The sequence below is a fragment of the Sinohyriopsis cumingii genome, chromosome 2 (genome assembly GCF_028554795.1).
Source record: "Sinohyriopsis cumingii isolate HCF-2022 chromosome 2, ASM2855479v2, whole genome shotgun sequence".
Classification (NCBI taxonomy): domain Eukaryota; kingdom Metazoa; phylum Mollusca; class Bivalvia; order Unionida; family Unionidae; genus Sinohyriopsis; species Sinohyriopsis cumingii.
The window spans coordinates 1,997,250-2,048,870 of record NC_142962.1 but is presented as its reverse complement, the minus strand read 5'-3'; the positions used below and the strand labels follow the sequence as shown (position 1 = coordinate 2,048,870).

Genomic DNA, 51,621 nt, shown 5'->3' with positions numbered 1-51,621 from the left:
GCTCATTAGGAATATATTTTGTATTTCTCATACGTTTCATCAAGTGGGTAGCCTTCTCTCCATTTTCTGTTTGTTATCCATTGCCTAAATTTTATTCCAGAACTCCAAAGTGATTCATTATTCATCATCAGTTCAAAATCTTTATCCAGTACATTTAGTCGATATATATATATATATATATATATATATATATATATATATATATATATATATATATATGATCCATCCCAATGGGGTCGTTCTTTTATGAGGCGGACGAATGTTACTGTCACACCTTCTTCCTTACACTGAGTTGCGATAGCTGTCATTACTACATCTATATTTTTTCTCGATTTGACATTTGACAGCAGAATGCGTCTTATTTTGTTTCTTACCACTGGTTCAAACACATCTGATTTTATATTCCTTTGATTGGGTCTGGTAATAATTGTCTCAATATGTCTAAACGATGTATTTTTTTGTGTGTCTCTCCTCGTCATTCGGAAGCATTCTTTGATCATTTGGTAATTTGTTGTGCCCTATTTGAGCTTTATTTATTATGTTTTCATTTATATTTATGTTAGCTTTTTCTTCATACTTTAATTTCTTTTGCTGATTTTGAGTGGATTTACTATCTCTTGCATTGTTAGATATTACTTCTGTGCGCTGATTATGACTCACCTTTTCCGTTATGTTAGTCCGATCATTCCGTGAAAGTGGCGGGAAATCTTTCAATATAAACATAGCGGGAGCATTTCCAGGCAAATTTGCTGGAAGAGCTTTAGCAGCCTCTTTGTGTATTTCTTTCTGTCCATATACTATATTTTCTTGGTCAATAGATGGAGAGATGTCATGTCTACTCTCCTTGTATGCTGATAGTTCATGATTTCCATGATTTTCTTTCATTTGCGAGTCTACGTTTCTACCACTTCCTTTATTAGACTGATTGTATAAAAGTTTGTGTCTTGTACAAATTGTGTCTAACTTTCCCTCAATACAGTTGATCTTTTCTCATGATCACATCTAGATGTTGATGTTGATGTACATGAGAAAAGAATTCTTTTATCTCGTTTTCCCGGGTTGCCATTGTTGACATCTGGAAATACATTCCTCTATTATCATTGATTAGTTTTACTTCCTTTAATTTCAGTTGCTCTATCGGAGAATTCGCCTCTTCGAGTTTCTTCGTAGTTTCTACTAAGTCTGACTTTCATTAGAAGATGAGATCAAGAAGATAATGTGGGGTTCGATAGGACACGCCCTACGTAAGCCGCCAACCAACATTACTAGACAGGTATTGAGGTGGAACCCTCAAGGAAAGCCTAGAAGTGGCCGACCAAGAAACACCGGGCGACGTGACCTGGAGGCGGACATCACTAAGCTGTGTGACACCTGGAGTCAGCTCGAGAGGATGGCACAGGACAGACGTCTGTGGCAATCTTTTGTGGGCGGCCTATACCCCGGCAGGGGTGACGGGATATCTGAACTGACAAGACTGGTTAACAAGCTAAAACGTAAAACTCTCTTCTATCCCATTATGATTTTAGCATTACATTTCTCATTATAGTCTGAATAGAGCTACCCGTTTGTTTGTGCCCCACCCCCACCCCCCATGTAAAAAACAGAACAGCACAAATAAGATAAAAGATGCGCAGAACTTACTCAGTTCATTTATTGATTTATGTTTTCAAATCTGATTACGCCCAGGTTGCCCTAACACCGTTAGCGTCTGCATGCTAAATTCGAAACGGAAGGTTTCAGGGTAAGAGAATACCCTGCTAGTCAGTCATTTTCAGCTCAGTACACGACTACACATATATGTACATAGAAGGAAAATACTACGTGGTCTGTTTCCCATATTTATAATGTTGAATCAAGCAAAGAATAAGAATGGCAACTGCAAAATTCCCTTTCACGATGAACTAACAATTGGTATGACCATCAAGTTCAGGTATGCAAAGGGATATAACTCTAAACTCTCAACATGATGGTAATTTACGGAACTATCCGCAGTTACGGACTATGATGAACTACGTCACACAATCGTCTGAGAAGAATATACTCGCCCATAGTGTACGAAATATAGCGCCGTGTTAGAATCGAAAGGCCGTCAAACATTAAAGGCACAGAGGATACTAGTGTTAGTGCCAGTCAGGATTGAAATTATAAATCAAATAATGAATTGACTACATTCTGTGCACTTTTTATCACATTAAAGTTTTCCGTTATTGAAATTGGTATAGGGTACAAGCAAACGGGGAGGTATATTCAGACAAAAGACTTTATAAACATATTTGACCCCATACTTGCTCCCGCATAATAAACCTATGGCGCCTATATAACTATGATGTAACCCCCAATAGGCTCATACATCTAACGAATATGATGTAACCCCCAATAGGCTCATACATCTAACGAATATGACGTAACCCCCAATAGGCTCATACATCTAACGAATATGACGTAACCCCCAATAGGCTCATACATCTAACGAATATGACGTAACCCCCAATAGGCTCATACATCTAACGAATATGAAGTCATATAGCCAAAATGCATGGTGAAATAACCAAGTGGTATACTTCAACCGTAAAGCACGTTTGTGATGAACATACACTATTTGTATGGCAATGCAGTGCTTTGCGATGAACAGATGTTATTGATCAATGCTTGCATACTTTATTAGTGTAGCACGCAGGCAAATGGTCTGGTCTCAGACTGATTCCCAAATTAAAGTATGTGCATCTATGCGTTTTCTTATTAATTTTATTTTCATACATTGTTTAAAGAACATTGGCTGGCCGCACGCTCTAATGACATTTGAATTCAGTGTTGTTCGGTTTGGTATAACAGAGATCGTGCTGCATCGACATTGAAAGTTGCGGCCGAAAATTTAATTGCAGAAGGATTTGGTTTGCTGAGTTAAAGTTCTTTGAAAATGAAGGAGAAAAAATCCGGACCAGAACATGATTTAATTTTACGGTTTATTGAGGTTTCTGTCTTGAAGGGTGTACATGTAATAGTTAAAATCAATACACCCAACCACTACCCAACATAATCACAACCACTACCCATCCACCCACCCCCCAACACGTATCCTTTGTTACGGTCAATCTTGTTTACAGTTAGACTAGGTTTTGAGGCTATAATCTTGACAGTCTATTACGATTTCATTCGGAATATCCTATATGTTAAACCCTTTGATAGGACATTTAGCAGTATTTGGGACTTAATTCACAATGGTTTAAGTGTCTCTTGACTTTTCACTTTGTATTGTAGAGAAAGAAATAACTTGTTGATTTTACTTATATTTTTGTTTTCACTTCTTTCTGTTATATATTTTAAGACCTATAGTCCTAACACTGTTCTCTTTCAATACTTACTATTATATTTAACAATGGGACATAACCCTTGAAATCAACCAAAACGCATGCATTATGGTGTTATGAAAAGAGCATAAGGTAATGACCAAATGCATGTTAAATATTATTATGATCTCACGTTAACACGATGAACAAAATAAAGTTCTACTTTGTTGATTTTGAAAGCTGAAGTACGTGAGAGTGGATTTCACCAAAATGACAACGTACTCGATAGCTCTATTACAGAAACACTTCTTATCAAACATAACAAAAACATGCTGGTTTCCTTCTCCACAAAATACAGTTATATTGTAGATGACAGTGTCGCCATAAATGCTGTTTTTTAATAACGTTAAGAGCTTATTGACGTTGATACTTTTTACAAATAGTTTTGCATCAGATATCACATTTAATTTCAGCTGTTACTCTTTCCTAGCAATAAAACAAAATTTCATAAATATAGGTGCAAAATCGCTATTAACATAATTATATCTCCTCTATACAAAACTGAACATATTTAAATTGGATGTCTCATGGAAAAATAAATATATGCAGCTCTACACACAATTTTGGTTTGATTATCCAATTATTAAAACGCAATCTTGTATTCACTTATTGGTGTATTACTCATGCACTGTAAAATTGCACTTCCAACCAGCAGGCGGCTATTAATTCGTCATCCCCAGTGTGAATCTTTGATAACGGAATTAAACTTGAAGTTAAATCAGGGCCGTGGCATGTCCTGGATACTGTAAACCTGCCAAGATGGCGGATGAATAATCCGGGTCATAGTAATGAACTAAATAGACTCTACAGGTAGCGGTATGCTGACGGGTTGAAGTTTTAGTGTTCCACGACGATAAGAACATTTTAAGAGTCATGCAAACCTCCAGTGACACTAGCGTAGTCGGATACAGCACCTGAACGACATGGCCTTTTGCACTGAAATATTATGCTTTTAAAAGTCTCTTTACAGTCAGAATGAGTCGAGTAATTTGTGGCCTCTGGTCATTTTCCCTGATCCAAGTTTTCTTATTTTCTCTTGAGTCGGGTTCGTAAAGCAAATCCATTTTTCACCAAATTTGGCATTCTATATGAAACGTCGTTACTCACTCTATTAATGTTTGGCGAGTAGCCGTTTGGCCATTTCAACTCGAGTCTGTTTTAATCAGCCGTCAACAAATGCGGTTCGTATCCTACAGAAATCTTCTCAGTTTCAGTGATATGATATTATAAACATCGGACTAATTAATGCTGATGATAATATAAATATCTTCTAATGTGATCGAACATCTTCTTCAAATGCCACCTTGACAGCAGGCACTTTCACGTCACCTATTGTAGATAACGGTCTACCAGAACGAGAGATATCTATCGATATGCTACCATCTTTAAAATGATGCTACCATCTCAAAATTGTAGGATATGACACAGAATTGCATCAGTAAATTTATCAAAGTCGGACGTGATATCTGCGAGTACTGTAAGAACGCCCTGATTTCATGGAATGCTCTTTGTTAGTCTAAGAATTGTTCTCCTTCTCGAACATTTTTATGCCACAGACATCTACCCATGTTATGTCCAATGCATATACCGGAAGTAGTCCGGCCTGCTACACATGCATCTGGATTTATTTTTATAGAACTGTCCCATTTGCTCAAGTTCGTAAGTCGTGTTTAAACTAAGGAATTATTACAAGCCATGTTTTGATATCCAAGCAATGCCTGAGGCTAGAGTTAATATCTTGCACAAGGTTACCGTGACCAAAGAGAATACCCGAAATCTTGAATCTGCACAGGCGTTAGATCGAGCGACTTCCCACCTATGTGTTACAGCTTAGTCCTAAGATCAAAGGAACCGCGATGGGGGGAAACGGAGCGTATTCTAAATCTGTCCCCACGTGGACACACAGCGAGAAGGACATTGTCCACTAACTTTGATTTGATCGAATCAAAGCGACACCTAATCGAAATTGTGCTAACAATTTCGATCCGAATTGCAGCTTCTAACTAGCAAGCGAAAATTTAGTCGCGCCTTGAAAGATTGCTGAGCAATATAAGGGTTACTCCGAGGAAGCCACCCGTAATTTGTTGGTAAAACTTAGAGAGAAGATTCTAAGGAAAGACAAAGCTTTGTAACGGTCAGTAAGCTAATTGCCCGATTTTTGCAGAATATTACGGCATTGCACTTGTAATTGTGTGTCGTATGTATACTTAATTACTAGGATCGTTTTCTACGTAGAATTACATTTGTAGTGTTCAGCCACGGGCGTATTTGAGTATTATGTAGAGAATTATGTTGATTGTTAGCTTGTGGTCAGAATTAATTTTAACATTCAGTAATGGGTTACTTCTTAGTAAACTAGTGCATTTATTCATGTGATATGTTAGATTTTATACATGCTTGAATTGTGAATTTGAAAAATGGTTGAAGTAAGATTAGTTAAGATGGATGTACGGATATATCAGAGCATGGATATTTGAATATTTGCGTACTTTGTATGAGTTGTAATGTAAAGAAATGCGTCTGATTGCTGTGCTATTGTTATTATAATGGGATTAGGAACATGTACTGATGTGACGCAATTTATTGATGTATGTGTGAGAAGTAATTGATACTGCACTTTTATTACGACGTTGTTTTACCGTACAACAACATATGAGTAATTAGAAGTGAAAGAATGAGTGACCGAAGAAATTTAATAGTCGTTATCTGATGATAGGCTGGCTGTAGTGTGAGACGAAAAGGCTAAGGAAAATATTGTACCGTCTTTGTGTTTCCACAGGAAGGTGTTTGGGGGACAGAACTTCCGGTTCAGTTAAGTCCCGAGCCTTAAACAGGGGAGGTGAAAGTGTGACTAGCAGAGCTGTCGGAGTCGACAAGTCTAGTCGGTGGAGAGAGTCGAGGAGGAGGAGGAGCAAAAAGAGTCGAGGAGGAGTAAACGGAGAAGGAAGACTATTGAGAAGTCGAGGAGGAGAAGGAATTTGGAGAAAGTCGTAAGGAAGGTGGGAAGGAATCGGATGAATAGGAGAGAAGAAGACACAGATGAGTAGAATACAAGGACAGGTGGAAAGCTATCTCACACTACTACTCAAATGATGCAATAAGTTATTACAGGGTCGAGCGAAAGGAGTGTACTTTGGAGATTTTATTCATTTGATTATTGAATTGTCATTAAATTGTTATTCGTTGAATTTCACTTTTTTGTGTATATTCAATCATTTAACCGTCGGCATTGCTGAATTTGGGCTCGGAGCCTTTTTACATCTATATTTCACTAATTTAACTTCCAATCAAAATTTAGCCCGGGTATGACTTCAATAATAATTTAAATAGTATATTGGGAGCAACCCACCCCAACCAAAACACCTACCATAGTGGCGGCATAACAACCCGTCATGCCACAAGAACGTTAATTTGTTTATCAGTCGGCATTACATTTACTGACAGGTTCAAAGAAAGCAAAAAGTTCTAATAAAAAAAATATTCAGAACTCCATCGCATTCAAAGTTTTGTTCAAGAACGTTTTTCTCTATGTACTACTGTATTGGAATGCATGAATGTTTGTAATTTATCTACACATGTAGTCTGATAAGTCATGTGTAATTATGTTACCGTATGCGCTACTGTATTGATTGCATACAACGTATGCCTGAAATTTCTGCAACTTACGTCAATAATCGTTTTATAACGGTCTTTTGTGAAAGCTCGATAGACCTTTACGCGAATTCAAATAAGGATTATCATATTTGACCACACCAGTGCCATTACGTGAGTAATCGAAAATTATTAGTTGCATCTACGTCGGAATATTGATAATTTAATACAGTATTAAAGGAAAAAACAAAAAGTAACCACAAAAAAAACCCTGATATAAATAGACGCATATCGGAGACAAGTTGCCACGCGGTGGAAAAAGTGTCCTCATCATATAGATCATAAGAAATATGAAAGACATATGTGGTTATATAACGAATCAGGTAGATCGGAAATCTATACTATAGTGGATGCTCAGAGAGCTCTCTCTACAGGAAACTAGGGCAATAAAGCGTTTTTAAACTCTCAACCGATACCCTTTACGTCGCCCCACCCTATGCTATGCCGGAACATAGATGATATAGCTAGGTAAACTAACCGTTGAAGCGTGATGCATAGCAACAGAACCAGTTCAGCTTAGTACTGAAGCACGAAACCCAATGACAGCTCACATACCAGTTTCATATATCCCATGGGAGGAATTACTTGAATATTTGATTGATGCGCTCAAAATGGCAAACGTACAGGTCAATACGCAACAGGGACATTTTCCAGTCTTGACCATGGAATTAAAATCCAAGACTTTTCTTCTGATTTTCATTATGTGCGTTTTATATTTTCTACTGATGGTAGAAATGAATACGGAACAGTATAACCCCTCACGGATTTACCCCAGCAGGGGATACGTGACGTATTTTCAATCCCTAAACTACACACACCGGGAAAATAATTCGATACCGGTCATATTGTTATGGACCTCTTTCTATAGCGAAGCACCTGAGTCATGGCGGAAACGTTCAGAGCAGTGCATGGAGGCTTGCCCGTGGAAGTGTATATTATCTACTAACAAAAATGTGGTCCACGACAGTAATGCAGTGTTATTCCATCTCTCGGATACGTTCTGGGTTGGCAAAAATACGGAAATTTATCGGATGTTTTTCAAATTTCCTGAATATCGTCGGCCTGACCAGGTAAAGCGTTTTGAACATAATAATGACTAAAAGTATATTATTATTATTATTATTATTATTATTGTTACTGTTGGTATTGTTCTAATTCCTCTTCTTTTTTTGTCATCATCATCATCATCGTCGTCGTCTTTTACTTCTTCTTCTTCTTCTTCTTCTTCATTATTATTATTATTATTATTATTAGTAGTAGTAGTAGTAGTAGTAGTAGTAGTATCCTAAGTTTTTTGCCGGTCTGAGTTGTGCATTTTTTAAACGAGAAGCACGTACGTAATTATATAACTAAGGCCGAAACTTAAATTATACAAACACGCTGCAAAAAATGTATATTTTGCTCAATTAAGTGTGATTAAATGTGAGATTTCCAAATTATTTTCAAATGTATGAAGGTCGGCATAAAGTATTAAAAATGTTGTATTCTGTGGTCCAAATTGATTCTGGTCACAGTTCGCTGTCACGGCTAAAATACATAATACATAAATCATGGACACATTAAACCATATATATGTGATAGGAAGAGTTACCCTTAAGGAAAGAATTCCGATTTATAACGCATTTAGGCACGCAAAAAAGGACAATTGCAGCATAATATTTCTGTCTGTTTGTCTCTCATATATATATATATATATATATATATATATATATATATATATATATATATATATATATATATATATATATATATATATATATATATATATATACATAGTGTATGGATGTGGGTGTGCGTGTGTGTATGCATATCAATATTTCAAACAGGCAAAAAGAGTGCCATATATATATATATATATATATATATATATATATATATATATATATATATATATATATATATATATACATATTTTGGGAAATAATTTTCATATTTTTTCATTCCTATATTTTTATATGCGAAAGATGTGACAGTATAAGATTTTCCATCATGCTATGCGCTATGCGACGCTTTATTGTGTGTGTCTACAAACTTTGTACCTGTAACAACAAGTCTGAGTTCATTGTGAGCTAGACAAACAAACAAAAACTGCCTTACATTTAATAAAGAAATTTGACTCGACGCCGTTCGCGTCATTCTGAAGTTATTTCCATTACTTCCTTGACAACAGTGACAATCCCGCTGTGATCCTTTTACTGAATTGGACTCGAGTTTCTTTCAGATAGGGTCAACTTATTTGAAAATGAAAAGAAGAAAAAAATGCAATTCACGGCGACAGATTAGGTCAACCCAATCCATCCGCTTTTTTTCTTAAGTCGTGTATGTTTATATGATCAGGCTATAAAAGAGGTGAATTTACGAAAAGGAGGTGAGGCGGGGATGAACTGGTACCAAAAAGTGGGTTTAATCTTCTAAACTTCGATTCTGAAGCAAGTTTGGTATATAATACAAAGGACATTTTCTCTTCTTCCGTTTATACCAAATATTTTTCACTTCACTTTTTGGTACCAAAGACTATATATTTCAAGTTGTGGCTTCGCTACTTGTAAAGATAGTTTTGGTACCATACGATGAAATATCCGTTATTAACGATCGAAAAGTATATATATATATATATATATATATATATATATATATATATATATATATATATATATATATATATATATTACGAAAAGAATTTCTTCACCAGCTTTTATGTGAAGATTTGTTTCGTAAACTCTAAGTCAATCCATTTCTCAAATCCGAGAGAGAGAGAGAGAGAGAGAGAGAGAGAAGAAAGGAAGTTAAATCCTCTTGAAAGAGGTGTCACTTGATGATGTTGGAAATACAGCTACATGTTGGGAAAGCTTGGCATGCGAGAGTTCACGGGGTCGAGCTGCAAAGACAAAGCCTGTTTGAGCTTCTGGCCAGCAAAACTTTATTGAAATACTCAACATATAAACTTACATTTCAATATCAAACTACAACAAGCTCAATTTTCGGATATAAGAAATACATATAAAACTACGATATTCTTTCACTTACCAACATCATACTTGTATAATAACTGTCGTTTAGAATGTAATACAGGTAATTAAATATCGAATAAATTCACGATAGCAAAATTTCTAAAATTCAGTATTTCAGACTAATATCGTAATTAAAATATATTTTACTGAATTTATTCTAAAAAGTCAGCATATTAAACTCTATTATTTAAAGAGTATTTTATTTCTAAATTAACTATTACTGAGTATGAAGTTGGTAGCGAACGTTGCTTTTACTATAATCAATAATATAGTTATAAGTAAATATAAGTTCTTCAAATAATTAAACTTTCCGATAAATTATATTAAAGAATAGCAAGAAAATATTAAAATAATCTAATGTTTGAACATACTGATGTTAGGTTAACATCTTAACACTAAAAATTCTTATACTATGAAAAATTGTACATAGACCATAATCCTACCTGTAAAGACAAAAGTCTGTTTGAGCTTCTGGCCAGCAAAACTGGTGTCGGCCCGTGGCTGGGGCTTTTATACCAGTTTCTTAAGACAACGCCAAATATGGCGCGCTCCTAGCTCTTTGCCATGGCCAGAACCTTAAGTGAAGCTTCGTAGTCTCTTACAGGCTATCGTCTGGATCTATGTACGTCATTAGACAGATAATTCTACAACGTCAGCGCGATTAGTAATAGCTTATGTTTTTATTAGGTTTCCTCAATGCGATACTTTACATGTAGTTTTTTTGTGCGCCGACCCTAGGATACAATGAAAATGTATGTATAGACGGTTCGCACTTGATCATAAGAGCGCAATCTGTATTAAGTAGTATATAATTGTAATACCGAAATAAATGGATTCAATCTCAATATATTTTAATAGAAATTTACTTTCAATATAATTTATCAACTTACTTTTAATACCATTTAGAGAAAATTTCAATCTTGTTACTTGTACTAAAAAATTCTGTCCTAATATATATATATATATATATATATATATATATATATATATATATATATATATATATATATATATATATATATGCACATGCAAATATGCGCATGCAATATTTCAAACATGCAAACATAAGACTCTTTCATACTGAATGTCTTAAAGGAGACCAGACATCAATGGAAATATACAATAATAATAAAAGCACTATAGTAGAAAACCTTATTCTGAAGTATCATCTGCGACCGTAATGCCAATATTTAAATATTGGCATATCTTCAAGGAGGTGAATTTCCGTGGCCTCGTATGCAAAATTTCCGCGCCTATTCGGTTACTTTCATGATGTGACGTCATAGTACCGACTCCAGATCCCGGCTGGTAGTTGCCAGAGTAAAAGACAATGCAGTTTTGCGTTGCTTACGGGTGTATAGCACATTAAGAAAAGGCCGTGGACAACATTATTTTTTTCTTTTCCAAAAGATAAAGGCATGAAGATAGTATGGAATTATTTTGAAAACGATTCGATTAAAAAGCAACACCATACAGCACACTGTGCTCATTACATTTCACAAAGAAATGTTACCTCAGGGATCCTGAAAAAAAATGGCAGCCATAGGGTACTCAAAAGCTAGGCCTAGAGTAAAAGTTGGCGCTGTTCAAGACGTACCGTTGGATGTTTTTATTCCTTGGAAAAGTGTTGAACGTGTGAGTTACGAAAATAGGCAGAAGGCCGAGTAAGGGACCACAAAATGCAATCATCAATTCGCAGATCTTTAGCACTGCTAAAACAAAATCCGATAGCCCGACACCCAGGGCCCCTCAAATTTTAGTTCCGGCCCATCCTTTGTTCAAAGTGAGGTGCCCGTCGGGCTTGTCGAAAAAAAATTTGTTTGCCTGAAGAAACTTTGATCGGGCTGATAAAATGAGTAAATGTATTTTCAAGATGTTGACATACGTGCCTTAACGTGGCACAATATAAATCAAATCGCCACTGTCCTAGGTGAAATTGAGATCTGATTTTAATCAAATGGAAGCTTTGCTAAAAATAAGATTCTAAACCCCTGACACGGTCGTGTTTCGAGAAAGCCCAATTTTCAGTAATCTTCAAAACAATCTTAAAAAATTATTTAAAAAAATCAGTCTAGGCCTGTTACATGTAGATTGCATAAACTGTAATCTGTTAAATGATTGGTCCTGATATAAAACTATCCCTTGGGCAGTTTTAAATAGCAGCGAATAAAAGAAAAGAGGTCAGATATTAAATCAAAGTTTCACATTAACCGTCTGACAATAGAAATTGGGGGGAGGCAACTATTGACCCCACCACATTGCCCCAATGAGCGGGCGCCCATGGGACGCGTCATTTCTCCCTGTGTTATGCCTTATTATCCCCCAGGACAAGCCCCATTTATCATATTCTGGTAAGCAGTGGCTAAACTGCAAAATAGCTCAAGTTTTCACGACTGTGAGATGATGTCAACAGAACATATAGACCAATATGACGATGTCATCTCAGATGAAGAAATCATAAAGAACATAGCTAAGAGAAAATCGCCAGGGAAAGATGGACTCACCGTGGAATTCTACCAAAATTCCCACGGTGAACTAACGCCGTTCTTGAACGCTTTGTACAATAATATATTTTTAAGCAAAAAGAAAATGACTAAATCTATGAGAGAGGGGGTTGTTACAATTATATATAAAGGGAAAGGGGATAGAGACGAGATTAAAAACTGGAGACCTATATCACTTCTGAATACGGATTATAAAATCTTAAGTAGGATTTTAACAAATAGAGTAAAGGGTGGGATAAACAAAATAATTAATGCAAACCAAACCTGTGGGGGAAAAGGGAGGGATATACCATACTATAATATTTTGAACATTAAAACCATAATAGACTACATAAATGAAACAGGTACAAAGGGTGCTATGGTGCTCTTCGACCAGGAGAAAGCTTTTGACCGATTAGAACAAAACTATATACAGAATGTACCAAAAACTTTTGGCTTCGGACCGAATTTCTGAAAATGGACTGAAATCCTACACACAGGGATAACTTCATGTGTACAGGTAAACGGAAAATGCACGAAAGAAATTGAAATACGACGATCAGTGAGACAAGGATGTCCACTATCAATGCTATGATACGTAATGGCAATAGAAATCCTGTCATAAGATAAAAACAACCCAGAAATACAAGGCATACAAATACCAAACCTAAAAAAAAAGAAATAAAAATACTCCAACATGCACAAACTTTATAAGAGAGGGAAAATGCTATAAACATCTGGAAAAAGAATTCGAAAAATTTGATAAAGCGTCGGGTTCAAAAATAAACCACGACAAGACTGAAATCTTAAAAAATAGGTAACTGGAGAGGCAACCATTCTGTGTTACCCCACCCACCCACCCACCTACTGAGAGATACGGTGAAGGCTCCAAGGGTTTACTTTGGCAAAAAAGAAACTGTAGAAAACTATAAACATATTATCAACAAAATAAGAGAAAATGTGAAAATCTGGGCCATGACGCCATTATGTATCATGGAGCGGGCCCAAGTGGCCAAGACATATTTGTACTCCAATATCAATGATATAATTAAATCAATAGACATGGATAACAAAATTTTAAATAAGATGGACAACGAAATAATAGACTACTTTTGGAATCACAAAATGCATTATATAAAAAGGAGACACTATATAGAGCCAAAAGTACTACTAAAATTAACAAACATAATTAATAGATTAAAAAAGTGCAACTAGACCCTATTACAGCGTGGGAAGCACAGTACGTCTACTTGTTCGGCTTCACTTTGAGAAGCTGACCAGAGATATACAATAATAACAAATTTACAAAAAAATTCGAAGTGCCGCGTAAATTCAAATATATAAGAGAAATACTTTTAAATTATAGAGACAAAACAGAGCTATGGAAATTAGAAATAAGTAAAAGCTATGCTTGGATTAGACTGGAAGTAACCAAAAGGATAGAGCAGGACAACTGGGGGATAAACTGGACAAAAACTTGGAAAAACTGGGAAAAGTTAAGATCTGTAAAAACACAAATCATTATATTTTTAAATATCTGCATAACGCCTGGCTTACAGGCGAAGAAGCAATCAAACGTCGTATGATCAGGAGAATGCCGAAATGCCCTTTATGTAAAACAGTAAACTTCACCAAACTAAATACGATTACCCAATGCGATAAAACAAAAAACAAAAGGATAATGCTAATAATGGAAATTTTTGTAAAAATATAAGTATAATAAAAACAATATTTTATATATAGATGTAGACTATGAAAACAAAATCGTCTTAAAAATAATAGGCTACATAGTAACATCAATGATATCCTGTGGACAGGTGATAAAGATCTTTAAATAATAAATGTATTGCACAAAAATTGAATATCAGTTACAATACGAAACCAATACGTCTTACTAAAACATATACTTACCTTTAGTTTGATATAACACAATCTTTGCTGGGTTGGGGGTGGGCAGATGGGGGACGGACTCGGTAATACCAACCAATGTGGGGACGTGTAACGCAAATGCGAGCTGAAGCCCTGCCCCCACATCTCACCCCTCAGCATCCATATTTCAAAGAATAAAAAGAAAAATTTTTAAATTAAATTTTTTCTTTGAAGTTTAAATTTTAAAATTAAATTAATTTTTATCCTCATTAAGCCATATAGAGTAAGGGATACAGGGAACCCCGGTGTGGGTGAAGTAAGTTGCATAGACGTCGCAGGGCTAAGTCACAAGGCGCTACGCGAAGTGGACAGGCCTGCGAAATAGCAATAGAAAAACCCACACGGAGGAAATGGACAAACAGAACAGAAACAAGGGAAAATAGAATTACAATTAAAGATGTAACAATACTAATATAGAATTAACACCAAATATACAAAGAAAAACTGTTTGGAAATTTTATTTACACTTTTAATAAATAAAGGAGAGAGCTGTACTCCGCTAAAGGAGAAATATTCAAAAATAAAGAAAAATGTGGATCCTTCTCCGGATGTAGCCTCTCATTCTCATTAAATAAAAAATAATAATTATTACTAAACAACCATTTTATAAGTATACGAGAAGACAACTGGGGGGAAAAAAAAATGATTATGGCTGCCGTCCCAACATAGAAACATATAGCACACATACATATAGCAAACACATATAGCATACACGGGACTTAGGGATCTCTGGAAAAGATCACCAAACAAACCAGGGAAGGAATTTCGACACTGGGGTTATAACCCAGTGTCGGATGAACAACCCTATAGATCACACTAGGGATTAAATACCCTATCAAAAATTCTATAAAAAAATAAATAAAAAATAAAATGTTTGATCAAAATTCTATTATAAATAATACAAACACACACACCTTTAGGGATACAAAAAGACATAACAACTTTTCAGGTTTTTTTTAAACGGTGGTAGGGGGCATCTGTCTGGTGCCAACCCACCCCCCACCCCCACCCCAAAAAAAAGTTTTCACTCAAGGACACAAGCAATAAAGTCAGTAAATCATTGGCATTTATCTTGTGAAAAGGACTGCCCTTCGCACATATTTCAAAGAAACCACTTTCGAAAGTGTGTGTATGTAAGCACCAGCAATTGATTTGCAAATAGCCGATGCCCTATTTTGTTGTAACTTAAGATGCCTATGACTTCATCTTAACAGGGGTTTTCCGGGTTCTTCCTCCACCATTAATACTGGCCGCCATGTATGGCCTATCGTGTGCTGAAAAATGGCGTTAAACCCCATAACAACAACAACAACAATCATCTTAACAGTTAAAATCTGGAGTCACAAGTTACAGTACATGTGGCTAATGTTTTTCCCACGTTTTATGTCCCACCTTTATTTCCTTCAGTGCCGGATTAAACCCTGCGGAGGCTCTTAGGCAGTCGAAATCTTGGGGCCCCTTTGCAAATTATCTCTAAATACGTTTTATCAATATTATTTTGATCCGTTGTCGCTGGACCGCTAAAAGGCGTGGGGTGCTTACTAGGCCTATTTGGTAATCCGGCACTGATTTCCTTAGGTTTAAGTCTTAAGGCATGTAACAGCTCTTTGCTGAATAAAATATTTATTATGAATTAGTTCTTTGGGGGCACATTTACTGCATGTTATATTTTGTTTCTATATCTTCTTTTAATTTAATTATGGTAATTAAACCTTACATATACAGTTGAGGAATGTCAGGTGTTGACTGGCCGAGTGTCTTTCGCGGAAATGGAGATGCAATTTTTATGACAGAGAAAATTACACAGCATTCACAGTGATTATTCATGGGATTTAAGCTAATTGGTGACAATTTTATTTGTTCAAATTTCTTTTATTATAGTAATGTTGTAATGGTTTTAAAAAAATCTGAAATTTACGTGAATATTGTTTAATCGTATTATTCGATTTACTGAAGAAAAAAAAAACTGTCTTATGATGTTAATTATTTTGTTCAGTGCCGGATTTAGACATAGCGAGACTGTAAGTTACGGGAAGCTGTAGAGACTCTATTTGGTATAAAATAAATTTTAGAGGTCCCTTCAGACCGTGAGGCCCTAAGCAGTGGCGTCACTATGGTTGGTGTCACCCAGTGCGGTAGCTCATGGTGTCACCCCCATCGACCCACTTCCTGCGCAAAAATTCAAAACATGTGTAGACTGTCATGTGCGGTAACTCATAGTGTCACACCCCTTGACCCCTTCCTGCACACAAATTCAGACAGTCATTTTGGTGTCACCCCCTCTGATACCATCACCCAGTGTGGCCGTACCTCCATAGTGACGTCACTGACCCTAACCTGCAGACGCCTAAATCCAGCACTGATTTCGTCACTACAGTATTCACAGGGGATAAAACAGAATATGGTGTTTTTTTTTCTGAGAAATTCAAATTGACAGGCATAATGTAATAATCGGGAGTTCTCTGCAAAAAATCGGGAGATATTACGAGAGCGGGAGGTTTTCATCCCGGCTTGAGAGTTGACAGGTATGAACTGTCCGGGCTTGTGAAATTTCCGTCAGGGCTAGTGAGTTTATTTAGTTCACCAGCCCGGGGCCTTTGCCTAAAAAAAATTCTTTGAGCACTGACCAGTACAGTATATAAACTATTTATACCAGACATATATGTATTATCAGATTTGTCAATACGCTAACTGTAGCCTGCATGTAAAATACACTGTAATTGAACCCTAAGAAGGAAGCTTCTAAATGCTTAAATTAATTACTCACGATTTCTGCTTTGTAGATTTATTTCTTGTTTCTTTTTGTCTGTGTGAAAAACTAATGCCTAAGCTACGACCGATGAAAACCATTCTCATTGCCTTTTATACCTCCTCGCTAATGGATTGGCATCAAGTTCATTACTTATTCCTTATTCCCGACTGAATAAGGAGTAAGTAACCAGTTACCCATTGAATAAGGATTCAACTATTTCTACCTACATCTGGGTACTTATTCCTTATTAGCTTCCAGTTGGGTATTCTCTTTTTAACATCCAGCTGGCTATTCATTCTTTATTCACAGTTCATTAAGTAATTGGTTATAACTTACTTATTGAAGATTAAAAGACCTTCAGGGCATGCATTGGGGTTATTCTAACCCAGTTTGAGAAATAAGAGTGTTCTTTGGTGCCAGCTATATAAAGCTGACTAGAGACAAATCACGGACTATGTGGAGGAAGGGGTTATCATATTGGTAGGTATACATAATTAGTAATTTGAGATAGGATTAATTAGTTATGTCAGATGTTGAGGTCGTGAGCGAAATCAGGTTGGTTACTTATTCCTTATTCCCGATTCAAAATAAGGAATAAGTAACCAGTTACTTATACCCGAATAAAATATTTTCACATACCATTTAATGCTTATTCCTTATTCGCACCGAGATTTTTTAAAATTTATTCATTATTCCCAATTCAGTATGTAATTGGTTACCACTTAGTTAATGCAGATGGAAGCTTTTTAGGACATTGGCGTAATCCTAACCTGATTGGAGAAATACGAGTGCTATATAAAGGTGAATATAGACAGATCACGGTCTATATGTTGGAATGGTGTAGGATATTGATAGGAATACGTGTTTAGTAATTTGATATAGGATTAATTAGTTGTGTTAGGCATTTGGGTCGTGTCTTATGATGCATGGCATTAAGTATTAGTAATCGGGTTCGATTAATGACTACTAACTCAGGTAAAAGGGAAACCACAAAAAACCATACAAGTGTGAACTTGGAGATTTCTCGTGTATGGTCGTCATGTCCTTAGAGGAGAATTATGTGGAGTATTTACGAGTTTAAGAAGCCTTCAGTTGACTTGAATATTGTCTTGAAGTCTTTGGAACTGGGTAACTTATCATACTTGTCACCGATTTCCAGAAATCGGGGTTACATAAAGAGGAGTGGAAAGCACATGCCGCAGTAAATTTATATGATACTTATTCAGTTTGTTTGTTAAGTATCACCTTTAAAGAGATTTGACAAGGACCCTTCTTGACATGTTATCTCTAGAGGATAGTGTAGTAACGAAAGAAGTCCTGAGGAATTTCGTTGAGCCGATTTCCAGAAATCAACTAGATGACGGAGGTCTCGTACGACACATGCAGCAAGATTATAACATATACACTTCTTTGACATTTTATCTCATGGGGATAGAGGTCCATTCACGAAAAATGTCCTGGCGAATTTCGTCGAGAGGAAACAACGAAATAAGGGACGCCCCATGGGCACCTGGTATAAACCCCATACCCACTGAAAAAACCCAACAAAATCAACAACAACAGCAGCAACAGCAAATGTTAATAGATTGTATCGATAGTTTGTATTAATTGAACACCTGCTAAGAGGAGTTTGATTTGAACGTCTCTTGCATATTATCTAACTAGGTACACGTTCTAACAATAGAAAAACTTTATTTAAAATTTGTCGAGGCTATTTCATGAAATCTACGACTAGATGGAGGTCGAGTAAGACACATGCCGTAAGAACAATATATCTTTATTCAGTTTGACATGGAACCTTCTTTGATATTTTATCTCTAGGGGATGGAGTCAACTCTCGAAGGAAGTCCTGATGAATTTCGTTAATAGCAAACCGCTATATAAGGTGCGTCCGATGGGTCCCGGGTATGAAAAACACACAAAGATTAATAGACTGAATCAAGAGTTTGTACTAATGGAAACCTCTGATTAGAGGATTTTGATTTCAACAACTGTTGGACAGTACCTGGTTAGGAACCCGTGCTAGAAGTTTTAAAAAAAAATTAAATAAAAAATAAATACGTTTAGTCGATTTCGAGAAAGTCGTGGCCACATGAAGGCAGTCGGGTACAACACATTCCGTTTGAATATTGTATTTTATGTATATATTTGGGCCACTGAGTCCCTTCTTTATAGAGTCTGACATCGACCCTTCTTTGACATTTTATATATAGGAAGGATGAGTCCATCCACAAAAGAAGTCATGAAGAATTTCGTCCAGAGGAAACAGGGGAGGGACGCCAGATGGATACCGGGTATGAGAAACACGAATCTGTTAATAGATTGCATCCATAGTTTGTACTAATTGACCCCTTACTTAGAGGATTCTGATTTCAACCCCTCTCATAGAGTATCTAAATAGGGCCCCATTTCAACAGCAGAGCTGATTTCGAGAAATTCGCTGCTAGAGAAAGGAGGTCGAGTACAACATATACCGTTTTACAATTGGGCCATTACGTCCCCTTTTTAGAACTTCGATATGGACCATCCTTCAATATTTTATATCTAGGAGACAGAGTGCATCCAAAAATAAAGTCCTGACGAACTTCGTCTTGTGGTAAGAGCGAAATAAAAGGTATCCGACGGGTACTGTGTATGAAAAACACTCAAATATTCATAGATTGTATCAATAGTTTGCAATAGTAGAACATCCACGTAGGGGCTTTTTATTTAAACGCCTCTTGGACATTATTTAGCTATGGACCTGTTCTAACAGCAGGAAAATACAGAGAAAAAAAATTGGTCAAGCTAAATTTTGAGAAATTTGGGACTAGATAATGGCGATCGAGTACAATACATGCCGTAAAATTGTATCTTACGTTACACTTGGGACACTACGTCACCTTTTCATTGAGTTTTGACATAGTCACTTATTTGATATTTTATATCTCGGGGATGGAGACCATCCACAAAGGAAGTCCTGATGAATTTCGTTGAAAGAAAACAATGAAATAAGGGGCGCCCTATGGGTACCAGGTATGAAAAACACGCCAATGTTAATAGATTGTATCACTGGTTTGTACCGATTGTACTCCGACTTAAAGGATTTAGATTTCAACGTCTCTTGGACAGTATCTAAATAGAGACCCGTTCTAACTGTAGGAAAAGTGTAAGGCAGCTTCTTCGAGCCAACTTCGAAAAACACACAAATGTTAATAGATTGTATCATTAGTTCGTACTGATTGTACCCCAAATTAGAGGATTTTCATTTCAACCTGACTTGGACAGTATCTAAACAGGGACCCGTTCTTACTGTAGGAAAGGTGTAAAGAAATTTCTTCAAGCCGTTTTAGAAATTCACAATTGGAGTTAAAAAAAAATGGTCGAGTACAGCATATGCCGTCAGAAGATGACATCATACCTGATCAGTTGGGCCATTACGTCCCATCTTAAGAGTTTTAACCTGTAACAGTCTTTGATGTTTTATCTCCAGGGGATAGATCCACCCACGATGGAGGTCCTCACAAATTTCGTCAAGAGGAAACGACCAAATAAGGGATTTCTGATGGGTATTGTTTTGAAAACCACGCAAATATTAATATATTGTGTCATATCGCTATTTGTTGTCAAAGAAATTCGTCAGGACTTCCTTCTTTGGTGGACTTTATCCTCGAGAGACAACACATCACTCGAACTTCTGTGCCTAGCCACGAAATCTCGAAATCGGCTCAAAGACTTTTCTTCAATATTTCATACCTTTAGACCGGGTCCCAATTTAGATACTGTACAAGAGACGTTGAAATCAAAATCCTCTAAATGAGTACAATTATTAGACTATTGATACAATCAATTCAATTTTGTGTTTTGTCACACCCGGTTCGTATAGCATACGCCCCTTTATATCGCTGACTCCTCTCGACGAAATTCGTCTGGACTTCCTTCGTAGATGTACTCTATCCTCTAGAGGTAGAATATAATACAAGGTTCCATGTCAAAACTCTAAAGAGGGGACGTAATTGCCCAACTGTGTTCATAAGATATAATTTTGTTACGGTATGTTTTGTTCCAGACCTCCTTCATCTAACCGCAAATTTCTCGAAATAGGCTCGACGAATTTTCTTCAAAGTTTTCGTACTGTAAGAACAGGTCTCTAACTAGATAATGTCAATGAGGCGTTGAAATAAAATTCTCTAAGTAGAAACACAATTAGTACAAAATATTGATACAATATATTGTGTCATATATTAAGATTTGGGTTTTCTGACGTATTCAGTTGGGCTATTGCTTCCCCTATTAAGAGCGTTGACATGGGTCCTTTCTTCGATATGTTATCTCTAGGTGATAGACTCCATCTACGATGGAAGTCCTGACGGATTTCGTTGAGAAGAAACATGGAAATAATGGGCGTTCTATGGGTACTGGGTATGAAAAAAAACAACACCCATCACGAATACTGCACATGGACTCATATAATCGTTACATACAAGTGGGTTTTAATAGGGACTACTCATCTTCAGGGACGCTTATGGAACTCTGAACTGATCTCACTATACAGTTAAACCATGCCATTCTAGAAACTCAACAACACTGCGACCTGTGGCGTTTTCCCCCAGCAATCGGCTAATTCGTCAGGCTGAGGACACTGACCTTCCAAAATCAACCAAGTGATCGCTAAAATCTATGAAATCCTTAAAATGGAGAGCTATATGCAAATGGCGGATACCCCAAATTTATTACAATATCGAAGATGGGTCTGTGTAAAACCTGTATAAACAGGGACGTATTAGGTCAAATGTAAACGTAATATAAAGTCTTACGTCATGTGTTGTGCTCGACTAACTTTATCTAGCCAAGAATTTCTCGAAATTGGCTCGACGTGTTTACTTCCACTTTTTCTTCCTGTTATTTAGATAATATCCAAGAGGTGTTGTAATCAAAATCCTATTAGTAGAGGTTCAGTTAGTACAAAAGTTTGATACAGTCTATCAACATTTTAGTGTTTTTCATACCTGGTAAACATCGTTGTTTCCTATGGGCGATATTCATCAGGACTTCCTTCGTGGGTGGACTATGTCGCACAGACATAAAATATCAAAGAAGGTCCAGAACTCTCTAAAGAGGAGACGTAGAGGCCCAACTATATTCGTAAGGTGTAATCTTCTGACTAAATTTTCTTCGAAGATTTCCTACTATTGGGATTGGTTACTCTTTACCGACTTTCAAAACAGGGGTTGAAATCAAAATTCTCTGAGTAAGGGTTCAAGCATGGCAAAGTTTGGCTGCAATCTGTTCATAGATTGTAACGGTTTTAAATAATGCTGGTATCCGTAAAGACCCTCTTAGTTTTCCGCTTGCAACAGACATACACCGTCAAAAATCCTTTTGGGAGTCAAATATATCTCTGTTTAGAAGATGTTATACAATAATAAATGTCAGTATCATTTTAGTGGTGAACTGCATGAACCAGATATGGACTGAAGAGGTAATCTGCTAACGGATTTTGTTACAACTGTCATATATTAATCTCTAGATTCCAAGAAATCGGGTCGACGAATTTTCTTTAAACTTTCCCAATCATTTAGAAGAAATCCCTTACTACATTTTGTCCGAGAGGCGTTGAAATCGATATATTCCAGTTAGTGGTTCAATAATTACAATCTATTCAATCGATCCAAATTGTGCGTCTTTTTCATACCCGGTGCCCATAGATTGCCCCTTTTTTCGCTTATTCCTCTCAATGAGATTCATCAGGACTTCTTTCGTGGCTCGACACTGTCCCCATAAGATAAAATGTCAGTGAAAGGTCCATGTCAAACTCTTTAAAGAGGATACGTATTGGCCCACCTATATAAGTAAGATGTTATCTTCTTGCCGCATATGTTGTACCCGCCCCTCCCCCCCCCCTCCTTATGTAGTCCCAATTTCTGGAAATCGGTTAAACGAATTATTTTAATGACTGTGGCTTATGTTGGAACACATTCCTGAATACAAACTGTCCATAAGAAGTTGCAATCAAAATCGTTCAGGTAGGGGTTTAATTCGCACTAAGTATTATTACATTTGATTCACACTGAGCGTGTTTCATACACCTACCCGTATGCTTGTTTACCCAGCTCCAAGTACTTCAAGACAACATTCGATGTCAACTGAGGGCTTTCTAAACCCTTAGATACTTGAAATAATTCTTCTCTAAGCACAATATGACCACATAAGAGAAATCTCCAATTTCACACTTGTATGGTTATTTGTGGTTTCACGTTTATTTGAGTCATTAGTAAGCTTTTCGAATACAAATACTAATATTTCGCGCCATGCACAAGAGGACGCGGCCCAAACATATAACACAATTAATTAATCCTATCTCAGATTACTAATTATGTATACCCACCAATATCCTAACCTCTTCCTCCACATAGGCCGTGGTTTGTCTCTAGTCATCTTTATATATCTGGCACCAAAGAAGACTCTTATTTCTCTAACTGGGTTAGAATAACACCAATGCATGCCCTGAAGGGCTTTTAATCTTTAATAAGTAAGTTATAACCAATTACTTATGGAACTATGAAAAAAGAATGAATTCCCATCTGGATGTGAATAAGGAATCAGTAGCCAAGTGTATGTAGAAATAGTTGAAGTGGGAATAAGTAACTGGTTACTTATTCTTTATTCAATCGGTTACTGGTTACTTGTTCCTTATTCAATCGGGAATAACGAATAACTAACCAACTTTACGTCAATCAGTAATGAATATTGTTTCATACACAAGTCGGTCCCCGTTATAGTCTCTTCGCCCAGTATTATCTCTCGGTGTTTCAGTGTTGGATATCTATTTTCAAGATATTAGTCCTTAGGTTGTGTGTGTGTGTGTGTGTGTGTGTGTGTGTGTGTGTGTGTGTGTTGGGGGTAGGTAATGAATATGTCATTTACATATAATACGATTGAACCTCATCCTTCTTAAATGAATTTATTGCACTGTGGTAAATTTTTAAGTTTTACTTTGGGCACAATCACTTAATCCTTATCAAATATGTGCACAGTACACAATGTATAAGTATTTTTTTTAAAAAAATTACATTGCTTTTTAATTTCAAAATGTGAAATATGAGCATCTTTTTACTGTTGTACTTCTCTGCTTTAAGGTCTTAAACACATTGTTAGCACACAATTCAACAGCTATAGTTATGTGCATATCTCGGAAACAGACTGAACTTTTAAATGTGCTACCACATTCTGGTCTCCTGTCGGTTTCGCTCGCCATGTTTCTTTTTGTATTCGAGGACGGTTAGTATTGCGTCACGGGACCACGTGATCTGTCGTCTCATCAAAACTCAGCAATTTACGGAATTGTGGTATCTTCCACGCAATAAAATCACTATCCCCCTACGATATTTAAATTTATAAACATTACAGGCGGATTGAAATTTGTGGAAAATTACATAAATAAAAAGAAAATTTTATTTCTGGTCTAATTTAACAGCAATTCGAAATTGGAAAAGGTTGTAATATTTTGAATACAGCATATTGTAATAGATGACCAACTATGGTGTGAAGACACCTGTATAGTACAGGTATTCACCCAAACATTCATAGATGGTGTTTCAAAACAGGTTTTAAACGTTATCTACAGTCATTTTCGGGTGAAATTTTAGAAGCTAACAAAATTGAATTGTTTTCTAAACGGCAGTTGGTAGATTGCTTTGTATTTAAAATACTATAATCTGGTGATCATCCCTTTAAACCTTTATCACAAGGTGTTACTGGTGAGTCACATGTCGAGGATTAATTCATACCTAAATTTGGACTTTGTCATTTTTGGTGACGTTTTTACAATTCAAAAATGTTTGTTGTAGTGAGAGTTGATTTTTGCATATTTGTAATTATAAAAATGTAATCTAGATAGCCATATCAGTTAGAATTAATTACAATGTATAGTTAATGCCCCTCAGGTGAATCCAAATCATCTACTAACTAGGTAGGGCACTTCAACACATTTTGATGATGAATATACGGGTTGGACGATTTACCGGAACAAATCTGAACAAGTATGAACAAACAAAAATACCGGATTAAAAGAAAATGTATAATACCAGAACAAAGGTTAAATCACAAATTCCACTTACATCTATTCTTGTTATACTTTTATTTCCATTAATTTCAATTAATTTCATACTGACGTTGGTTATTTAACTTTCTTTTTCGGGGATGTTTGGGGTGGGAGTTAGTGTGCGTTATTTAGGGGCAATAACTCTTATTTACTTTAACTGTATTGATACCAAAATGATATTACATTGTATTTATTAAGATGTGTTTATTGTGAATATTTAAGTTTGTAAGCAGGATATCTGCGTGAATGAAGTTTCGGAAAGTAGCTGCTAGTAGTCAGACGGTATAAGTTGGTATATTATGATTGTTTATGTTATTAACGATATTCCCATGGTTTGAATTCAAAAGTACCGGTTTGTTTTGAATTGATTTTTAAGACCATTCTTTGATGCTGTATATTTTATATTCACCAAGTTTGTATTCTGAATTTATGTTACGACCAAATTAACCGTGTTTCATTTGTTAATTGGAGTTCTTCTCTCTCTTTAAAATAGATTCAATGGTAGAGGTTTATAGCTTTTAATGGGCATCTGTGTTTGTCTTAGAGTTATCGTAACAAGACCATGTGCTTTCAGATTATTTGTCTTCCAATGGTTATTTTCCTTAATATGAAGCATATAGATAAAACTTTAATTGTTATTTACCTTTTTATTAAAATTAAAATGTTGTAAGTAGTTCTGTACCTTTTCCGATCAAAATACCTAGATTGACTGGAATAATGCAGTTCTGTTAAAATAGTCCTGAATGTGGTATTTATCACGGACGTGAGTAGTTTACACTTACAGTTTCTTACTATAATTACACGAAAGTTATTTGGGTACTTAGCATATGCAAGGGAATAATGATACTGGGGCCCGTATCTTTGAAAATCTGCTCTTGAAAAGTCTCACTAAATAATACAATAAGAGAAGAATTTATATCTTTTAGCAATGCATTTTTAAGTCGAATTTTCAAGTTGTTTATAGGTTGTTGTCCTCCGGTAGTTTTTTTGGTTTGTCAAGCTCTAAAATTGCCGAGTTGGAGCATTTTTTCCTGTTGTGGAATTCATGTATCAGTAGCACGGTTGTAGAATTCATGGATCAGTTGACCTGTTGTAGAATTCATGGATCAGTTGACCTGTTGTAGAATTCATGGATCAGTTGACCTGTTGTAGAATTCATGGATCAGTTGTAGAATTCATGGATCAGTAGGCCTGTTGTAGAATTCATGGATCAGTAGACCTGTTGTAGAATTCATGGATCAGTTGACCTGTTGTAGAATTCATGGATCAGTAGACCTGTTGTAGAATTCATGGATCAGTAGACCTGTTGTAGAATTCATGGATCAGTTGACCTGTTGTAGAATTCATGGATCAGTTGACCTGTTGTAGAATTCAATAAATTCATGGATCAGTTGACCTGGTGTAGAATTCATGGATCAGTTGACCTGTTGTAGAATTCATGGATCAGTAGGCCTGTTGTAGAATTCATGGATCAGTAGACCTGTTATAGAATTCATTTATCAGGAGACCTGTTGTAGAATTCATATATCAGAAACACTGTTGTTGAATTCATGTACCAGTAGGCGTTATAGAATTAATGTGTCAGACACCCTGTTGTAACATTCATGCATCAGTAGGCCTGTTGTAGAGTTCAAGTATCAGTATGTCTGTTGTAGAATTCATGTGCCAGAAACACTCTTGTAGAATTCATGTACCAGAAATACTTGTAGAATTCATGTATCAGATACCGTGTTGTAAAACTCAAGTATCAGTAGTCCTGTTGTAGAGTTGACGTACCAGAATCAATGTTATGTAATTCGTGTATCAAACACCATGTTGTAAAATTCATGTATCAGTAGGCTAGTTGTAGATTTCATGTACCAGAAACACTCTTGTAGAATTCATTTATCAGATACTTTTGTTGTAGAATTCATGTATCAGTTGGCCGTGTTGCAGAATTGGTATGCCAGTAAACTTCTTATAAAACTGATGCATCTGTTGGCCTGTGTTTGAATGTATAAGTAGGTTTATTGTGGAATTCATGTATCAGATACCCTCTTGTTGAATTCAAGTGTCAGTAGCCCCGTTATGGAATTCATGTATCAGATACCCTCTTGTTGAATTCAAGTGTCAGTAGCCCCGTTATGGAATTTATGTATCAGATACCCTCTTGTTGAATTCAAGTGTCAGTAGCCCCGTTATGGAATTCATGTATCAGATACCCTCTTGTTGAATTCAAGTGTCACTAGCCCCGTTATGGAATTTATGTATCAGATACCCTCTTGTTGAATTCAAGTGTCAGTAGCCCCGTTATAGAATTCATGTATCAGATACCCTCTTGTTGAATTCATGTATCAGTAGCCTCGTTATAGAATGCATGTATCAGCAGCCATATTTTCAGCTCACTTGTTGATGCCAACTCCTAAATATGTCTTTCTTTATGTCAGGAATAATGTGATATGGTGTGCTATGATTAATGAAATTAATGATAAATTACCAATTCCTAAATATGATTTTCTTTATGTAAGTATTAATGTCATATGATGAGTTATGATTAATGATACCAATTTCTAAATAGGATTTTCTTTTATGTCAGTAATAATGTCACACACACACACAGATATATATATATATATATATATATATATATATATATATATATATATATATATATATATATATATATATATATATACACTCAATACTATTTCCCTCCTCTTGCTAAATTTTAACACTGTTTATGCATTTTACAAAATTCGCCTGATAGCCGTGGTTCACATAGAATGGTTTTCAAACGTTATGCTAGATATTTTTAAAAGTCATTTACTGTGTATTAAAGGCGTCATTATTTGCATGTGTTTTCATTCAATATTTGTTAGTTTTCTTAGGTATTCTCCTCTGTGGAGGTGAAGATGGGGAAGCCATCTTGGTTGCCCTGTAATAATGGTTGAGGTGGGGAAGCCATCTTGGTTGCCCTGTAATATTGGTTGCGGTGGTAACCTTTGAATCAGTATAAAGGGGATATGAACTGGTATGAGTGTTCATAAACGGACTTATTTTATAAAGAGATTTGTTAACGTGGTATACTTTCAAAATTTATCTTTGCTTTTTCTGTTCATCGTTTGTGTCATAAAAAATAGTGTGTGATTAATATTTCTTTCTCCTTGACCTTTATCTGCCATTTCAGATCACTTATCGCGTGACAAATAATAGGATAAATATTGGGTCGTCGTACATTAAGATAGATCATTTTTTTAGACAAACGCTCTTCGCTGGTGATTGCATAGTCAACCATACTGCAACCATTACAACGATATCGTGTGAGTTTTCGTATGTAATCGCCTGTGGTACGTGCATGATTATTGTTTGATTGCCAATAAAACGTTCTGTCCGATTGGGTTCATGTTTGTTTAATTTCTCACAGGATTTTCTACTCAGACAGTCACCACATATAGGGTAGTATTGATGTTAGGGTTTAATTGTGTTTGTATCTCTGTATGAAGTCTATCGTTTGTCCTCACATTTCAATCACCCATGGTAATTATATAGCTAAAGGAGAACTAAATGAAGCTAGTTCTTCGTGCCGTAGATTTATTAGACTGGTGTATAGGTGGCATGTCTGAGTTGCATATATAAAAGTCCTTTCTAACGCAAATTAAGTGTTAGGCAGTGTTGAGAAACAGTCATTATTTGTTTTGACGCATTTTCACAAAACAGCCCTCATGGTCAATTACCGCCTCCAGCTCTCTATTTTAACAAGATTATGTTTAACGAATAGACCTTGAATGCAATATTTTTATAACCATTTAGCGATATTGTGTGTAATTACTTGTATGTGTATGTGTTTCCTGCAGACAAAAGAATCACACTCTACTAGAAAGCTTTTACCTTCACTTCTGAATTAGTTAGCTACCATTTAGCACTATATAGATTCCATGATGTAAAAATAACAAGACGTTGATTAGTGCTTAGGTGTTGCAGTATCGGTGTTTGTTTTTCATATAATCACGATGGACTTTAGTACGCAGTGTTACATAAACATGATGTACAGAATATTGCTTAGGTGTTGCAGTATCGGTGTTTGTTGTCATATAATCACGATGGACTTTATTACGCAGTGTTACATAAACATGATGTACAGAACAGTGCTTAGGTGTTGCAGTATCGGTGTTTGTTGTCATATAATCACGAGGATCTTTATTACGCAGTGTTACATAAACATGATGTACAGAATATTGTGATCCAAATGGACATTTCTGTATGTTATTCTACACATTAGCTTAACTTGTGGTATGGTATGTCTACATTGCTTTATTTATTGTTCCGCGCATTGTCTTACATTTGGATATGGTACGTCTGCCGTTTAAGCGTTATTCCGCAAATTCGCATAAATTGTAAATGTGTAAATTGTACATTAATAAAACTCTTATATAGTTTACATCTGTATAAATAAAATCGTCTTCATGAATAAAATCATCAATAATATGATCGTGAATATTATCTATAAACAGGGAATATATCTAAAATCCAATTAAATTTGTAATCTTTGTATATATATATATATATATATATATATATATATATATATATATATATATATATATATATATATATATATATATGTGTGTGTGTGTGTGTGTGTGTGTGTGTGTGTGTGTGTGAAAGTGATATGCAGTGTTATCTTATGTTCCAGTGCTGCATCACCGACATCATCAGCCTGGACCTATTATCAATGAACTTTACACCTATTATCCCAACACCCTCCGGATGGCGGAGCGGTAGTGTTGATAAGTCACTTCATGTTGGTTGTGGGGCAGCCGGCTCATCACCTGCTGAACGCTGTTTCAGCAGTTGTGCCCAGTGCTTGCAACGGCACGTTGTGGTTTTTCTGTTTTGCCTAGAGAACTGAGCATAGTCCAGACCGATGAACAGAAAACCCTGTACTTCCCACCTTTACTGGGAGCAGCTAAGTACTGCATCATCTTCTCTTGCATATCTCCATCTAATCTTGGTCAAATTTCTTTCATTAGCCTCATTACACTTCTCCTCCCAAGGTACAGTCAACTCAGTGGAAGCTAGCTTCTTCATCGAGTGTGACCAAATTTCTACATATGGACGTAAATATGTCTGGGTAGTTTCTGGGGAAACTAAGTTTCTTCCCGAGTTCCACATGCATATCCAAATTCTATTCTTCATTGAGGATTTACCTCCTCCTCCGGTGAAGTGTTACTGATTTCTCCCTCTTTAACAAAGTTGATAAATCCTAGCCTGGTGATTGGTGCTGGTCTCTTCTTTTTCTCCCTCTACAAGATGTCTGAATGTCTGATAGCTCTCCGAGGACATTATCATGCTTTCCTCTTCAGTGGCCATGTGTTAGTGAAGTCTGTCATACTGATAGAATTTTCTGTGATCTTTTACCACAGGGAAGATATGTAAAATTTTCAATGATGTACCGTCTTGGCAAGTTTGTTGAAGATCGCAAACGATCAAGCGCTCATTTCAGCAGGAACTGGATGCATAAAGTCTCGTAATTCGACATCCCAGACCACGTTAGCTTTCTCTCTGGTAATATTCTAGCTAGTCCATGTTCCTTGGCTTTGCAGCTGAACAATATTCAGTTATCTTCCTCTACGTTTCGTAGTTCATCCTGTATTATAGCCCTTCTCATACACGAGTCGGCTTTCTTCCAGAGGTGGTTTTGACTAAGTCTTGTCTTCCAGTACAGGGTGTTTCCACTATATCCTTGTGTTGGAGGCTACGTTCTGCTGATTCGTCTGCAGTGAAAACTACTTACTTTCTACCAGTTCTGACTTCAGTGCCTGAAGCAGTGACCTTCCTGTCCTGCCAGTGCTATAGCATCATAGATGCCCTTGATTTAGCTACCTTGTATTATTCCACTACTAATGACAATGGCAACCGAAGCATTACAGACCTTGTGCTGAGCCCAGCTTCTCTGAGTAATAGTAGGGCCCCAAGCCATCTGCACAAAAACTTGATGATTGCTATCTCAGTGCTCTCCACGCTTTTGTCGTTGCTATCTTGTATATCAGCAACAGCCAGACCAGTATAGGTAGTAGTCCTTTCTAGTATATCCATGCATTTAATTTCCTGGGCCATTCTGATGTGTCAACATTCCCTATTCCGTCATCTTCTCGGATATTTATCTGTTTCATGCTGTTTGTGTCTGTCAGAGTCGCATCAAACCTCTTGCCAATGTGCTTGATAGGATTATCCAGAATAGATGGAATAATCTCATCTTGAATCTTCATCATAAATTGGACAATGACCGATCGTTTCTTATCACCACACTCTTGGATTTCCTGAACTTACACTTGATGCGAGCCCATGACACGATCTTCTCCAGTGCTGTCAACACACGTCTCATACGTGAGTCAGTGGTGACTGTCACGTCATCCATGAATCCCATGTTGGTTTGCGTGCGTATCCTTGACATTGTGTTCGGCCCACTTGTTTTGTCTACTGTTTTTCTTATAAGGTTCATGCCGAAGACAAATAGTATAACCGAGATAGTACGACAGATGATGTTCCTTACCTTCAGTGCGATCTAGGAAGTGGTAAACATTTCTGCCGTAAATGGTAGCTGGATTTTGATGTCCTGATTGGAGCTGTATACCCTCTGGTATATGGCAATGAGCTTATTCAGGCACTTCTTGTGGGGGTCTTAACCACGGGCATTGGCAAGATCCAACCATACAATTGTCAAATTGTCATCTTGAATCCAAATTTTCTCTAATGGGTTGACTTATGGTACATGTGTATTTAGTACACCCAAGAAATGTTAGGACAACTCATTTGTGTACTGAAGTATCGCTATATTTGTTGCTTATTATATACTTGGCTATTATCCTTCCCAAGACCGAGAGATTATTTTTCCTTTTACGCTCAGTGGAGATACCGTCCCAAACTAGCTGATAATTTTGGACTCATTTTCTTTTGGTACAAATCAGCTGTCAGCGTTCCTTCAGCAAGGAGGAATCATCGCTATCCTCCGTATTACTCGCGTCAGACCCCACAGGAGTCCTTGTAAGTTAGGCTCATCTTGTACACCTTGTAGGGGATACCAGATCCTGGCGCCAAGCTAGATCTAACCTTTCTTACGATTTCACATACTTCGATCCAGGTAGACACACCTTTTTTAGGGTACAAGATCGTGGCTCTATCGGTAGAATCATCGGAGACTCTCACAGATCATCTTCTATGAGGAACAGAATATCCTTGTTTCAGGAACTCTGCTGCTTTCATTCTGCTATACTCAAGATAGACAGACCGCTCTTCCCCCATGAAAAATGCAGCAAATTTTCAGAGATACGTGATAAAGGCCATCATCTTCATACATTCACTCTCTTCCTCTCTAATTTGTGCATTCTTAATTTCAAGCAGCCTTTCTCTAAGGACCTCCAGCAACTGCTGAAGTCCCACATTCTCTCCTTTTGTAGCATCCCTGAACAGCCGTCTCAATGACTGAAGCTCCTGCCCTATATTGTGTAGCTCGACATTTCGTCTAGTAGGTATACGAGTTGCTGGCTTGGATCGTGCTTTGTGAACGCAATACCTCCCCTTTATTATGGTATAAGCGACCGTAGAATGGGATTGGATCCTGTAGTCGACAATGGCCTGTAGAGCGGCATTTAGAATGTTCTCCGAGTCCAAGCTCTTCCCAGGTCATGCCCATTTCTTTTCCCCACTCTCTGTCTCCCTTCTTCCTATCTAAACTTGTCTAGTCGTTTCCTGTCTTGATCTTGGTATTTAATTACATGATTTTGTAGCTGATGCTGACTAAAAGCAATAGGCACTCCCTCTTCTGATTGTTGCAAAGAGTTCAGAAGTATCTGTTCTGAAAAATTTGTCACGAGTATGCCTTTCCTCGACTCCGCCCACTGCACTTGCCTGAGACAAGACAAATCTCTACATTGATATTATCAATACGTGCCAAATATCATCATCCTCTCACCAGTTTTTCTCATAGGCCCACAATGCGAGCTCGACTGATGGATCTTCAGACTCCTTGCACTTTTTAGTGTCCCACAGTGACATCTAGCCTCCACTATCAGACATGTCAGTGTCCGTGGGACTAACCGAATCGTTACCGTTAAATCCATCGTCTCTAGCCGTTTATCTCCCTTCAGAAGATATTGGGGCGTTTATCAAGAAAATATTCCAGTCTTAGTTATTTTAGCTAGAGAATATTTTCCTTCAAATACTTTTGTTAGGGTCGAAAGAAAGGATTCTAATCTTAAATTTTGATCTCTAAATTTATTTTTTTAATAAAAATGTAGTTTTCAATAACTATCAGCTGGTTAATAATAGCAGTGTTATTCGCTGCTCCTTGGCTAATGTTAACCGACAAAAACTCGCCATCTTCATTTAACGAAATGACTGAGGATTTTTTTTACAAACGTTCAAAACATCTGTGACGAAAGCTTTTTTCTTTATATTTCGTTTGGGGGAAATACATACTCTTTGTTATTAATATTTCGAACAAAAAGTGTTTTTTTATGCTGATGATTAATCCTAACATTAGATACACTTATTGAAGTGTAAGTGTGTGTGTATGTGTGTGTGTGAGAGAGAGAGAGAGAGAGAGAGAGAGTACTTTAACTATAAAACTTTTCAGCCAGAAGGCACTTGTTCTACATAAGCATCAAGGCTTTTAGAACTTCACTAACGAGGACTACTTTTTGTACATTTAGGCGATGAGGGAAGAGGCATAGGTTTCTTATTTTGCATCAAATGGGTCTCTAGGATGGGCGGAATGATACAAACAATTAACGTAATACAGATTGAGATAAATGTTTCAGTGCGCCGTGTTCTCCCCATGACTTTTATCATCGTCAGCATTAGTATGGAATAATCATTTAGAATTCAGCAATATCCCCTTAATGTTTTTCTTTACTACAGATCACTTATCCCTTAAGTTCCAGAATCGTGGTAAATATAATCAGGAAACGGCTCTACCTTTCGTTGTGGATAAATTATTGCCAAATCGTTGCATTAATTCTCCAAGTTTTACATTTTTATATAAAATGATTTGGAAAGTCAGAATAGTCCATTATGCATGTTCAAAACTATAGCAATTTCTACTTACAGCTTATAGTTTTTATTCCCAAACCCTTGTACTTCCAATAAACAAGGTCATATGCCACAAAATTTCAAGTTCACATGGTAACGTTTGTCTTCTCGTAAGACATGTAAAACATTGAGCCACACTTTGAAAAGAAGTGCACAACTTTTTATTAATGTTAGGTTCAACAACTAATCAGCAAACGTCAGGTGTAAAACTTGTGTAATATCTGCACTATTATGGAGAAACATGCATAACAAGAATTTATATGCATTCATGTGTGCATGTATATTCCCAAGAACTTGCGTACGCACACAGACGAGCACATAAAACGAGTCCAGTGATATCACGACTCTAAAACGAGGCTCTAAACTGATGTATAAAGAGACTTGCGTACTTGAGACTAGTTTGGCAATCAAACGGCTTGTTTACAATTTGATTTGAAAATATCGAGCAAATATGGTCGACCATCACACCTGTTTTGGACGATCCATATGCATCTATACAACAACACATATATGCATTTTAATTCTAAGGATAAAAGAAAATATGGATATTTAAATAAAACTTAGCAACTTTACAATGGCAAGGATGCAAAGGATATATTCCAAAACGACCTGTCGCCTCCATCTTTTGGGGTAGTTTTTTGTGTTTCCTTTGGCTTTCTTATACTTTCAATCTGTTTCTTTGCCTCTCGCACACACATGAATGGTCATTTACAAAAGATCTGTTCAAATCAGCTCCAGGAACAGTGGAATGATAATAGGAATGAGATTGCTAATAACAAATTTACGCAACCCGTTGAAATAGAGCATTTACAAACAAATTACTCTGAGGGTTAGGTTTAAGCTAATTCAAACCTTAAAGGTTTCAGTTATTCGGTAAAATTGTGTGTGTGTGTGTGTGTGTGTGTGTGTGTGAGAGAGAGAGAGAGAGAGAGAGAGAGAAGCAAAGAAATAGTGCAAGAAACAAGCATAAATCACTGAATGACACAATTTAAAATAAACTTATTTATATACACGTTCATGGTCCAAATTAATACGGATTACTGGAGAGCTTAGTTGCTGAAGTTGTCTTGTGGTGATTTACTGCCCAGCATATTACCTTACACCACTACACTAACAGGTTGGAATCACCTGGTGGGAAGGTTAGTATATATATAAATCATGTTGCCTTGTGAGGTTCAAATCATGTTGCATTGTGAGGTTCCTTCAATTAATGTTTATTATGTCCCAAACAATTCTATTCTCCCTTTAGAAGAAATTTCTACATGCCTTTGCATTGGAAATAGAGTAAAATTCGTACTTCCATTCTTTATCTGGAACTACTGCAATCAATTCTATTTCTCTGTGTTATAATCAGCTGCATATAGACCACGTGGTGTACGTTTACTTATGTAATGGGAGACAACTCATTAACGATGATAAACGTATTGCAAATATATTCAACGTTGAGTTCAGTATTTTCATAACTTGTATGTGTACGACGCAAACTACTCTCTTATTCAGATGATGATTGGCGGAGTCAGGTGCAGATTTATTTTTTTGGGTGGTGGGGTGGTGGGGGCAAACATGTAGTTGACAGCTATATAGTTTTATAGATGCAGGCCTAAACATATTTAGAGAAGAAATATGTATTTTTTAGGGGGATGCTTTATGGTAAAGAATAGATACACTGTAATCGTTATTTCTACCATCATTCCTTATCTCTTCTACCCCTGCTTGCTGTTATTATTGTTGTTCGAATCCTTCTTGCGCCTCTTTTACATTTAGCTAATAGTATACGCAAAGACTGTTCCACAACGCGAGCATAACAAAAAATAGACAAAAGGAATCCAATTTCAGCCGATATTAAATGTCCATTATTTCAAATGAACGGGAGATGACTTCTGATACATTGTAGTTTTTTCTTTTTTTGGGTCATGTAATGAGTGAAATGATGGGTGAACGGGACCACATTGAAATATAGGTAAACGGGGACCACATTGAAATGATGTGTGAACGGGGACCATATTGAATTGATGGGTGAACGGGGACCACATTGAAATGATGGGTGAACGGGACCACATTGTCTTCATTTTCTCTTCCATAAGGAGGAACGCAAACGGAAATATGCATGAAAATCGCATACGTGTTAAATGTTTCTGTCAAAACATATACCTTGTTCTCGATTCCGCTGGTATTTTTTTTTTTGGGAGGTTATTTTGAAGATGCAGACATATTGCAAAATTTGAGATGTGATGAACATGCACCTATTTATGATCAAATTTTTTTCCTCGGTGTTTCACAATACCATATGTATGTTTGTCCCAATGGACATATACAGTAGTCCTTGTGGTAATACCATAATAAATAATGTTACAGTCACTTACGTTTATTGCTATTTAGAGGCCAAAATAGGTCGCTATCCAACATTTTCCTTTAAAGTTTGATAACATAATAGTAAATAATGTAACAACCCGTGTCCTCGTTGTAATCCTTAAGTATGTCGGGGAAAGGTCTTATCTGTAACAAGTTCAAGATTTATAACGTTTGTTATTTAACACGCATGTGACTGGCTTACGTCAGATTCATTCTATGTGTTCATTTAAGCAGAAAATTTGCATGTTTAGCTGTATCGTTGTAAAGATGCATTGTTCAATGGATGTTGACGGACTAGCGTTTTCTCGTTTTTACAAGGTCGACAGGCTACAACCATACAATATTTTAATAATAGGTTCTTAACGCATACCTTTATACTCTGTAAAATATATCAAATTGTTTATTGCAGGTGGACTAAGTGAATGTTTCAAAATAGCTCAAACTGTAGCACAAACTGTTTTATAAACAAACTGTCACGTCATTAACATGTGTGCATGACGTCATATCTAACTAATTTTTAAAGAGCAATTGCAATTTTAAGTTCTTGACATGTTGATAAAAAATTTGACTTGTTATTTCTATATCATCTACTTTGTTTTGATAATTTTTAATTTTTGGGGCCCAAATAGGCCTTATAGTTCTGACCCCTATCGTATGTCGGACACCATTAAATATTCTCTGTATGTAGGTATTTTGCATGCAGCCATGGGGGACAAAATAAAATCTCACGAAGGAAAGCCTGTATCAGATGGCCAAGCTTTAAAACATTTTCCTGAAATGGATTTTTTTTATTGTATCACTAATACAACACGTGAAATTTTTTGGTGCCTAACCGTATATATATATATATATATATATATATATATATATATATATATATATAGTTTACTGTTTTTCATATTCACACTACATTATCTGATTACCATTTTATTCTGGTTAATTTGCACCAACTTTGTATCTCTGGTATCCATTCCTTGGATCAGTATCTCAATAATGCACTTGTTTCAATTTACTACTGGTTGCTGCATGTTATTCCTGGATCGAGGGTGTTTCATACTGTCCGTATAATTTATTTCAGTGGTTTAATTTCAAAATTGTTTAAAATTCAAATGAATGTTCTAAAAAACATGGTATCTTCATAATGTGTATATCTACAACGTGAAAGGTGTGCGACAGTTTATTTTATCCTTGTGTAGTAAATTTCTGCCTATATTACATGGGGGTTGGGTTGGTTAATTTACATGTTTTTCTATCAAACAGACTTATACTTATGTTAAATTAATATCCGCATGATTCCTAAGCCGTTTGAATGAAATTCGAGCACAGTCAAAATGTCCGCATGATTGCTAAGCCTTTTCAATGAAATTTGAACAGACAAATTGTTAGCATGATTGCTAAACCGTTTGAATGAATTTCAAGCACAGACAAAATGTCCGCATGATTCCTAAGCCTTTTGATGTTGTTGTTGTGGGGTTTAACGCCATTTTTCAGCACGCGATAGGCTATACATGGCGGCCAGTATTAATGGTGGAGGAAGAACCAGGGAAAACCCCGGAAAGAACCACCGACCCACGAGAAGCTGCTGGCAAGCTTTCTCACAGATCCACATTGGCTGAATCCGAGACTCGAACCGCCGCAGACAGAGGTGAGATGGCAGTGATCCGTAACGGAGAGCGCTTTAGACCACTCGGCCACTCGGCTCCCCCATCCCAAGCCTTTGGAATGAATTTCGAGCACAGTCAAAATGCCCGCATGATTGCTAAGCCCTTTGAATGAAATTCGAGCACAGACAAAATGTCCACATGATTGCTAAGCCCTTTGAATGAAATTCGAGCACAGTCAAAATGTTCGCATGATTGCTAAGCCCTTTGAATAAAATTCGAGCACAGTCAAAATGTCCACATGATTGCTAAACCCTTTGAATGAAATTCGAGCACAGTCAAAATGTCCGCATGATTGCTAAACCCTTTGAATGAAATTCGAGCACAGTCAAAATGTCCGCATGATTGCTAAGCCCTTTGAATGAAATTCGAGCACAGTCAAAATGTCCACATGATTGCTAAGCCCTTTGAATTAAATTCGGGCACATTCGATATGTCCGCATGATTGATCACATGTATCTGCTTTTCAATACTGAATACTTGGATTTTTCCGTAATTTATTTCTCGAGTGCATAATACAATATATAGTGGACAACGTGTATACATTTGAATCTCCATCGATATTACAATTGCCACTAAGTATTTAAAATATTACGGATATGGAATGCATTGTGACGGTATACAACTATAGCTATAGTGAAATGCATAGTGACGGTATAGAGCTATACTGGAATGCATAGTGACTTTATAGAGCTCTACTGGAAAGCACAGCGACTGTATACGGCTATACTTGAATGCATAGTGACTGTATAGAGCTCTACTGGAATGCATAGTGACTTCATAGAGCTCTACTGAGAAATAATAAAGACTATAGAGCTCTACTAGAATTCATAGTGTATGCATACAGCTGTACTACTAATAAGGAAACTTGTTTTTATTTTTTATATATTTCTATAAAAAAAAATGTAATGTTGCAAATTATTTTGTATATATCTAAAACAATATATTTCTCTTGCATTTTCATATCCAGAGCAGACGCAAAGAAAGTTAATAGATTTCTAAAAAGATGTTCTTGAAATGGACAGTATGTGTAATAGCTCTCAGCTCTTAACTTCTGACTGTCGACTTTTTCAAGGATTAAGTAAAAGATGAGAACAATTAAGTTTGGTAAATCGTAACTAATAAGGCATATCTATATATAAGTATCTTTCTACGTTTCAAACGGTTTTGAAATGTCTATGATCAGTATTTAAAAAATCGATTTTTTAATGTATGCATGCCATTTCTACATTATTTTTTTAGACCGAAAGCAGTAAATCTACTCTATGACTCGTAGCTTACAGATCGTAAGCATTAAATCTACTCTATGACTCGTAGCTTACAGACCGTAAGCAGACAAAACATCTTGACTCGTATTTGTTGTTGTAACCTTAGTGCTGTGTCACATAAATTTGCTACGTCATCTGCAGGCGTTGACCGTCGGGGATACCATCTCCCTAGACAATTATTCTGCAACAAAGACGCTTATCATGTATACATAATGAAAATTAGCAATATACACATTCCTGGCTGATGCCTAATTCACCGATTAAAAAAGAAAATACTTTATTAATGCGCACACTAGATCTTCATATAGTTGACTAAGCCTGAAAGATTAGCGGTAGCTTCCGTCTTAATCATTTAGTGTGAAGGCTACTCTAGAATTTATTCTTGTCGGATAGTCTTGAAAGCTTTCAAAGCATCAGTAGATTAATAGTAAAGCAAAACCTCGGCCTTCTGATATACTGTTGTAACATTTATTAAAATGTAGAAATATTGTTTCAGTAACATTGCTATCCTCTCTCCACTGAATATGGCGTTTAATCATCATTAAACTAAAGATGTTAACCATGACATCGATACAATATAGTCTGCTATAATTCACAGACTCAATTTTAAGGTTGCTTTTGTGGATTGACCATTACATCGATAAAATATAGTCTGCTATAATTCGCAGACTCAGTTTTAAGGTTGCTCTTGTGGATTGACCATTACATCGATAAAATATAGTCTGCTATAATTTGCAGACTCAGTTTTAAGGTTGCTTTTGTGGATCGGACAAATTATACTTACACCCAAAACTATAAGAATACACCTTTATTGAAAATTTACTCAACAATTATATTGCTTCTGATAATGTGCATTTGAAGAACTCTGATCTGGTACCATTACGACTACTTGTCAAGTCTCTTAACGTCACTGCAAGAGGCGAGTTAATAAATCACCATCCTTGATATGTATTCAATAGTTTTTAATTCTAAATTCTGTACATCTGTGGCATTGCCATTAATTTATTTTAAAACTAAAACATTTAAGCCAGTGCTGCATGGATATAGCATACACAGTATTTAGTTTGAAGTAATTTATACCACGTTTGAAAAATAGATCGGATCACGTGTTAAATTTAAAAAAAAAAACTATTTTCTTTAATTTTCCCATACCTTTTGTTTTACTTAGAATTATTAATCATTTCGAACTTCATCCTGACTTCTTTATATTGTTTTAAAACTGTCGACGTATTTAATGTATTCAAATATTCTAAGTTGGTCAGTTTTCATCCCTTGCTTTCATCACATTTCCTATAGCACCACACCCTTTATTTTGCTTTTAATCTCGGGAAAACGCTTAGTCTTTTGCATTGTATGCATTCTTAAATAGTTAATAATGCGATGTAATAAACAACCTGATGACAAAAAATGACATGCCGGATTTTAAATATTTTCTTTGTGAAGTAAAGAAATTAGCCACTTGCAAAAATTGTTTTGTATTTTAAAAATATAATAGCTCCGTCGATTTTAAAAATGCTTAATTCAGCATGTAACCAAATAACTTGATCAACAGTTTAATTTGCTTTCTTCCTTGCTTGCTTGAATACGATTCATGTCTACTGGCATGTGATGAATACTGATGCTTCCCAGTATCATCCCTGTAAAAAAAACAAAAAAAAAAAAACATCAACCCATTTTCTAGTTTCATTACTTTCACATTCTATGCTTTAGGTTTACGTTAAAGCTTTCAACTTCCACTGCCTTTCTGAACACGTTGAAAGGTTTCCATGTTTCCTCTCCAAGCAAACATCCTTAACTTTTCTTTGGCATTTTTTCCTTCATATTGCAATACTTTCCTTTAGATTTTCCTTCTTTTAAGAGTTCTTTATTGATACGTATTTTGTGCTCCTTTTTCACTTCCTCAGCCCAAACATATTTAAAGCGAGATCTAGCATCCTCAAGTTCTTTTATATCCAGTATTTGTTTTCAAGTACTTGCATGTCATTAATATCTGCTTGCTACTGGTTGTCTGCGCGACGAACAAAAAAAAGAAAGAAGAAAAAACAAAAACAAAAACACCAACTGTTAGAATGTCAAGCTTTCTTCGGTTTACATTTTTAATAATCACTGTAGATTGACTTTGTGAAGCTTACGAGGTCGTCAATTAGCAGTTTAAAATTAGCAGAGTATAAATATTATATTAAAAACTTAATTCGTTCCTCATACCGTACTATTCTAACCACCTTGCCGTCAGAAGTGATTATCTTTAAATTGATCCTCTTATCATTACATGTAAGCAGTATAACTGCATCTTTTTGCTAAAGGATTGTACCATTTTACATGTAAGCAGTATAACTGCATCTTTTTGCTAAAGGATTGTACCATTTTATTTTTTGCTTTTCTAATAAATGGATCAATGTTTATTCATTAGCGTGTTATTTTGTAAGACAAGTAGTTTCGTGCACACTTTTATTCCATCTTTACCTGTAAGCAAGTATGCAATATAATTTATGCCGAGATATTTGAATTCGACCGCATCATCTTTAATATAAATTAACTTCTGTAGTTTTCTTTTCAGTACGAGGTCATTAAGTTGTTACGTCTCAAATTGTTGTTGTTGTTATAGGGTTTAACGCCATTTTCAGCACAAGATAGGCTATACATGGTGGTTAGTACTAATGGTGGAGGCAGAACCCTGGAAAACCCCGGAAAGAACCACCGACCCACAAAATGGTTGTTGTTGTTGGATGGTTTAACGCCATTTTTCAACACACGATAGGCTATACATGGCGGCCAGTATTAATGGTGGAGGAAGAACCAGGGAAAACCCCGGAAAGAACCACCGACCCACTATAAGCTACTGGCAAGCTTTCTCACATACCCACATTGGCTGAATCCGAGACTCGAACCCACGCAGACAGAGGTGAGATGGCAATGATCCGTAACATAGAACGCTTTAGACTACTCGGCCACTCGGGAACCCCCACAAAAAGGTACCGGCAAGCTTTCTCGCATACCCACAATGACCTAGCCCAAGACTCGAACCCACGCAGACAGAGGTGAGATGGCAGTAATCCGTAACGGTGAGAGATTTAGACCACTCAGCCACTCGGAGCCCCCATACGTCTCAAGTAAAAAATAAGGTAGAATCCAGCCAGCATTCAAGTTTCTAAAATACAAATTTATTTCCATAAAATATAAAATCAAAGTGAAAGAATTAAAAACAACTTACAGCGTATAATTGTTCCTAAACTATCCTAAATTGTACTACCAATATCACACTAATCCGGAAACTGCCCAAAGGTATTCCGAATGAAAGTTATATTGTGCTGACGTGCTTACGTAAAAGCACCACTTAAGAATTTTAGTTCTAAATTAAAAAGGTAATCAAGTTAAAGTAGAATATCACTAAATTCCTTGAAAGTTTCACATGACCCAACAGAATTATTTAAATATTCAAGTCCTTGAAAAAATTCAAATAATCCAATAGATATTAACTGTTTAAATTAAGTGCATTCTACTCTGCTATTCCAACTAACAATTATAAATCTCTCTCTCTCTCTCTCTCTCAAAGTTAGCACAAACTTTAAAACAATAGACTTGGTGCTTGGAGCCAACTAGCAATTAGGGCGTGCAAGTTTCATCTACGGGATAAATGCACAAATAGTTTCACGTGTTATTTTTGTGACCTTCAATCAAACTAAATGCGTGGCGTACTTGACCGCAATAGTTTTGGACTTAAACTATGTAATCAGCCTTGACTTATGAATGAGAACTCTACAATTAGTGTACATGTATTTTACTGTAGTACCAGTCAGCCTCTGGATTAAAGAATTTGAAATATAAATGTCATTAATCCAAATATAGTTACCCTTTCAAAGATAATCAGTAGAAATGTCAAAAACGTGATTCTCCTAGCTGACTCTTTACCGTAAGAACTTTATTCCTTCAGTTCGATTTCGACCCTTCCAAAGAATCTTGAATATGCGACTCTATTTCAACGGTTTTCATTTGATATCGATCTTCTTTATTGAAGGTATATCTTATCATCGCCCTCAGCTTAGTGGATTTCATTGATTTGTCCTACCAATGAATACACTGTATAAAATTATGTATATTTTTCAGGTCTGGATTGTATACCACACCGAACCGCTATCCAAGATATGGGGAAACCTGCAAGTCTTTAATGGGGTCTTCAACTGGACCCAGACCTACCGGCGCGATTCAGACATTTTTAACCCATACGGAGAGTTTAGACCAGCTACCAACGAAGAAGCAGAATCTGTAACTAAGCAGCTTGTCTCAAAACGTTATTTCCGGGAAAAAAATAACTCCGCTTTAATTATCAACAGCTATTGCAATGACAATGCAAGGAGGTTTAGAAATGTGGATATGTTAAGTAAATACATTAACGTAGATCAATATGGCGGATGTGGACGCGGTTGTCCTGGCAACAAGGATTCGTGTGAAAAGCTTCATCCATCTTACAAGTTTTACCTCGCATTTGAGAATAGTTACTGTCGGGATTACATCACAGAAAAATATTGGAGACGCCCGACATACCACCAAATTCCAATAGTAGCATGGAGACAGGATTACAGTGGCTTAGTCGTTCCAAAGTCTTACATAAATGTGTTTGATTTTCCGGATATAGATGCTGCGGGGAGGTATATAGCAGAGGTAGATAGAAACGAAACCCTGTTTAACAGTTATTTTGAGTGGATGAAGCAGTACAAAATAGCTGGTAAATGTGATCTCTGTAGGACTTGTGAAGCTCTCCATACTAAGAAGATACCACACCAGGTGTATACGAATTTTGAAGGGTGGCTGACAGACGACACGTGTCAAAAAGCAACGGTAAGAAAAGCCACATCCAGTTTAATATGCGACGCGAAGATGCCGAGTCTATACAGTGCATTTATGTACGCAACGAGCCTGCTTATTATTTGGTTTAGGTGTGAAATGCATTATATATTTAAAAAAATACAAAAAAGCCACAAAACAAAACACCAGCGACATTATTTTCTTTGATTATTCTGCTTAGTACCGGTTATTTAACCTCGTGCAATGAGAGTCTCCCGTAGAACTTGAAGTCTAGCAAGCCTGAATGCGCGTGGCTACCGGTTAGAAAATCTGAACCTGAAGTCCGAAATCAAGTTTCCAAAGCAGGACTGGTGTAAGATTATATCTAAGACAAAAATCCGAAATCAAGTGTCCAAGACTGGGCTGGTGTAAGATTATATCTAAGACAAAAATCCGAAATCAAGTGTCCAAGGCAGGGCTGGTGTTAGATTATAGCCAAGACAAAATTCCGAAATCAAGTGTCTAAGGCTGGGCTGGTGTAAGATTATATCTAAGACAAAAATCCGAAATCAAGTGTCCAAGGCTGGGCTGGTGTAAGATTATATCTAAGACAAAAGTCCGAAATCAAGTGTCTAAGGCTGGGCTGGTGTAAGATTATATCTAAGACAAAAATCCGAAATCAAGTGTCCTAGGCAGGGCTGGTGTAAGATTATAGCCAAGACAAAAGTCCGAAATCAAGTGTCCAAGGCAGGGCTGATGTAAGATTATAACTAAGACAAAAGTCCGAAATCAAGAGTCCAAGGCTGGGCTAGTTTAAGATTATAACTAAGACAAAAGTCCGAGATCAAGTGTCTAAGGCAGGGCTGGTGTAAGAGTCCGAAAGCAGGTGTCCAAGGCAGGGCCGGTGTAAGAGTCCGAAGTCCGAAATCAAGAGTCCAAGGCAGGGCTGGTGTAAGATGGTGTAAGATTATAACTAAGACAAAAGCAATTGCGTGAATGACATTTTTATTTATAATGTAAAAGAAAAAATTATTAAATCTAAGACCAAACTCAAGCTCGTAAGTTTCAATAATTGATTTATCGGAATGATGCGTACTAAATTAAACAACTGACATAAGGAAAATGTTATTGTTAACAACTTGAACGAATAATAACAAGCAACCTAAATTAGGAATCAACAATAATTATAGAATAGAAGTTAAATAAGATTTTACTTATGGATCTATCACCATCGGCGATCAAACTTTAGCCTTCTTGATCGTGGCAGACCTGTTAGTCACGGAGCTTCAGTCCCTTAACAAGAGACAACCACAATCCTCATTCGAGCCAACATCAGCGACAGCTGCACAACTTGTTTTAAAACGAACCGCCCAGTATACGTTTCTGCATGAAATATAACAGCTCTACGTCCGAAATCACATCACCTAACTCACACATCATCAAGACGCATTCTCAAACCTCCGTTCCAAATTCAGATAGATGGTCACAGATAGACTCATCCTAATAAAGACGGACTAAATCATAAACATCCAAGCACAGCCAGACAGACAGCAGAACATATAATGACTAAAGTTTAGCCACGTAGTATATGTGACACGGTCATGTACGAATGCAATGTATATTACTCATGCGAGTACGTTAAGTTGACTATTAAGTACTAAATCACTTCAATGAAACTACAGTACAGGATTATCATAACAATAACCAGGTTCGTATGTGAGTGTATATCCAACAATTATCATCTTAGAAAACTTTTCTATGGTACAATCCACAGCTAGAGAGCATGAGTCGATCGTTTTTCTCGCTAAAAGCACATTGTCCATGCAGCATGGGGTGTACCTAACTTAGTGTTTTGAAACATCGTAATATGTAAATAAACCAATCTCGGGTAACGCTGTACGCGAAAGCAAAATCCCGAGCACATTTGGTTCGTCTATTCTGTGACAGCAGACCCCCAAATAGCTCTTTTTGATAGTTTTGCCTGTATACGTGTATTCTGTCTGGAAAACTTGCTTTAGTGTCAGTTATTCAGGCAACATTTTTCGACTACAAAATTCTTCAAATATTCTGAGTTGTTAGACGACTGGATTTTAATGATACTTTTACCATCTTGGTAGACAAATCAGTATATAAAATCTCATTCGGAAATTTCAAGTTCTGCGAAATCCACATACGAATAATTCGATATAATAGACTCGTTCGGGTTATTATTACACCGCCAACGTATTAAGGTTGAATAGTATAGGTCTATAAGAATGAAAAAATAATTATAATACTGATCAGATTATACTATTTTATGCCATCACCACGTTCCACAAAATATATTTCTGTATCCGCCACGTATTTCCAAATCTAATGATTTTGTGCGTTAATTTGGTCATCGATGAGCTGACTACACCAAAAATATTGTTACAGCGACGGAAGCGTTGATCCTTTAAGCAAATTTGTCGTTAATTTTAACAACTGGTACACAACTATTACTGACATTAACACCGACCAGTCAGTTGTTAAAATCCTAAATTAATATGATGCAGATATGATTTACAACATGGCAAGTATGTTGTGATCTTGAAAATACATTATTAATATTTCTCTTGAACGAATTATAACGTTGATATGATGTTTCATTGAGAAACAAAAACAAAGGATAACAAATTTGATGACATGTTGATAAATTAGAATGAAAATGGTATTGATTTGACATCCAGCAAGTGGTCATTGGTCGCCATGGTGACTTCTAGAATATCTTTGTATCAAACTTGTGAATAACGCATGGATACATTGACATGGGCTTTGCCTAAAAGACTTCGTTTGATATATAGAGACCCCTAATAATGAAAATGCGCTCATCTGACATTCAACATAGCCGCCATAGCTGTTATCGTGAACATTTCATCCTCGCCATTCTCCTAAATTGGTGGTCATGTTGGCATAGGACGTTTATTTAAAAAAATAAAACTTCTTATGACATGTAGTGTTAAATGAAAATAGTGCTGATCTGACGACGACATGTTCGTTATCGAACGAATGATTATACTGACGTATTGCTTTTACTAAAGGACATTATATGACATGTAAATAGTCCTGAATGAAACTGGATGAATATACTGACATGATTTTTCACTAAAAGTGTTCTTATGACTTGTAAATGGTTTTAAATGAATATAGTGTCAATGTTACTTAAACTAAAACATGCATGAAAAGTTTCACGAGAGAGAGAGAGAGAGAGAGAGAGAGAGAGATTATCTCTTGTAAGATTGATACATTTTGTATTTTATATTTTTCATCCAACAGCTGGTGCGTGTGCTCCATGAGACTGTGGACAGATTTCTTTTTGACGGCACCTTCAGGTAATTTAGAAAGAAATGACTAGACACCAGACTGTATTCTTTATAGACTGAGTTCAAAAAATGACACCAGACTGTATGCATTCTAGATCGAGTAAAAAAGCTACCTCTGTCAATTACACATATTCCGCGCTCAAGTCAGGTGGATGCTTAGTCCAGACTGATTGTACTCTGCTTTTCGTAGAAGACGGGGATGGGGTGTTGGTGATTAAATTGGATATATATGTCTGTCCATCGTTTTGTCCAGCTGTATCCGTCACTTTAATTTCCGCACAACATCTGCAATTATTGTTGCACTTAAACCAAATTTGGCATGATTAATAATAATGGGTCTATAGCTGAATTTGATTTTTTTTAGTTTTCTACGTCATCATTTAGTCGAGTTATAGACACTGAATTTCAGACGTTTTTGTTGTCTGTGCCGCATGGTAACCGCATTTTTGTGTGAATGGATTTCAGAAAACAATTGATACACAGATTGATGTTAATAATGCCATGGGTGAGTTTGCTTATCAGTTTTGTATCTCATTTAGTGGAGTTATAGCCCCTGAATTTAGAACCCGTTCTCTTTCATTTTTGCTTAAGAATTATCTGATTGGTATTGGAGATCAATAAAATATGCAGCATGATGTTGATGAGACCCAGCTTTTGATTGTCAGCGATCTATATTATCTTTGTGCCGAGTTAGAGATCCTGATTATGAAACCCATCCATTTCGTATTATTCAATTGCATCATCCGAGTTATGTAACTTTAGTTTAATTCAGTAGACAACGTGACATTGATCCCTTGTCTGAGATAAGTTTTTAATGTTGCTTAGTTACATTTTATTAGGCCAAATCATCGTTGATCAGAGTTCTGACCCCTAACTGTATGGTAAACTTTCTTTCTAACGCAATATCTCGCATAATTCTCATTAAATTTTAAACGAATTCAGTATGCAGTTATATTTAGTGACAACTTGGCTAAAATTGATTTTCAAAGTTTTCGTCATTGTTTAGCATAGCTATGAACCCAAACTTTTCAGTCCATTGACTATTGTTTCCAGACTGCCCTAATTATTATCGGATTTGAAGAAAATTGTATAGTTTGATGTTAGTTGAACTCGAATGGAGTTGTGTGTCAGTTTTCTAGTGTCAGTTTTCTATTTCTTCATTTTCTTCCACTTTCTTTACATGACGTAGGACCTACGTACTATAGTTTTAGCACACTACCTACCTGAGTTTAGACCTCACCTGTGTTAATTTGTTAATGTTCTACGTCATCACCTAATGGAGTTAATTGGTCATGGAATATTAGACAACCCGTTTTTGTTCCTGTGTGTTAACTCAGTGACCTGTGGAAGTCTTTACAGATTTGGACCAAATGTGGGATTTAACTTTAAATTGATCAGACCTAAGTTGAGATAGATTGTCCGTGTACTTAGATGAGACAGATTGTCCGTGTACTTAGCTGAGATAGATTGTCCATGTACTTAGCTGAGATAGATTGTCCGTGTACTTAGTTGAGATAGATTGCCTGTGTACTTAGATGAGATGGATTGTCCTTGTACTTAGCTAAGATAGATTGTCCGTGTACTTAGCTGAGATAGATTGCCTGTGTACTTAGTTGAGATAGATTGACCGTGTACTTAGTTGAGATAAATTGCCTGTGTACAATATCAGCATCATTTAATGAAGTTTTAGCCCTAATTACTGAACGAAACAAAAAGTGGGGAACGCTAATGCTCGGAATATAATTGTTTCTTTCATGTTATTCCTCACAAACCTTGATGATGTAGCTGTTTATGATAAGTTATTTTTTATTTAAGCCGGGTTAATTTCTATGTAATCTATATAGCATAGTATAGAAAAGTATAATTATAAAGCTAAACACACAATTAATATAATATTAAAGAATCTGAAACAGCACAATTTCACAATCATTAGAAAAAGACAAAACCCAAGTAATACTATTTTTTGGTGATGACGATGTCAACAAACCATATAATATTGTCTTCCAATTTGTTAGAACCATATTTAGCGTGTTATATGTGGGAACGCTAGAATTACAATTTGTTAAAAACATACACATCATAGGTATATTATTTGGGAACGCTAGCACTGTGTAACTGACGTAAAATAGCATAGCAACACTCGTATTGAATAGCAAGTACTAATGAAATTTACAAATTGTAATAATACATCTTACTGTAAAAATGTCAATCATTTTCTTATTTAAGTTCTTGTCATATTACTCAACGCATTAGAAGCCGCATACTTTTATATCAACTGGACAATATTGACTACATTTTGCAATAAATTTACTAACCTAAATCAAATATATTATTTAATTATTCTTTCTTTAACAGATTACTTTAACAGAAGCGTACAGCCTTGCTGTGGTGAATTAAAATAGCTTTGAGACCATGTGGATGCATTCAACATCACGCAAATGTAGGCGATATGCTCATACAATCGAATACCTTGGACCACATGCCAAGAACAAGGTAGATGTACCTTTCCGCGTGCAGGGAAAGGGACTCTTGCGCGGTGTTAAATTTATTTCTTCTCGAATGGATCTTGATCAAATAAAAATGCATCATTTTGAAATTGTTTTGATTTCGAATATTTGCTATTTTTGTGAATAATACATACAACTTAATTGTGTGTATATGATTAAATTGACTCCTTTTGCGTGTGGCTTTACCAAAGTTGGTTGTTTATTTATGTAATTAAGAGTGTCTACCAATGTTGGTTGTTTATGTATGTAATTAAGAATGTCTACCAACGTACTTAGCTCAAAGCTAAGTATCAAGCTTCAAAGTTATTAATAAGCTATACAGTTTACTAAATCAACAACAGGATGTTTGTTTGATTGAATAATTGATAGCCTTTTTTATATCTCTGTCAACTTTCTCTTATATGAGACTTTACCTCATTTGATTTTAAAACTGTGTGCACATTTACTTTAATATGCCTGTTTTAAAATGTTTACACTATTTTTATAGACATAAAAAATAATTTTATGGTTAGATGTGTCTTCAAATTGATATATTGCATGTTTTTTCTGTCTTTAGACACTGATATGTAGCATAAAGGTCTCACGATAATAATGATTTGGAAAAATGGGAACCAGCCTACAAATAGGTGAAGCTAAAAATGTAGTGTATACACGGGTTTGGCTGACCAGATTCGTAATGTAAGTAAGAGTTTAGTAATATGTTGAGAGCTTTTGCTAGCATTGTCTAAATATAGAAGGGACATTGTTTTATTGATAAAATTTCAGTCTCTTGACAGACTTTTGTTAGGAAGATTCGTTACTGAAGTCAGCACCTGACTCTTGGGTGCGGTATTGGAAGCACATGTTTCAAACACATGTAGATTCAGAAACTGACTCAGCTCATATGATTTTCAGTAAACATAAGCTGTCATAAAGAATGATCATGAGCATTAAGAAATTTAAAGTTATTGACTTTTAATATTACATTTGCATAGGTTAACTATGGGAACTGAATTAGTACCATGAACCATAAAAAACTCACAGGCTACTCTTTCTCCGGGAGAGTCATGGAGTTTACGAGAGACTTGCTTTTAACTCCCATCACACACCACACGATATTTGTATGGACACTTTGATATGTAAAACATCTATATTCCTTCAGAAAATAAATAACTCCATTTCACAAGTGATCGTCTTTTTGAATTCACTATTAATTTTTTTATATCATAAAGACCTGATATAATGATTTCGGTTGTTTCCCTACTTGGAGGGATTAATCTTCCCTACTTGGAGAGATAAATTTCAGGTCGATTTAAGTATACGTATTAAGCTTAATCAGATCTGACCGAAATTTGAAAGTGTTTGCTTTATATGTGATCAAAATGATTCACAACGTAACAAAAATG

At 36.1% G+C, this 51,621-nt stretch overlaps 1 protein-coding gene across 2 annotated transcripts; it reads left to right on the top strand.

Annotated features, from left to right (window-relative positions):
* Positions 1-7,415: 7,415 nt before the first annotated feature.
* Positions 7,416-51,401, top strand: LOC149804203 (alpha-(1,3)-fucosyltransferase fut-5-like). 2 transcript variants are annotated; one of them, XM_089937890.1, is made up of 4 exons: positions 7,423-8,068; positions 43,711-44,442; positions 47,683-47,738; positions 50,085-51,401. In XM_089937890.1, the coding sequence occupies exons 1-4, from the start codon at positions 7,538-7,540 to the stop codon at positions 50,092-50,094; spliced, it is 1,329 nt and encodes a 442-aa protein (XP_089794016.1). In that variant the 5' UTR covers positions 7,423-7,537; the 3' UTR covers positions 50,095-51,401. The 2 variants fall into 2 exon arrangements, with proteins under 2 accessions (XP_089794017.1, XP_089794016.1); XM_089937891.1 differs by lacking the exon at positions 47,683-47,738 and having other exon boundaries at positions 7,416-8,068.
* Positions 51,402-51,621: the final 220 nt, after the last annotated feature.

What these genes read in the sequence shown, in the direction of transcription:
- LOC149804203 (XM_089937890.1), top strand. Translation starts at nt 7,538, where the DNA reads ATGACAGCTCACATACCAGTTTCATATATCCCATGGGAGGAATTACTT. An exon ending in AATATCGTCGGCCTGACCAG is followed by an intron (nt 8,069 to 43,710) that starts GTAAAGCGTTTT and finishes TATATTTTTCAG; the next exon opens with GTCTGGATTGTATACCACAC. An exon ending in ACACGTGTCAAAAAGCAACG is followed by an intron (nt 44,443 to 47,682) that starts GTAAGAAAAGCC and finishes TTCATCCAACAG; the next exon opens with CTGGTGCGTGTGCTCCATGA.